Here is a 60,948-nt window from a genome sequence, read left to right on the forward strand (position 1 = left end):
GCGAAAGCTTGAGAAGAAAAGCTTAGTACCGTGTGAGCTCTGCAGCAACGATGGCTACGAGATGGCGCCAGACTAGCACGCATCATCCCCCCCGGCGATGCCGAAGCCGCCCCCCCCCCTGCTTCTAAAATGTCATTACGAGAGTCCTGTTACCCAAATACTGTATGGTTTCGTTTGAGTTGCCTCCACCTTTTCAATTAGAATGTTATTGCGGCTTAAAGCTAACTGCATCATTGCTGACGTGGACGTGCACAGCTTTTATTCATACTTTCGCTTTGTTTGTGAAAATCCTGACAATAGGAAAACAAGCGCATTAGAAGCACCAATGGCGGCAACCTCATCCGTATTGTTTAACTTCAACATGTTATTTTAATTTCCAGCGGGAACACCATGCACAGACACATTATATTTCAATGTGTACACAGGAAAAGATTTATTGCATTTTTAAAGAGAAAGAGGTAGCCAAATCACAATTATTTCTAATGGTATGATCGCCTATGTACAGCTTCATCTTCCACCTGGGATACCAAGAGGTGAAGAAAGACTTCTTTGCCGCCGATGTCCTGGCATGGCATACACGAGTGCCTATTCATTCCGCATCGGAGCCTAGAGTCCAACACCCAACAGCTGTGGCTGTGCACAAAGGATTAGGCATCTGCTTAGGAGATGCCTCCACCAGAGTGCGCCTAGTAATGAACCCTCTATCATGCTTGATAAAGTGGGCAATCGCCCCTTGCCGGAAGAGAGGTTCCTCTGACATTCATACTCAGCGCAGAAGGAGTTCAACGCATTGCCGCACTCATTTAAGACATGCAGACTGAGTGATTGACCCTAATACTTGTCATGCCGAACAAATCAGTTATGAACAGTTGTGTCTTTTGCTTGATTTCATCTCGGCTCCGATCTTTTCAGTTTAATCACCTTTTAACCGTCACCCGGTCTATGCACTGGCCAACCCTCCTTCTCCTCTTCCTCCCCTCGGATCAATAGTTTGTTAAATGTTGCATAGTTATCTCTTAAACGTACTCAGGTAAGTTAAAGACATCGAAATGTCAAAACTAATATATTTTTTCTGTTAGTTTTGTTATCGCCGTCATTTCTCAGCAAACAAAGGCTTGATTTTGCCTCTGCATGATGCTTCAGATCTCTGCTCTGCGGTCTGTCAGGTGGTCCCTATCAGCGTGCCAAGCAGCCTTTCTTTTACAGCGTAAGCTGTTGTGGGTTCATTTCAATAGCCGTTCCAGTACGCGATGTCGCCGCCGCCGCCGCCGTTGGATGACCCGTCCCTCCACCGGTATGGTGGCGCCATCTAGTTAAGGTGCCTGCGAGCGCAGCGTGCGCAGGCGCAGGCGACGAGATGCGATTCACACTAGGCGAGCAATCACGCGATTACAATGTGAGATGTGCGCCACGTATTCTGGATACCTCTTCCAGCGGCCGTGCCTCCTCGGTACACGTTATGGCGTCTCCTCGCAAGGTACGAATCGCTGCTAAAGAAGCGAATCGTAGAGCTACGTGCGCGGCTACAACCAGGCATCATCGGGCTCAGCAGACTGCTGTGCAGAGAGGATTACAAGCCGCAGCTCGCCGTCAACGCCGGGCGGAATGTTCAGATTGTTCTCGTCAAAACGAGGCGAAGAGCCTTTGTCGCGAAGACCCTGGTGTGCATGGTGCCGAAATTGGAGCTACAATTGAGCCGATCCACCAGCTTACGCTGTGACTGTGCTGTGTGTGCCACGCAGGCCTGCGAATTTTTCTCACAAGAGGCACAGTTCTTTGTTCTATCACTCTATCAATCCACAGAGAGCGCAGTGGCAGGTGACATTTCCTTTGATATTGGAAATTACTACCGCCACCGAGTCAATGATCTTAATATTGTTTTATATCCACACACAAAAAAGTTGCTGCCACACTGGCGTCTGTCTCAGTGAGCAAGAGGATCGATGTGTTTATTGTACAGGAGCTTTCTCCTCGAGAGCGTTGGTATTCTTATTTGCCAGGTTGGTTACCAATCAAACTGCCGCTGCTGCTGCTGCTGTTGCTGGCCAAACCAAGAACCAGTGAAGTCGCTGCCTAGAACACCTGTGCCTCCCTGTGCATGGCGGTAACGGCGGTGAGAGTTCGAAGAATAAGGACCACCGAATCCGAAGCTGTCGCCGTTGCCTCCCTCTCCATTTCCATATACGCTCAATCCTCCCAGGCCACCGCCGAAGGCATGACTGCTTCCGTAATCGAGACTTCCTTGGTTTCCGTATGCACCACCGCCTGTAAACGCAAAAGTGACGATGATATTTACCGTCCTAAAGGGTCTTGTGTTAACGAGGTCGCTTGTTGCGATCATAGGATAATTGTTAGCATTGAGTTTCGTATTGCATATTCTACCGTACACGTTATAGAAATAATTCACAAAAGGTTCTCACAGATATTTACAGCCGAAAGCATCAAATAAACTGCAATCTTCTAGATTTACCAGGAGCCATCAGACTTGGTAATCAAGGCGATGTTGCGACCAATATTCACGCCCTGAAGCATGTGCCCTACCAGTACGCCTGGGTCGAGAACATCCAAGAAAATTGTGCATGCTATAAGTAGATGTTCTTCTGGCTACGCTCCAGTAGTCTCGACGGCTTTCCACCAAGACGGATGTGCCGTAAGGCATACACCAGCGTGTTTTACAAGAACAGTAGACTACGCAGGAACTATCATATTATATTCGTCATGCTGTCCTTATCTTTTCGCCTGTCTCCTTCGTTCCACCAAGCCCGTTCACCAGCATGGAGTAACAGTCTAGAGTCACATCACTCAGGTTGACCTTTCCAGCTATATACATATAAAAGTCCTCTCTCTTCTTCTCAATCAATACCCTTGTAAAGCCTGCAGAGCAGACAAAGCACTCACGCAACAGTAATTGCATGTTTTCCATGGAAGCGTCAGAGTCCATAAGTCATCTCCTTAGCGCGGGATGTCGGTGGTTTTAGGGGTACAGGGTCACGCACTTTTGGGGAAAACGCTTCATTAACATTTAGGTGCTCACAGCAGCTTTAATTCGACATGAAATAAAGCAGACCATTCTTTCCTGAGAGTAAATCCGGGTAAGTCATCGTATAAGTGACATTTACCCCATTAAGTACAAGAAACGTTGAAGTTAAGATAACTTGAATAATAGGGAGGTGTTTTCTGTAAACAGTAAATATCCCTTACAAGACATGACGTATCCCATAATAATAATTTTATTTATTTATTATGAGCTGTTATCCTAGTGGTGTGAAACCCTCCTCACTCCCCATCAAACTGCACTGCAAACACCAACACCGATAAAACAACTTTACCCTGCCCATCAGTTAAAGCAGTACCTATAGAGATCACACAGCAAAACATCTCAAATAAATGAATTTCTCAAAATTATTATTTTTACGCAGCTGTCATTACATTCTCTGTGTCATTGAATTATTTAATTTTGATCACGGAATTCGGCTCCAAAGTGGGCAATAATTGCTTGTTGTGCAATTTATTTGACTTTGGTGGAACTTAACTAGGTGTTTGGTACAGGTAGGCATTTGTAAATGTCGGCCGGTAGGATATCGAATATTTCCCGTGTCTCGAACAGCTTAGGTTGTCGGTAGGAATTTTTGGGCTGAATAAATATTGACTTAGGCAGTTATCGTCTGCAAATGCGGTTGGGTTTCTAGTGTTTTGTGTTATTTAGTTACTTCATTTTCTTGGCGTCCATAATTTATTCTTCGTATGATGGTTCATGGTTTATTGAGCTTACGCATGTGGTAGTATTCACGTCTATATAGTAAAACTTCGTTTAACCTAAAATCTTCAATTGCGAGTTCAGCGCTTTCAAGCGTCGTCCTTTCCTGAGCACTTTGTTTGTTTGTGCTTATTTCAAGTATTTATAATTTATTCATTTATGTTTATTTATTTATTTATACATTGTGCAACCTTATGGACTAAATATAATGATTGGTTTATTTATTTCTGTAGACGCATACAGAAAAACGAAGCGAAGCTAAAGGCCATTTGGCCTGACGGGTCTTCGCTACGGGGTAACATAAGTGACGTTAGAACATACAAAAATGAAATTTAAAAATGGATTGAAATGAAAAACATGATTTGAAAATGAAATTTAATTAGAGTTACAGAAGTAGAAAAGATCACTTCGAATTAGGAATTATAGTAAAAGCCACAGAAACACGACAGTGTACAGGCGTACTTAGATTACAAAGTTCGAATGCATGGCAGGGCAACAACTTTCAGTAAGCCAATAATATACATGCCTAGTTATAATTTAGGACTTTCTATACTAGAGCATTTAAGAATTGGGGCACTCGGAAATATAAGAAAATCATGTCCTGAGAGAATGAGTAGAAGCCATATTAACGGTGGTGGTGCATTAGTTTCACTGTTCCAGATAGTTATTTCGTCTCAATAAAAAGATGTACAGCTCGTTTTTTACTAGATCTTTAAAATCACAGGACACATATAGCGGGGCCTTTAAAATGCAGTCTGTCTACTGGTTCATCTTTGTTCCTTTTTGTCATCCACCGTTCAGGACCGGCCGATTCTGATTACCACGCGGACGGAGCGCGGGTCTCACCAGAGACGCGCAAAAAAATAGCATTGGCAAAAAATCGTCACCTATGTTATTTATTTTTTCATTCACAACTCATCGCCACTTCCATGGCGCTCTTTGGTCATATCTGGCCCTTGCGCCAATATATCATCATCATCATCATCATAAGAATTCTTACATCATTCAGATCTATATTTCAAGGAATAGCTTACATAAGGCAAGCATTTAGGAACCTTCTCAGAGGTTCTGGAACTGCAGGTAGAACGCAAATTTCTCCGCCTTAGGAATGTATTTTTTGTTTTGTTTTTGTTACTTCGAAGCCCACAAATTGGCAATTCCGGGGCTGGTAATACGTTTTCATATACATTTGAGGAACAGTCGCTGATAACACTGGCAACAAAGTATGCGGCGTAGATGTATCTAAATCAGAAGAGGCACGTCAAAATGTATAATATTTCGTTTAAACACATTAAAAAAACAGGACCTCATATATATACTCACCAAAACCTAAGGGGCTACCGCTGAGGCCACGACCCCACAATACGTTCTGCTGGTAGGAGGTCACGCAGGCAACTGAAATCGCCAACACAGAGACTAACAGAAGACTGGTCATGGTTCCTACTTCAAGCTGCTCTCCAAATATGCAAGCCTTGGAGATTCCTACGCTCTTTATAGACCAAAGATGTGAGTGCTGGTCGCCTGTCATCGGCGAGGTTGACCCAAATGCTGAAGCTGCCGTGAGAAAATCAGCCCGACCGATTGTTTCGATTGTACGTCACCGAAGTCATTCGGAACATGCTTTGTCGTTTTACAAAAGGAGGCCCCGGACAAAAAAGGAAATATCTTGCAAAGGCTGTATGCATTCTGCAACGACCAGACAGAACACGAATTTGTTTCATTGACAAACGCTGACGTACAAGCTCGCCCTGTGTAATTGATTGATGGGAGGAAATAAGAATGCATCTTCGTCCTTGGCACGCGCAGAACGTTCAGCGCTCGGCGCTCACGGCAACACCGTATTTCTGACGAGAGACGCTTTATATATTTCAGCCTACGGGGTAACAATTCCGACCAATTTATTGCAGCGTGATGTCCTTTGTCCCGCATTAGAGAGGAAATCCCAGAGATACAGGAAACACTCAGATTTAGAGCGACACTAATGAGAAACACTAAAGCATTTGGACAAATGTCTAGAAACTAAGTTTTTGTGAATTTTGCTCCGAGACGTTGATTACTAGAGGAGAAAAAAAATGTCACAGTTTCGCCCTAAGGGCGAAGCAATGAATGCGATAGCAACACAGCAATGTCATACGAAGTAAGGTGAGCGGCTTTGGTAGCAACAACACGCAGAACTGTTGTCGACGCCATCGGCGTTTTGCCCGCGTTAGCTCAAAATGCGTGCGGCGTTGGTGACTGTTGCTGGAGCCTCTGATATAAATAGGCACTTGGTGCCGCAGCTAAACGTCGCCTCCCTTCCCTCCCCCTCCCCCACGGCCTCTCGCGCGTCCGAAGAAGGCGCGTTTGCTCTACATATATGGTGATTGTAAAGGAGAAAAGAGACGCCTACTTCTGCAGCCCTTAAGCGAGCACGGCGCAGAACGCGCGTTTGTTCTCCGCCGTGCGTTCACTCCCCGTGAAAGACGCGCCCCTCGCGCCCTTTCACTCGCACATACAGCGTTCGGCGCGCGGCGACGATTTCATCTCCAAATGACGTCATACGGAACCTCACGGCGACGGCGACGGCGACGGCGACGGCGACGCCGACGGCGACGGCGACGCCGACGGCGACGGCGACGCCGACGGCAGAAATCTGCTTTTGAGTGTCCATATAATTGCTATCGCAATAAAATAAGCGCACTTCGACGAGCTCGGACTGGATCACAAGAGCCGTCGGCCGTGGCGTCCGCCGAGCTAGGCCTACCGGCCCTATCGCTGGCTGTCGGCGGAGCCGTCAGTGGAGAACACACCGCTGCGAAGTGTTTTGTCGTTCGCAAAGACGTAATTTGAGTGACAGTGTTCGCGTAAAGCGAAGCCGCATTGCGCAAAGTTGTTTATTTTGTATTTCTCGACGACGATACGAAGTCTTCCGAGCGTACAAGCTGGGGCGCAAGATCTGGGCGGAGCTTAGGCGCCGCTTGCTCGTTCGGATGCCCGTCCCGTGTGCCCCAAATCGTCGTATGCCGCATGCCGGAGCATGCGGCGTCGCACATCGGATCGGACGCCGAATCGTACCGTGTGTCTCCTGCTTTAAGCGAGCACGGCGCAGAACGCGCGTTTGTTCTCCGCCGTGCGTTCACTCCCCGTGAAAGACGCGCCCCTCGCGCCCTTTCACTCGCACATACAGCGTTCGGCGCGCGGCGACGATTTCATCTCCAAATGACGTCATACGGAACCTCACGGCGACGGCGACGGCGACGGCGACGCCGACGGCAGAAATCTGCTTTTGAGTGTCCATATAATTGCTATCGCAATAAAAAGACTAAAGTTCAATCGTTCTGTTTAAACTTGGCGCCGGAACCGCAGCAATGGCACAATAGTGGAACGTCATCAATTTCAAAGTATATTCTCGTACTTGAGACGTATGTTGTAGGGAATGTTCCTGAAACTCTCCAAGTCCAGTTTTTATTTTTTGCAGCAGCCATACAAACGGCACTGCCCTCAAGAGACATGCTGGAGGCCTTCTAATGCTCCACGCTTGGACCGCGCATGCGCCGTGGATACCTTGTGGTCATCATGGGCAGGACGACTCGGAAGGCTATTGTTATCTTAATGAAAGTTAGCGAGACCCAGAGCAGATGCGGCCAGAATACCTGACGTCATGACCATCTGGTGCAGAAACTTCAAGGCAGCATAACCGCCTAGCTTTTTTGGGCGGCAACGGTTGTTTATTCGTGATTTAATAATGCAGTTAAATATACTTTGCTGTTTAGTGTCCATTTAAAAGCTAGTCGTGTGGGGTTCATACGGTAATTGTAGAGATATGCAAACGCAATCTGGATGATTGTTAGCGAAAGGCCAGGGAATGGGATAATTGCAAAGATGGCGCCTCATATATTCCCGTTTCTTTCTTTTCTTTTTTTCTTCGCCGGCGAAGTCTCAAGGGCCAAAACACGTAAAAGATGGGAAACAGCGCGAAAAGTTACAAATACTGCCTTATTTTTGTGCAAATGCACGTTATTCGAGAAAAGGATTTAAAACAAAATCCGAACATGCCGTCACATGTGTTGCGCAGGCGGAATCCACGAATAACTGACACTAAACATGTGAAAGCATTTTCGAACTCGATCAGTGGCCGCAGCTTTCGGCTGTTGAGAACGAGGTTATGGGTTAGCCCCCCGCAACGGCGGCCGCGTTCCAATGGAACCGGAATGCAACAATGCTAGAGTACAGTGCATTGGATGCAGATAAAAAAGTAATAATAAACAAAATTCTGGTGCTCAAACTTAATCCGGAGTCCCGCGCTACGGCACGCCTCATAACCAGATCGTAGTCCTGGTGCGTAAAAGCCCAACATTTACTTTGCTTTGTTCTCGAGAGGCTCTATTCTCGTTTCTAAACAAAAAAAAAACCTTTGCTTCATCACAAATTGGGAGCTTTCACACCACCTTACAAAATTGAAATTGAATTATGCAGTTTTACGCGCCAAAACCGTGATCTGATTATGAGGCACGCCATAGTGGGATACTCCGGAATAATTTCGACCACCTGGGGTACTTTAACGTGCACCTAAATAAAAGTGCAGGGGTGTTTGCGGATTTCGCCCCCATCGATATGCGGCCGCCGTGGCCGGGATTCGATCCGGCAACCTCGCGCTTAGCTGCCCAACACCACAGCAACTAAGCAACCACGGCGGGTGCTTCACACCAACTGCAATGCCTCGCCATTCATGTAAACGAATTGCTGTCACCGCTTTGATGCAACCTAATGATGCTCGTCTGTTTGTGCGTCTTTACTCCCAACCAGTATCGTCGACATTCCTTAATTTCATGGCAAATTGCCACATATAGGAAAGGGGGGGGAGCACGCCGGGTAAGAATGACTTCTGCCGCTTTCGCCGATGCTTCTTTCCTCTCTTTTTTTTTTTTTTTGCAACAATTCGAATTGGCGAAAAGGGTCATTAGTGCTAAGGTATTCCTAACGCTTTACATTAGTAACGTTTCACATTGGTCAATAGACCAGGGAAAAAAACCAGGAGCACTATTATTTCGCAGACTACTAAGCGATTTCGCTCCTGGCTAATTCAAATTAGGGAAAAGTTGCAGGTGCTCCCGTCATCTCAAAGGAAGTGTAATGATACCAGACACATATTGTCGTAGTGGTGGTTTCCAATGTCTGATTTACTTGCGGCGAATTTTAGAAATGGTTATCACTGAGCAACAAGCACTAAATTAACGTCACGGCAAACTAAGATGAAAGAAATAACATACAAACACTTATTACAAAATGAAAGCAAACAAACTTTGTATTTCCAAATGCATTGCAACAGGCGAGAAATATCTCTATCATCATCACCGTCTCCAAAACACAACTAACAACATTATGTGATTTTTTGATGTACTACCCTATTGAGGTAAATAATTGAGCTATTTTGTGCATAGTTTTTTAGGGAATTCGTCAATGACACTTTGTGTTTACTCTCTGATTTGTATTTGTCACATTACGACAATACATGGCTCATGCGGATACACGTTCAAGTACAAGGCTTATGTAAATTCACATACAAAAGTAAAAAAAAAAAGGCGCACTTTTCCCGCAAAGGCGAAGCATCACTTCAAATTATTAGACCGCTATACAAGGTTAGGATAGTACTTTTGTTGGCTGTATAAACTTGTAAACATTCGCTGACTAAACTGCGAATCATAGCGTCACGTGCGCACAGGCAAACATAAGCGCATCTCACTTGACGACCGTGGACACGAGCTGTCGTTTTGACAGCGAGTGTCAAAGCTCGTTTGACAATGTAAACTATTTCACAGCTTAGCGGAAACTTGTTAACGACCTTGTGGCGCAAGTCACAAAGGGTTTTACACGTATCTTCCCACAGACGTGTTTCCCCGTCTTTTTTTTCTTTTTTTTTCTTTTTTTGGTGTGATCACGTATTATGGAGCAAAGCCTAGAGAGTCTACAAGGGGCTGTGAAAACAACGTTCGTGTATGCATGGCATCACCACAACCCTTTTTTTTTCTATGCCGCTTTTCCTGAATGGTTGCGGCGTGTGCCATTTTGTTCTTTAAAAACGAACCTCGCTCGGCTACTGACAGACTGGAAGGGAAACCCGAGTTCTCCGTACGTGATGCCTGCATTCTAAAGCTGTGATCGACCTAGTGCAAACAAGACTTTCTTAATGCCGAATTCAGGCACGACAAAACTATCTCTGTGTGACGCAATACACACACGCATATATATATATATATAAATATATATATATATATATATATATATATATATAATACAGATCGTAAATCCTATATGCTTTTTCTTCTCGCTGTTGTGTGTTTTGTACAGATATATTCCTGTCCTTCTATGACGGACATTACATTCCACCGCAGAGCCTTTCTGTGTACGGCAGCAAGGCGGACATAAGTCGTTGTTTAAATTTTGCATTTAACTCTATGCACAAGTAAAATAAGGCAGGTGTGTTGTGTAAATAAGGTTCGTAGGAAGCACTACAATGAAAAACGCCGCCATTGCACTTCTCTCGGCCTGAGGCCAAAGTTGCTTTATTATGCCGCAGTAGGCGTCTCGGCCGTGTTTCTCTTCTTCTTTTTCTTCACGGTGTTCACCAGACAGATCGCTGTTGCTGGTTCTGGCCGCCCAAACCTCCATAGCCGCCACCCATACCGCCTCCCATACCGCCACCCATACCGCCACCCATGCCGCCACCCATGCCGCCGGAACCCCCTCCAAGTCCACTGAAAGAGGGTCCTGATGATGATCCGTATAATCCACTGCTTCCGTAGCCCTGTGAGCCGAGGCCGCCGCCGACACTGCCGAAGCCGCTACTGCCAGAGCCGCCACTGCCAAAGCCGGAACCGTAGCCGCCACTGCCGAAGCTGCCACTGCCAGAGCCGGAACCGTAGCCACCACTGCCGGAGCCGGAACCGTAGCCACCACTGCCGAGGCCGCCACTGCCAAAGCCGCCACTGCCAAAGCCGCCACTGCCGAAGCCACCACCACTGCCGAAGCCACCACTGCCTGTATGTGCATAGGAAGCTCGTCAAGCCTTTTAAACCAGCATGTATACTTGCGTTTGCATGCGATATTAGCTCCCACGTCGCTATGAGCAGTGTCTCTTGAGAAACGTGACCTCCAAGTGAGTGTTCTTATGCACTTGTAGTATAATAAACGGTTACATCTTTGCTGTATAAGACGACGGTAAGGTAACGTCTGCAGTAATAAACAAACGTACCAAGTTTTCCTAACCTCTACTAATGCTCAGACAAAACACGATTTGCGGATACTAAGACAAATCAAGGCTTTGGAATCTATTAACTGCCTTTGCCAGCGTGTGCAGCTACATCTATTTCACAATCCCGCATTTAGCTCATAGGAAGACCTCATTTACTAAGTGCACTCCTGCGCGTTCCTATTTAATCTGCATGCAACTGTAGTGGGGGGTATAGCTGAGTTAGTTCGTATTTATTTATTGGGAAGCTAGAGCATAGAAAGACCTCACGCTAAAAAGACATAAACAAGCGCCCACTCGCGACTGAGTTGTGTGTGAGCGCTTGTTCTAGTTATCTTCTTTGTGTCTCGGCATTCCTGCGCTCTAGGGTGCGATCTTGTACGCGTTCCAAAATGGAACGGAGGCGGTCCGTTCCATCGAGCCGCACACCATTGGTCAATTTGATCGTCACGGTTCAAATTGACCAATCGTGTGCCGCTCGATGGAACGGACCACCTCCGTTCCATTTTGGAACGCGTACAAGATCGCGCCCCTAGTTTCTGAGCATATAGCTGTTTCTTCAAAGTAATACGAAGGACACGAAAAGAAATAAGCAGTCATAAAATTTGAAAAGTATGGAATGTTTAACCATGTGAAATTTAAGACTTTCTGACTTTCCCTCCTATCTCTTTACTCAAACTTCCGCTGATAGCTTCCATACTGCAACTACGGAACATTCCGGTGAACTCCCCATCTGTTTGTGTCGTTTAGCTAGGCGCGTTGCAGGCTAAATAAAAAAGAAGAAACCGCAACATCCACCTATACATAATGCATAACACTTTGTTACCCCATAAAGCAGTTAAAGGTAAGGATATTTTTTTTTTTTGTAAGGCGGGGAGCCGGTTACACGCACAGGTGTTCTAAAACGATTGTGCTTAAGGTCAGCTCTCACGCTGACCTGCCATTCGCTACCGTCTTGGCTGACTAGAGCTAACGCTGCTCAGGGTAAAGAAGCAGAAAACGCAGAGATGTTCATGCGTGGCGGTGCATATGCGGCACACAAGGGTACCAGCAATCAAGTCAGGCTGCTGTGGAAAATAGGTACTATGCGTATAGGTTGAACTGGAGCATGTCGGTTTAGGAAAGCAGTATTCTCAGCTATACAGTAAGTTATGGTTATGTGGAAAATGAGAAGAACTCTACCAGCAATGTTTTTACATATTGTCCTTTCTGAGTCCACCGATATGTATAACTTGTTCGAAGGAGAACGTGCACTGCTTAGACTAAGGTATTTTAGAAGGAACGTACAATTCACAGCGAAAGCTTTGCATGCGAAATCGAGCAACTTAAAGGCGTGTTGCAGAAGCCGAGTTCATACACTTCGTTATATTTTCGGTACAGTAAGAACGGATAGCAGTAGAGCTCTATGAGAGCTCTTGTTAATGAGTAGCGGTAATTAGGATTCGAACTGTTGAGGGTTCTCTTCCTGATGTGTAACTAATTTTTCTCCGGGGCTACGAGTTCATCATAAAATCTGGGAACTTTTTTTTTCTTCTTGCAGGTGGAGGTGGGGGGGGGGGGGGGGGGGGGAGATATTGTTATAAGACCTTGCTGGGCAGAAATATGTCCCCATATGCCTGCTGCGGTGGCTTAGCGGCTCTAGTGTTGCGCAGCTAAGCACGATGTCAGGGGATCAAATACCGGCTGTGGCTGCCGCATTTCGATTGGGGAGAAATGCAAAAACGCGAGTGTTCCGTGCACTGGGGGCATGCTAAACATCCCCTGGTGATCCAAATTAACCCGGAGTCCCGCACTACGGCGTTCCTCGTAATTAAAATGTGGTTTGAGCGCGCAAAAATTCAGGATTGATTCATGTTCTCTGATATTTTTACTCGGAACTGCCGAACAATTTTCTGTGATACGGAGGTCTTAGGAAGAAAATCTAAAATGTAAGAACCGTAAAGTTGGACATGGCAAAAAGTGCTGAAAAATATAACGAAAAGGTGGGCTCCCTACAGATATTGTTCTTCGATATGAAGTTTAATACAGGTATTCAAATACACCAAAAAAACACAGGTAACACAGGTAACACAGGAATAGAAGAATCACTGCCTACCTGTAAACATTTAAATAAATTTATAACACACTTCATATTTTGGTGAGAATGGTAATTCAGCCTGACAGCTGGAAGCGGAATATTGATTAAGTGCAAATGCGTAAGCCGCTAAAAAATAGTTACGCGATAAACGAGAAATTTAAATGCCAAGTTTGAAACTCGGTTATTTGCCAGGTTCAGCAGCGATTGCTTTTTTCTGAACTGCATGTACTGTATGTGCGTCAAAAGCAAACTATTCTGACGTGTCATTTTACAATATAGACGTGTCCGTATGTAAAATGCTTTTTTCAATGAGTACGCTATAGCAAGGTGCCATGCAAACAATACTGGTATATTTCAGGGCATTATTTATTATTTTCTCAGTACTGACGACAAAGGCATTCACAACTTTCCAGATAACTACCATGCTGATCAATTTTGCAGTCAACCAGCTATTTCAACTGTAAAGAAGGTCATATTAAGAAGTGGGCAAATATATTTAGCACTTATCATCTCGTATAACTATTTTGACAGAGTTGCTGGCAAAGTACATAAATTTCTTTCACTTTTTAAATCCCATTACCTTGAATTAAGAATATTTTGCAAACTGCTTTAATTTCCAAATAACAAAACCTGTGTATCACTCTCCATTTTTCGGGAATTTCTGATTTTCGCAAATATTTTGTCAATAAATGTCCGGCGCTACACAGAGACTTACGCCCTCTCAATTGCCAAGCCTCAACAAATTTAATTGTGCGATGGTATCTTTGGTTTAAAAACCTCCGAAGTAAAACTTGCTGTTAAGGAACAGTAGGTACAGAATCAGACGCATCAAATGCTTCAAGTCCCAGATAACGTATTTTGGCTAAATATGACTTGCACATTAAACTTACTTGGGCCAAAGCCTCCTCCCATTCCTCCCCACTGCACACTCTGCTGGAAGGAGGCCACGGAGGCCACGGACACGGCGAGTACGCAGGCAACAAAGAGGCGGGCCATGGTCACGGTCTTGGACTGTAGAAGTCTTGTGAAGATGCAGAAGACATATGTGCTTCTTATATACAAAATTCGCATTGCTGACCGCCTGCCTTCGGGAAGGTTAGGCTAGGCCACATGCTTGAAAAAAATAGCTCTTATGCAAGTTCTATGAAATCATGCCACAAACTTCTATTGTTTTGCGTAGTAAAAGCTTTTTCTTTTCTTTATTTATAGACACTGCCCCCCAGGCAAGACGGAACGTTGTCTTAAAGCCTGTTCATATTGTGTGGGTAGGCGAGCGACATTGCTTGCTTGCCACTGACAGCCGTGACAGGGCTCGTCGAACAGGCTTTTCCATAGGGAGTGATTGATGTAGAAAGATAAGATTGTCGCACAAGCTTCCTTTCTTTACTTGCACTTGTCTCACGTCAATCTAAAGCAGCCACGTCAGCAGTCTAGCTTCAATGAAACTGTGTCAACGCATTTGCTCTTCTTACTTAAATTTCAGCATTAAGTTTAATCCCAGTATTAATGGACATAATTTCGGCTTTATTGGTCAAGTACCATCAATATTATTAATAAATAAATATATCTTATTTTCACCTCCACACGGCTGCTTTGAGGACCCATATCGAGAAACCGAGAGATAGCGATCAGATGGAATTCGCTGAACAATCAAAGCTGATAAACGAGATAAAGCAAGCGCTATTGGAAATTATGACTTCGAAAAGATTTAGAGGCAGAAAAGAAAATGACTGCAGCATCAAATCAGTTACATGAAAACTTGGAATGGCACAGGGCAAGATGTATGCACTGAAAGATAAGCGCATAATGTTTTTCATAGTAAAAGCTTTTTTTTTCTTTATTTATAGACACTGCCCCCCGGACAATACGGAACGTTGTCTTAAACCAGAATAATTCTAGGCTCACCTATAAAGTATACGGAACAGCCATGCTACCTTCATTCGAAATAGTGGTCAAAAGGATACAGAGATTCATTATGTAAATAGCAATGAAGTTAGAAGGGCCTTGTAAGGCATGTCCCGGGCAAAAGCGGCTGGCGAAGATGTATTAACAGTCGATTCAATCAAAGATGGAGGATAGATCATGTTTGAAAAGCTTGCGGCCCTTTATTGACCGTTTTCGCGGAGCCGTTTATGCTAAAGAAATGAGATGGCGCTTGCGGCGGCGCGCCGCACGTGGTCTCAGCGACAGCGCACGCCTACGAAATCATTATCTCTTCTACCCTGCTTCTGTGCGATCAGCTGTCGTGAATGCAACTGAGTTTTCGCTTACACACTGTGCTTCAATCATACTGGATTGTATCATGTGTATTGAAGACGTGTGCAGTAATTGGCAATTGGCTGCAAAATTAATGACTGGAATATTAAGGAATGGAATCAATCTGTGTGGCCAAGTTCGCGGACCACTGCTGAAATTGTCCGTACGTGTTACTGGCATGGCTTTCCTAGAGGATACCGACATTTGCTCATCCGTCAGCGTTGTATCACTAACTATGCAGAAGGGGCTTCAGCCCCGGATCGTCGGCAAGAGTGAGTAACGCTCGTTAAGCAATGACAAAGGGAGTAGCGCCGCTTCCTGTCATAGTACGTTTCGCGCACAGTATCTACAGACATCTACCCCGACTGCCACGGAAACTTGCACCAATTTATCGGCAACGTGTCAAGGATAAGTGAATGGGCGCACAGCTTGAATATATGTGCACTATAGACTAAGCCGATGGGGCTCAAATGGTCGAAAGCTGAATGTTACGTGACGTTCACAAGAGCAGCGAGTTACTAGCGATAATACAGCTACTAGGTGTTACAATGTACAGAACAGCTAAGTTCCAAGCCTTGTGCACAGCAAGAACAAATGTATCGGAACTCAGCATACCTGTGAGCGACTGTGAGCGATTAGGCAGAAACTAATCACATATAGTGACCACACAGAGGAACTTTACTGAGTCAGTAACGTGACAAGCAGCTGCTTCACAGTAATCGCCAAATAAAGAACGAAGAGCAACACACACTATTCCTGATTCATTACATGAGCGGAAAGTTTGGATAAATTGGAATACATATATTTAGCCACGCTTTTAGAACAAGCCCCATATACACTGCTAGCGCCGTTTGTACATAGCTTAATCAGCCCGGAAAGCACTTTTGCATGTTCTCTTAAGCAGTGGCCAAAGCTTCGCGTCCTCCACCCAGTCACCTTCCACGATATCTCCCGAAGCAGAGGCTTGCTAAGCTGCACAGGCGTCATACACATCCATTGTAAACACGGAGGCAACGGAAGCAGTTCAGGCAAGCAATGGGCGCGCCAACTCGTGATCAAACATGGCAGCGCCCACGGAATCGCCGCGAAAAGGGTTAATACGCAATGCCTCACGGCTTCAGGTGTACCATAGATCCGAAAGAAGGCTAACATTATACGAATTCATAAGAAGGAAGATGTTAAATAATTGAAGGATTATGGTTTCATTAGCTAGCTTTCAGTATTGTATAAAATATTCACCAAGAAAATTTCCTATAGAATCAGAGCAACAATTGACTTCAATCAACCAAGAGAACAGCTAGGGTGGCTTCAGGACGGGATGTTCTACAACGGATCACGTTCATGTCATCATTCAGGTAATCGAGAAATCTTCGGAGTATAATCAACCTCTCTATATGGCTTTATAGATTATCAAAAGGCATTTCATTCAGTAGAGATACCAGTAGTTATGAATGCATAGCTTAATGGAGGAGTATTGAAGGAATACGCGAATATCTTGTGAAATATCTACAAAGACTCCACAGCTACCTTGTTTCTCCGCTAGAAATTTGTAAGAATACTAATCAAGAAAGCGCACAGGCTAGCAGACGCAAGCTCTACAGTGCTATTCAGTGCATGCTTAGAAGTATTCAAGCTATTTTGGCATGGAAGGCTTAGGACTGAGGATCGACGGTGAATATTTCAACAACCTTCAGTTTGCAAATGGCACTGTCCTGTTCAGCAACACTGGGTATTAATTGAATCATATGATGTTGGTCCTTAACCGGGAAAGTGTAAGAGTGGAATAGAGTTTAATGTACAGAAGATCAATGTAATATACAATAGCCTAGCAAGGTAACAAGAATTCATAATCGACAGTCAGTCTCTAGAAACTGTGCAATAGTTTGTTTATTAAGTCAGTTACTCACAGGAGGCCCTGATCATGAGAAATAAATTTGCAGAACAAAAATGCGTTAGAGTGCATACGGCAGGCATTGCCAAATCCTGACTGGCAGCTCACCCCGGTCGTGCAAAACCATTGCATCCTACCGGTGGAAAAATATGAGGCAGAAAGTTGGAGGTTAGCAAACAAGTTAATGAACAAGTTAAGGACCATGCAAACAGGAACAGAGCCAGAAACGTTAGGCATAACGTTAGATGGCAGCAAGGGTGGTCTGTAGATCAGAGAGCGAATGGGGATAGCCGATAATTTAGTTAAGATTACGAGAAAAAGAAATGGAGCTAGGAAGGTCAAGTAATGTGAATACCGCTGGACCTTGAGATTACAGAATGGATGCCATGGGAAGAGTAGCGCTGTCGAGGACGGCAGAGAATTTGGTAGGGTGATGAAAATAGAAAATTTACAGGTGGAAGTTGCAATCAGGTAGCGCAAGACAGGAGTAATTGGACATTGCTGGGGAGCGGCCTTTGTCCTCCTGCAGCGTGCCTTGTTAAAACCAAGCAGCACTACTTGGATAGGGCACCCGGAAGCAGATAGTTGCTTCCAGAAAATACTATGGGTTACAACCGCGTATGAGCGAAACGCAAACTACAACTTACGTTCTCCTTTTTAGTGACATTGCAGTGTTCGCACTGCGGCGGTGGTGAATTTAGATGACAGGCCTAAAAAAAGATAGGGCGCGTGTAGCCTACGTTACTTAGTAAGATGTTGGCAAGGTATTGGCCTCAGAGATCAAGCGGAGTCGCCGCCTGGCAGACACTGGCTGAGCCGTGTTATGGCTGGCGGTCCTTCGGGACAAAGGATGCCTCACCGACAGGCGTGCCGCTGTGGAGGGCTGTACGCGCTTCATCGTTTCTCTAGGCCAGGGAGTGTCACCGTCCCCTGTATCTAATGGACGAGCAATTAGACCCCAGGCTGCAATTATAAATCGGCCTCGTGCGTCGCTAAAACGGCAACGTCGCTCTTGGTGTGTTTCTGTGAAGCACCGGCACCCACCCGGACTACGACCGTGCTCGGCGGTAGCTTCCGCGAAATCCAGTCTCCTGATTGACAAGCTGACCGTCACTGAGAGGGCACTCATTCTTCCAAGGTGCCAACATCAGGCATTTCCGTGGGAACAGCTTCGACTTTTGGCTCCCAAGGTGCCACCCGTTGCCTGGTATGCGGGGGCGATCGAGCAACATTGGAGGAGGAGCACGGCAGAGCGGCGCCATACTATGGGCGGGATTTTGCGAACGGTCGACGACTGTGAATGGCCGAGAATAACCACAGTGAAATCCCTCGACGAGTGAAAAGGGGGAAATGAACTGATAAAAAGCGGGGCTTGAGTGTTGTGTAGAGGCTTGGAGCTGTAAACGCTAGGACATGCAAAGACGTGAGCATGTAGACCGCTCAAAGAATCATGGAGCCCTTCGTGTAAAATATGTACATTTGTATATAAACCCCCTTTCAGATCTCTCTGGACTTCTCCTTCTCCCAGCACCTGGCACGTCACCAGACATGGAACCTTCGTAGCCGCTCGGAGCCCCCCCCCCCCCCCCCCCCCGCCCTCCTACTTCGCAACAGCTGCAATAGTGTGGACAGCGCGTCGCACCGGATGTTAGCCGCTCCTTCTTTACATGTTCGCGTATGATGGCTATCACACCCTTTGTGTGATAGCCGTGCTTGTGTGTGATTGTGTCCCAGTCGCATAGCGTGCTAAGCATTTTTTTCACGGTGTAGAGACTCAAATGGTTTTGTCCTGTAGCCTTTGCGCTGCAATAAATGTAGTGGTGACTGCACGCGATGTGCGATCATCACGCCCTCTGTTGGTCACAATCATTTACATTTTGTTGCCGCATTGGTATTTAAGCACTTGAAAGAAAACACATTTGTCGGTGTCTTAAATGAATAAAGTGGTCGCTGCGATACCTGAGCGCTGCGCTTTAGCGATTCCTTGAAGTGACGTGTTGATCTTTTTGATACCACGGAACATGAACGAGGTGGCGTGAGATCCCTCAGCAGTAGGAAATAAGATCTTAAGCGCTTATATGATGTCGATGGACGCAATTGATCTTCGGAGTATGATTGTATCACTGTCGATTAGTGATTACGGCGTACTTTGCGCACAGCTCCTTTAAATACTAAAGTAGTCGCTTACAAATCAGTTATCCGGCCACTTATGGAGTATGCTTGTGTGGTATGGAATCCGCATAAGAAATCAGACACCATGAAATTGGAAAGGGTCCAGAAAAAAGCTATCCGGTTTATCTACCGTCGTTATGACAGCAACTTTTCTCCGTCTTCTAAACTTTCAGAGTTAAATCTAACAACTCTCAGCACCCGTCGCAACATGGAATCCCTAAAGCTATTGCATTCACTAATTAACTCATCGAACAATTCTTGCCTTAGCAAATACATAACATTTGTGGAACCTTCCTCATCTAGGAGATATCACCATCTTAATATTGTACCTTATCGGTCACGAACCGATGCGTTTAAATATAGCTTTTTTCCTTTAACCATTGATTGTTGGAACTCTCTGCCTGGTGCCATTCGCTCCCTTCCTCTGGACGATTTCTTGCTCAAGCTTGACTTTTATTGATTTATCTTTTGTGTTGTTTGTTCTTGCTTCGTGCTGCTTATATTTGCATCTTGTGTACGCTCTACAACTGTATAATTCCCCACTCCTGCCATAGCCCTAACAGGGCTGCAGTATGTAAAAATAAATAAAAAAATAAAAAAAAAATAAATTACACGGCCATCCTTGGCTGTTCCTGAGTTGAAACAACATGCGCGGATGTCGGAGTTACACAAGGTATGTTTTCTGCAAACGCAAAAAATGATTCACGCGCCTATACCTACGGTGCTTCTTAGTCAATATTCATTATATGCGCAAGCATTGAAGTGCTCTCACTGTTCGGTCAGGCATGGCTCTAGATGACCGCGGGTCTGAGACCTTGGTAAGTGACTTAGGCCAATTTCAGTCAAAGAAACAAATCTTTATTTTGTCTGTATTTGGGAACCCAAGCCACCGTTTCAGTTCATTCAGCTTAGTCAGTGGTGTACATTGATAATGGAATATGCACGAGAACATCCCAGAGAGTAAAGGTGTATGGGGACTTCTTGACCATAAAAAAATCTGTAGTGCATATAAAAAGCAGGGAAGAAATAAATACAATCTCACAGCATACACTACAATTAGAAGTGCGTGTAGAGACAATAAAAATAGTAACAAAGAGCTGCGAAATATTAGGAAATATGACAGTTATTTGGCAACTCACAAAAATACATAAAATAATAGCTACTCTCATAACAATGAATAGGGCCAAGAAATATTTTACACCATTTATATGCCAAGTTAGCTTTGTAAAAGAAAAGAAAATAAGACTAATTTAAACCAAGCAGCGATGGAGCCAACCTAATATCTAACTGGCGGTTATTCCAAAATATCAATGATGAAAAGTATTCAATGTGTTTTCCGCAATTATTTCGTATCACTGGTAAAATTGAATTCTTATGAGCAGCCAATGTAGTATGATTTGTGTTAATGAGAGATGATTGCAAAAATGTTTACCGAAAGTGTTCGTTAGGTGCCTTGAACATAGTGATCACAAGGCTATATTTTACGATGTTCATAATTGACAGTTGTGGGTGTTCATGAAGCAACACAGAAGCATTGCTATTAAGGGGAAGAAATATAAGGATTCTGATAGCTTGATTTTGTGAATGTTGTAGTGGTGTTAAATGCGTCTAATAATAATTCAGCGCGTTGTTATATAGTAATTATTGTGGCTTCGAATAAATGCGTAGTAGAGTGCAAGCAAAAGTGGTGTATTAAAATACGATCGGGCCTTCAGTAACAATCTGATGCAGGAACTAACTCACTGTTTTAAATGAATAATATGACTGGCGTACTTTAAGTTCGACTCCGATGTTACTCCAACAAATGAAAACTCAGAAACAGCATGAACGATAGGGTGGTTGAAATTAAATGGTGCAATGGTTGATGAAGACCTTTGACTGGAATGAAACAACATGAATGGCTAATATCAAGGCTATAGGCTGATATCAAGAGGGTTACGTCGGAATCTGTTTAAAATATTCTGTAAGTCTGTGCTTATTTTGCAGTCAGTCGAGCGATTATTCTAGGGGCTGTCCGTATGTGAAGGCCCACAGGAGAGTCAAGGTGCTGGCAGCATTGGTACCCATCCTGCTGTAGTGTTGCGTATAGAAAGGGTATCCCTGGACTAATATGACTGGAGAAAGTTGTCACTGAGCATATTTTAATTGAAGGTGCAGACAGTTTGGGCAGCTGAGTTCAAGCCGCAGCCATCCGTCCACATTGACATCAACATGACTAAATCTGTGGCTCCTTGACCTTCTGCGACGTTCCACAAGGGCGAGTGAGATCACGGATTGGTATGCTCGGGTGCGTGCAGAGCACGAAGTGGAAAATACGCTGCTTTTTGGCCGGGCTGCTTAACTACCTGATTGCTGCTCCCTGTTCTCCAGTGTGAGAACGTGTTTGGTTCTGGAAAACAGACCTTCATGACCGAGGATTGGACTGCAGTATAAAAATTTTGTTTCGAACGAAAGGGACAGCCCCATAGCACATATAGCAGATATGGCTCTTCATTTCTTGCTTCGCCAGTAGACCAAACGGCGACTGTGCCTCGAGTTGCATGTAGAACGCCCCCCCCCCCCCCCTTTACACACACACACCACCCTGGTGCAGCCTGATTTGTACACTGTAATTTGAGATGGCATGTTACAAGACAGGGACAGCGGCTGATTTTTGTTTTTTTCATCAGCATATGCGAGGAGGTACTGCGGATCCACTCGGTAAAGGACTAACCGCTTTTCATAATGACGTTTTTCATGGCTAATTTTGCCGCTGTAATGTGGCACTAGGTGCTCTACAAATCATTGGCATCGACCATTTGAAACAGAGGCAACAAACTAATCACCTTTGGTAGCTTGATGATATGAATTGCCATGCCAGCATCCTTCGGGTACGCTCCGAGCACTTCACACCTTGTTTAGAGGCACGCGGCCCGGTGCCGAGCACCCTATAATACTAATCAAGATAACACGGACGGACCGATCAGCGAGGTAGAAGGCGCCCGCGCTGCGACATTGTTGATCCATTCCCTTGCGGTAACGTGGTCGGACTTGTTAAACCACCTTGTCCCATTAGACAGTTCCGGAAAGTGCTGTTGCTGCTACTATGCTACACATGCTCAAACGGAGGCCTGCAAAGACGCGGTCGTGTTATCAAACTCGAAAATTACACTTCAACAACTCCTTCGTGGCAATTTTGAAGAATACGTTTGTCGGAAAGTCCTGGCTTTACTCACATATTTGACACGCAAAGTACGCAAAGGATATGTCATTCTCTTTAAGCAGATACCCTGCCATCTTGGTGTCCCTGGGAAAGAAATAGCAGACGCTCTCACAAAAAAAGCGTTGTCAAGGCCAGCAACAGTTTGAGTCCCATCATCATTTCCCAAATAATGCAGTTCGCTTCCACTTTTCGTCGCTTTCATCCCCGTCATACGAACCCTGCGTAGTTAGATGGCTTAATCGAATTTAAGCCAGTCTAATTTTCGCAGTACAAAGAGGATCCGCCTGTTTCAAACAGGGCGAATTTCCTTTTCGTTATGTACAGAATGTAAAGAAATGGGTGACTCGGCACTGCCGGTGCTTCGAAGTCAAAAGTAACACTCTTCGGGAAACCAGAAAACGAAACGCATTCAATAGGCGCATGTGAAACAGAAAATGTTTTTCGAAGGAGCAAGCATAGCACGTAAGCGGCCCAGCGCCTCGTAGTGACTTAGCTGCGCAACACTGGGCTCGTGGTAACGTGGTAACACGTTTTAGAGCAGCAAAGGAGGCCCACTGAAGACGCATTGCCGGCCTTTACTGACAGGCTAACTCCGCCATGCAGAGAAAACCCTAGTCAAACAAACAAACTACCACTGTAAGCTCTAAAGTCCGTGCCTGTTCCACGGGCCACGTGATTCTGAAATGTTCAGCGGGCGGCTGGCTGGTCGCACAGCGGACTTTCAGCGTTAAGCTCCTCCTCGATGCAGAGAAGCTCCTGCTGACTGATTTCCATGCAAAATGACTTTATAATTTCGATGTTTCCGGTTTCAGACATAAGGTGACCTCTCTGGCTACAGCCACAAGGGAGAGTACTCTATACGTGTCCGCATAGTGGGCATGTCCATTTGGTCTGCCGCTGAAGCTCTAATTGGCTGGACTGGGATACGCGTGAGAAGGAGACAGGTGCCCCACCCAGTCAGCACTTCAGCACCTGACGAAATAGACGCGTCCACTAGGTAACAACTTACGGAATACCCCCTCCCCTAAGGAGAAAAAGTGTATGTGGAGAAATTTTGGTGAGTGCTGAAAAACAGGGAGAATAAAAAGGGCGGATATAAAACAACCTGCGCACACTCGAGAACAATACAAGAACAAGAAGCACACCTGGAGACAAAGGACCACGAATAATAAATTTCACAAGCCTGGGGTGCATGCAGAAATGTACTATTGCGTCAACAATGCAAACTGAAGTGCATGTCATAACAGGCTCGCTGTAGCCGATGCAGCTGAAGCATCATCGCTTATTCTACGTATTTCTGAGCAGTATATATTTCATGATCCGTCAGCGCAGCAACTAGACACGGGCGAAAAAGGAGACACGATCACTGGCGTTGGGATCGCGTCTTCTTTTTCGTCCGTATCGAGTTGTTTCGCTGACAGATCGTGAACACATTCTAACTCTCCCAGTTCTCGCTACTTGGCGAGCATATATTTCGAATGGATTCTGAGCACGTATACCGTATGTGGCAAATGTTCCAGACCATTTGGGAACCAGACTATGCGACGTGTACCTATTCACCTCATGTGGTGTCCCAACTGCTCGCCCTAGAACTTCTCGGAATGTTCCGAAGACATCGAGCACTGCAGCCGCGTCATGCGATACGCTTGCAGCAAGTTGAAGGTTGGGCATGGTAATTCTGGCGCGCTTTCACACCCAAAGCTGTTACAAGGTCTTCTCCACCGCGTTCTCAGCATTGCCGTGTGCAATGAGTGACATAACATAATGAGTGAAATCTCTCTCGCAGAGAAGAGCAATTTCACGACTAAAATTCACATATGAATTATACCATGGTCATTTCCAGATAACGCGTTCTCATTACCTGCAAGATCCTCCAAAACGCTCAACCAGACTAAATCATTCCAAAACAATCTATTCTCCCCCAAGTCGCGTTAATGTTCACAAGCACTCCCTTTTTCCGTCCACCATTTCCCAGTGGAACAAGTTAACTAACGATATTGTGTGTTGCAATAACATCGACTCTTTTATTAACCGCATTCAGTGTATTGACTTTTCACCATGATTTTTTTTTCATTACATTTCTGTATGACATTCTCTGTATCGACTTTTCTCCATGATTTTTTAATCATTACATTTCTGTACCAGTCCTGCACGGGCCGTGAAGGGCCTGCAGTATATTCAAATAAAAAAAAAACTTTATTTGAAATCCGGCGATTGGGAGGCCCGGCCGGGCCTGGGGCCACCTAGATGACCACCGGGAGCTGTTGCTCCCGCAAAGCATCCATGGCTCGCTGGACGGCCCAGAGTTGGTCTTGGAAAACGCAACGCACAGCGCCAAAGACAAGGACTGACAGAGACGACAAACACACTCTTGGAGTTCTGAGCTGAGCAGCGCGGCCGACCACCACGCCCGCAGATCTCCCGGGGAGACTGCCATTCTCAATCGCCATAAGACATTACTAATGGAGCTCCCCTACATCAATTGCCCTATCCCCAAGTAAAGGAAGCGTTTACCAAACATTCAAAAAATTTTGCTACACCTGAAGTGGTCCTGAACCTGACAAATTCATTGGTCAATATTTATGCACTGACTGCTCTACCGGTACTCATTTAAAAAGTTAAGCTTCATTGCCTACTATATACCATGGGGCTTGTGCCGGGTATAATTGTCGTCGAGTAGACAGACGGAGGTTCGCGAGGCTGATGAAATAGCTTAAAAATCTGTCTGTGCAGATGTTACAGATGTTCACATAATTGGCTCTGGTAGCTACTGGGTGATACGACACGACCACAAACGGTACCTATATATTAGCCGTGCAACCAACATACACTTTCAACGGCGTATTTTATTTAGAGAAGAAAAGCTTTCCTTACCTCCCCGGGCGCTGGCGTGTAGACTACGCCGGTTTGTAACCCAGAAAGGCAGGCCAATTGCGGAGACAGTGTAATGTATGTTTGGTCATTCCTAGAACCGCTGCCCAGAGAAATCTCTAAAGTACAATCAACCTCGCATAGATTATGAAAATGCATTTGATTAAGAAGAGGTACCAACAGTCATAGAGGCATTCCGTAATGAACGAATACAGGAGGCATACGTGAATATCTCGACAAATACCTACAATGATTCCACAGCTACCTTGGTTCTTTAGAAGAAAAGTAACAAGTTACCTATCAAGAAAGGGGTCAGGCAAGGAGACGCAATACCTCCAATGCTATTCACTGCATGCTTAGAAGAAGTATTCAAGCTCTTAGACTGGGAAGGCTTAGGAGTGAGGATCACTGGTGAATATATCAGCAACCTTCGGTTTGCAGATGACATTGTCCTATTCAGCAACAATGGGGACGAATTACAGCAAATGATTGAGGACCTTAACCGAATAAAAAATAAAAAAAGGACCTTAACCGAGAAAGTGTAAGAGTGGAGTTGAATATTAATATGCAGAAGACAAACATAATGTTCAATATCATGGCAAGGGAACAAGAATTCAGATTCGCCAGTCAGCCTCTAGAGTCTGTAAAGGAGTACGTTCATTTAGGTCAATTACTCACAGGGGACCCTGATTATGAGAAGGAAATTTACACAATAATAAAATTGGGTTGGAGTGCGTACGGCAGACATTACCAAATCCAAACTGGGAGCTTACCGCTGTCATTGAAAAGAAAAGTACCCACCGCGCTGGCTCAGTCAGCTATAGCGTTGCGCTGCTCAGCATGAGGTCGCGGGATCGGATCCCGGCCCCGGCGGCCGCATTTCGATGGAGGCGAAATGCAAAAACGCCCGTGTGCTTGCGGCGTAGTGCACGTTAAAGAACCCCAGGTGGTCATTATTAATCCCGAGCGCTCCACTATGGCGTGCCTCATAATCAGAACTGATTTTGGCACGTAAATCCCCAGAAACAAGAAGAAAATAAAAGTGCACAATCATTGCACACTACCGGTACAAACATATGGGGCAGAATCTTGGAGGTCAATAAAGAAGCTGGAGAACAAGTTAAGAATTCCACAAAGAGCGATGGAACAAAAAATGTTAGGCTTAACGTGAGGAGACAGGAAGAGAGCAATGGGGATCCGAGAGCCAACCCGGATATCCGATATTTCAATTGACATTAAAGGTATACGGACACGCAATCTGAAAATTTTACGAAAATGCTGAAAATGAATCCTCAGTGTGTGATTACACCGAAAAGAAGTAGTCAATTAGCTCATTTTTGAGCGGATGACTTTCTTTCTGGCGTTTTTGTGAGCGCGCGCCTCGCCGCCCGGCCCGCGGGAGTTGGAATGCGTGACTTCACGACACCCTCGTCTTATAGCCAGCCGGCCGGCCGGCCGCGGTCATTCGAAGCGCGCCGACGCCTCCATCGCGAGCATGGATTCGAGTTCTGGTGCCTTTACCAGCGATGAGTACACGTCTGAAGACGAGGGCCATTCTAACTTGGCAAGAAATATTGCCGCTTACGGTTACGAGCCTTCCGCGTCAAGCGACGACGTATGGCAGGCGACCGTGGAAATGCCAGTCAGGTTTTCGCGAACCATAGCGCGAAGATTTCGCTCTGCAGCAGACACTTGTGCAAGAATTATTTGTCATTTCCTCTGTAAACTTGCTTTTTCAAGAGCGCACGCAGGTGAGGCACCTGCGGGGTACTTCAACAGTGCGTGGATGACAGAATAGTAGTTTATGCCGTCGGCCTGAGCAACTGCTCTGAAGTATCAGTACCTCAGAGAGTCTCACGTCCACTTCGCCAGCTGCCCGACAGATGGCAGCACCTGTCTGGCGTTCTCCCCAGTCTTTCCCGCTTTTAGCCTGTGGAGACGCAGAGCTGTGTGTGTGTTTGCACCGCTGCCATGTAGGACTGATCTCTTGAGTCGCGCTCGCTCGCGCTAGCCTTGTATAGTTTTACTAACTTTTGCCAACATTTTAAAGACATTACTGCCTTCGTTCCCAGCCTCGGGCATCCCGCCCCAGCCTCGCCCTCACACTGCTGAAGAAGGCTGCAAATGAACGTAAACAGTACCGACATCTTTTGCGCCTCCTCTTTTCAAACGCGCCGCTGATCATTTGTGCCTTGCGTTTTCGTGAGAAGACCGATGGCAGAGCGTCAGGCTTTAGGCGTTGACTTTTGAGCGACATGCCGAGGTTTTTCAGCACAGTCGGGCTGGTCACATAATCATCGCCGACGAAGTGGTCCGCGCAAATGGAAGTAATTTTTTAGAGGTCTTCAGGCTGGGCGTGATGGCTGACAGGCAGGTATCCAAAGTTTACGCACCTTCTCGTCTCTGGGAAACTTGTGCGACGGCATGTCAACACCGACGATGCTATTACAACAGCAATGTCTGGGCATTTCCTTCCGCCGCGATGAACGCGTCAATACCGAGCGACAACCGCGGGAAGGGGCATGTAAGATGCACCACTTGCGTGTAGCGCCGACGAGGATAATGTTTCAGACGGACCAAATGCGAAGATCGCCGAAAGGGGTTAAACAAACGCTGCCAGTGACCGACACCCCCGGAAACGCTGCGACGGCTGTGGCCGACCTTGGCCGCGCGCGCGCGGGTGGGTGTTATGACGTCAAATTTCAGCTTCAGCCGGCGACCACTTGGAGGGAAGGTCCAACAGAAAATCGAAAGAAAAAAAGATGTTTTTCGTTCTTTTTTTTTCAACACAGCTTGTTGTATTCGTCAATTTCAACAGTTCAACTTTTGTGTCCGCCGCTTTTGTGTCCCTATCCCTTTAAGAGAAAAAAATGGAGCTGGGCAGGCCATGTAATGCGTAGGATGGATAACCGGTGGACCATTATAGTTACAGAATGGGTACCAAGAGAAGGGAGAGAGAGATAAAACTTTATTGTGTCCATGATGGGGTCTGGGGGCGGCGGGGGTTGGGAGACTAACCCCCAGTCCACCCCTTCCTCAGACGGCGGCCAGTCCTTGCTTTCTGGCGACGTCTTCGGCCATACGGACGGCCCAGAGCTGCTCTTCTGGGTCGAAGCTCAGCAGCAAAGTCTCCCACTGCTCAGCCGTAGTTATGATGCGTGTAGTGTTAGTGCGGTGGGTGTTGGTGGGTGAAGCTTTCGGACATGCCCTGATTATGCGATCGAGGTCAGCGCGGTCCTCGCAGGCTTTGCAGAGTGGGGAGTATGCATAAGGGTAAATGCGGTGGTATAGCACGGGGTTTGGGAAAGTTCGTCTGAAGTAGTCGCCAAGTGGTGGATTGAGATTTATTCAGAGTTTACTGTGCTGTGGGTAACGTAACCACTCTCTGGGGTAGTGGAGGAGGATTTCTCTCACTATGACCATTCGGTCGCGATGATCCGGTCCATGATGGGGTCTGGTGGGTGGTGGTGAAAACATTTATTAGGCTATAGATCGATGGACATGGGGTATGCTTGGACCAGCTCGTAAGTCGTGGCAGCCGAGCGGGGTCGCCTCCCAGCCCTCCCGGGTGGTTGGGGATGGGGGAAATGGCCGGGTGGGAGAAGGCCCACACCATGTGATCGGTGTCTGAAGACACCACACCACCGTGTGGACAGTTGCCACTAAAGGCAGGGTCAAAATGCTTTAGAACTGCCGGGCACAGCAAAGTATTGGTTATAGAAGGCGGAGAAAGAGCCGCTCCTTATCCTTCCTAAGGTCTTTACATGGGCGGGGGTAAAGGCGATGACTGTCTTGATAGTAAATTGTAATATCTCTAAAGGTATACGCCAGATGAAAATCGGGTTCCTGATCGCGTGGGGAGGAGAAAACAGCCCGGTGAGAGAGCGTGCGGGCAACTGCGTCTGCTGCGTCGTTTCCTGCTAACCCCTGATGAGCAGGGCACCATATAAGGTAACGGTTTGCCGGGTCCGTATCCCGTAATCACTTTCGGTAGATATGATAGGCTAGAAAGGGGGTCCAGCCTTGTTCGACGTTCCGACAGGCCCCTCGCGAGTCGGTGATTATGTATTTCGAATCGGAATGTGAGGCCGCGAGAGCGATGGCGACTTCTTTCGCGTGTGTTGCATTGCGGGCTCTAAAGGTGAGGCCGTTAACTGTGCTGCTGTTCTGAACTACCACCGCCGTGAACCATCCCCTGTGGTGAGGACCGGAGGTGTCCCCGTAGTATACACCTATTTTGCTGCGGTGGCGGGGGTTGGGAGACTAAGCCCCAACTTGGGAAGCGCAGTCGAGGATGGCAGAAAAGTTAGGAGATTTACGGGCGCAAGTTGGAATCAGCTAGAGCAAGACAGGGGTAATTGAAGCTCGCAGGGAGAGGCCTTCGTCCTGCAGTGGACATAAATATAGGCTGATGATGATAGAGGAAGGTATGGAAAGGCAATATCCTGTAACATGACTACCGGGTGGATCTACCGTTACACTAGCCCATAGAGTTTCATATTACTATAACTAGAGGGCAATGTGGCGCTGCGATCGTTCAACTATCATGGGAATGATGGGAAGTACAGGCTACGGATTGGTATTCTGTTGACTGGCGAACTAGTCTACAGGTATTTTTTTGTCAGTTTTGGTTTCGCTAGTTTTGCTCCAAGCGCAGTTGCTACAATCCGTAGAACACAAACTTACTTGTGGTAGGAAAGGTTGCTGCTTCCTGGCTGTAGTCTGCTGTCGCAAAACGGGTAAGCGCAAAGCCACGACATAACAGTTGCTGGCGCGCACTTCAGAAGAAGCGGTACGTCAACATAAAATATAGTGAAGCATGCTCGTAAGAGGCCACAAGCGTCCAAGATAGCACTGCAGCAGATGTGTTTAAAAGTACTCGAAGACGTTCATCAATCGTGACAGCCGATGCAGCCTTTCGAAAGAGCGAGAGAGTTCGCAAGTGCGTCTGCGCAGACGCAAGTGCGTCTGCGAGAAAAGTTCACTTTCCCCGCGTTCGCAGCGAGCAGGCGTCGTAGCCTGCTCGCTGCGACGCCTGCTCGCAGCGTCGCAGCGAGCAGGCGTCTCTCAAAGGCGCAACACTTTTCTCATAATACAAAATTTTTATTCCCACAAATATTTGATGAGTATTTTTTATATAAGCACATGCATGGTTGTTATTGCTGTTGTGAAAGTAAATAAATAGTTATTCAATGGCGCTAAATCAGGCAGAACGATGCATACCCTGGTGGTAAACCATGCTTCAATCTCAAAGTCATACAAACTTTATTCAATGTATTATGCATTATATAAAATACAACATAAATAAAATTAATTTTTGCACGAAAATGTTTTAATACAGCTTCGTTTACTGCGCCGCATGCAAACGCCACCAGTTTCAAGACAGAAGTCAATCCGAAGCCTGTACTTCCCATCATTCCCATGTAGGTTGAGGCGACGTTCAGGAGAACCCCCGTAGACACTAGCGCCACTTTTCCCTCTAGGTTTTTTATTTAGAAACTCTATGCACTAGCCGTTCAACACATGTACCCATCAGAATCAAACATTCTGTGAACTCTGCACGTGGGGCTGTTTGTTGGACCAAGAGCGACGAAGATGGTGATGAAGCTTTCTCGCGCTTCGGACCACGCGCCACAGCAGCTACCCGCGGAGTCGTTTCACGGCTTATTCTTAATAAACCCCTTTTTTTTAAGCACCGGGAGGCTTGATTTCCTACCCGCGGAGTCGTTTCACGGCTTATTCTTAATAAACACCTTTTTTCTAAGCACCGGGAGGCTTGATTTCCTACATACTCGTATGTATCTTATTTTGGCTAGTAAAATATAGGGGCAAGGACTTTCCGATTCGCCCTCGTACTATAATGCAAGCGAATAGTCAAAATCTTCTTGGTAGCTATTCGCTTTATTTAAGGAATGATGCACTTAAAGGTGTACATTTGTAGCATTGAAATAATTTATTTATTTTATTTATTTATTCAATACTGCCAGCTGCCGTTTGGCAGCCAAGGCAGGAGTGGTACAGGAAGAAATACGATAGCAAATATAAGTGTAACAAAAAATTGTCGGGACATAAAAGCAACACAGGCGCCGATAGTATTAGCAAAACAAAAGCAAACAAGAAATAACTCAATAATTTCATTGCAACAAATGCAATGCTACAAGGCTTGTTTTTGCATTGTGTAATTCTGTACAAAACAGAACCCTTAATCAGCACGTCTGCAGCGATAGCATAGGAAGCTATAACCTATAAGCTGATTCGTCATCTGGGGGTTGCACTGCACAAGCCTAGGTGTACAGGGCAACTGCCATCCTCATTCGTGTAGCCTTCTGTAGACAACAGAGACCACAGGGGAGAGGGTGGAAGGAGTATACAGGCAATGCCTCCTAGATAGCAGGCCTCTGCACGGTGCTTTATGACGTCATACTACTTGGGCCGAAATTTCCATTACCAAGCCCAGCGTGACGAGTGCAGTGACGTCAAAATCACAGACCGAAGTGCACCGGCCTTGTGCTATCTAGGAGGTGTTGGTACAAGAGGGCTGTACCACAGCGTCTTAACGACGCTGTGGTACAGTGCAAAGAACACTATTGCGTCTCTTATTTCTTTGCATGCGTGCATGCATGCCAGTTCCCTATAGGTGGGCTACACAGATTCTCCCACATGCCGGCTTATTTACTGCCATCCTGTGACCACAGTCTCGAGAGACTTTCTGCATACATGCTGCATCCTTCGGCTACACAGACTGAGCAGACTTTCTGCAGAGAGGGTGTACCAATTGCCCGCTGGGAGGTGACACGGAGTGACAGAAAGTCTGTCACCTGTCTACTCATATTCTGCATCCCGTGTGAGTCAGGGCCTGCAAGATTTCTGCAGCAAGTCTGCAATTTTTTGTGCGTTTTTGTAAGGGGCTATACAGCAATATTTAGTGTCAAGCATTACTTGCGTCATTGCAGGCACTTTCCGATAGGTAGATTGCTATTTCGCTTCGTTTCGTGTCTCTTCAGTGGGAATGAAGTATGCTTTACCGACGGTGGGATCGAACTTCTGTCTCCGAGCACAGCAGTCTGGTGCTAGCATACTTCACTCGTGCGAAAGCGTTTCGTGTGTGTGCCATGCGCCAGTTCCTCGCATTCTTCTCTCGTGGCAGCTGAACCACAGCTCAACTGAGTAGCGTACAAGATCGACCCTTCCCAGTCCTTTACTCGCAGTAGCTGCGAGGTCCCAGCTAACGCTACGCAGAAGCTGTGCGATATGATCGGCCTTTTGGATCGTTTGAACAAGTTTTACGATTCTTCACCGGAGTATAAATGTCATCGTTATTTTAGTTTTGCATCGACAAAATGACAAAGACAATGACAATATATATGTAGGACTGTACAACATTTAGTCACTGATGGCGTGACACTCCATGATGCTCTCGCTTACGCTCGTCGAATACTTGTGTGGAATCGAACAATCGGCATGTTATGGACTCGCGTCACTCGCTAGTAAACTCGCGCAAACGTTGTAGTGTCCCAGACGAGGCTGATAGCTTGCTACCATGCCAAACAATTCGCATAACTTCAACTCCCCACATTGCGTGCGATTTCCAAAACTTTATTGCATTGTTCCTTTCGTCTTCTGTTCAGACTCTCTATGGTGGAGCAATCTTGTTGAAGTATAACAGCAAATTGCGCGTCCTTGCACGTGGCATCCGCAGGCATCAACTATACTTTTCTGTAGGGGCAACGATGCGCATGAGTGTTTTCAGATCTGCGTTGTGTTTTTAGGCACTTACAAGCTGGCCAAAAAGAAAACCAAACGCCTTCACACAAAATAATAATCACTATTGAAATGAAACAATCAAATTCGATCTCTTAGGGTAGAAAAGCGAGCTTTTTATTGAACAGCTAAAGTCTTCATTCCGGCGAATCTCATCTTACTCTGGGTGTTGTTTACCACACCGACTGCTGCATTGATCCACTGCCATAGCCGCCGGAGCCAAAACCTCCGAAGCCACTGCTGCCATAGCCGCCACTGCCGAATCCGAGACCGCCAAGGCCACTTCCGTAGCCGCCGTAGCTGCCACTGCCGTATCCGCTGCTGCCGAAGCCAAGACCGCCGAGGCCACTGCTGCCATAGCCGCCGTAGCTACCACTGCCGTAGCCACTGCTGCCATAGCCAAGACCACCTAGACCACTGCTGCCGTAGCCGCCGTAGCTGCCACTGCCGTAGCCACTGCTGCCATAGCCAAGACCACCTAGACCACTGCTGCCGTAGCCGCCGTAGCTGCCACTGCCGTAGCCACTGCTGCCATAGCCAAGACCACCTAGACCACTGCTGCCGTAGCCGCCGTAGCTGCCACTGCCGTAGCCACTGCTGCCATAGCCAAGACCACCTAGACCACTGCTGCCGTAGCCGCCGTAGCTGCCACTGCCGTAGCCACTGCTGCCATAGCCAAGACCACCTAGACCACTGCTGCCGTAGCCGCCGTAGCTGCCACTGCCGTATCCGCTGCTTCCGAAGCCAAGACCACCTAGGCCACTGCTGCCGTAGCTGCCGCTGCCGTATCCGCTGCTGCCGAAGCCAAGACCGCCGAGGCCACTGCTGCCATAGCCGCCGTAGCTGCCACTGCCGTATCCGCTGCTTCCGAAGCCAAGACCACCTAGGCCACTGCTGCCGTAGCTGCCGCTGCCGTATCCACTGCTGCCGAAGCCGAGGCCACCGAGGCCACTGCTGCCGTAGCCGCCGTAGCTACCACTGCCATAGCCGCTGCTGCCGAAGCCGAGACCACCGAGGCCACTGCTGCCGTAGCTTCCGTAGCCTCCGTAGCTGCCGCTTCCGAGCCCGCTGCTGCCAAAGCCAAGACTGCCCAAACCGCTACCGTAGCTGCCGCTTCCGTAACTGCCGAGGCCGCCACCGTAGCTGCCACTACCATAGCGCCTGCTGCCGGAGCTACTACCACCTGTGAATAAATAGGCGAACAGTTTTGGCTTTACTGCTGTGGCACGATGTGGCGGTCACCTCAGTATATGGAACCAGCATGCATATATTCCTCTCTGCATCCGCGTCGTTACGCATAAGTTCTGCCGCATAAGGCATCTTCCGCATACATTTTACGCTAAGTTTCCTTTTCCTGTAGTAGCCTTTCATTACATTAGGCCCGTTCTGTAGGCGAACCTACTCCAGAATCCTTGTCTTTATTCGTGTCATCACGCGAGACTCCGTGTCTTTAATTTTTAATTCCAGAGAGCAAGGAGCAAACGTAGTACTCCGTGCTCGTGTAATGCACAAAGCAGAGCGTTTTACAACACTGTTGCAAAATGGAATAACTTTTTTTTAGCAAGAGGAGCTAGAGAATCCTGTCCTCACGCTACTGGCGGCTAGCCTCCTGGTTACCGTCTATGCAAATGGGACTGCCCTTTCAAGGTAGCATTTCCGGGTTGAATCCTTTGACTAGGATAAAATTTTCGTCATCTCCACTTTGCTTACTGAGGATTCGCGAAGTGGTTCCTCTCTGACGTTCTGCTTTATTTACGTCTTCCTATCTGTCACCACCTTGCACGTTTCTACAGAACTTGAGTGTAAGACTGCTTTAAGTATGCAAAAATGAGCTCTAATATGTAGGACTCCGGAAGCAAACTCACCAAAACTCAAGCTGTCGTCATCGTACAGGCTACTGCTCCCGATCTTTTGCTGGAACGAGGCGGCGTACGCCACAGACACGGCGAGCACGCAGACTACGAAGAGGCGGGCCATGGTTCTGGAGTTGTTGAGAGATGCTCGTGATCTCACCGAAGGCGCATTCGCCCTTTTATACACGAAAATTCCGCTACCCCTCACCTGTTATCGGTAAAAGGGTCAACCTACACATGTATTCAGGACAGAAAATAGCTCCAGCACAGGCTTGTTCAAGGCGTGTCGCCACATCTATTGTTTCTTTATGCGAACTTAATTTTTTTTTTCATTTTATTTGTTCAGTGTGCCACTGCACAAGGCCGGAAGAGCTTAGAGAGCTCCGGTACGCTGCAACGGTGAGTGACCTCGCTTTCTTCTTATTGACAGGACGGGGAAAAAAAGATTCACGGACGTGCCTGTCTTTCCGGAGTGATTGATCTGCGAGTGTAAATACATCGTCAAGGCTTCGTTTTCTTCCTGCCTCGAGTCCGGCTTAATCAAAATCTTCCCTGTGTGCGGTTTTTCACTGCACTGCGAATTTAATATGCATAACGGTGAGGGCGGAGCTCTGCATCATATCAAATATGCAAATAAATGCCACATAACCATTTCCTCTTTCTCGCCTATTTGTCACGGCTCTGCGATGGCTGAGAATACCACCACTTGTACATATCACCTCGTTGGCGATATTGAAGTTAGAGACCCTTTTTTATTGAAGGCGGCTTCCTTTAATCGCACAAGTTCCAGCTCAGACCTGTTTCTATAAAAAGCGGTCTAATCGGACAACTCTTCATTCGAACCTGAAATTCCCCGCAAAACAACAATGTTTGTACCGCAGATAATCTTCTCCCGTAAGAAACAGTACTCCGGAAACATTACGATCTCAGCAATGCTTTACCATAAAGTAATGAAACAAAGAATGGTATTGCGAATGCCGTCAACCTTTTATTTTACGACGGCAGCAGTTAAGTGCTCAAAATTGCGCTCGTTCTGTCCGTTCATTCACTCGGTTACGCTGACGACGACCGTCATCGTCATCGAGGACACACCACTACAATGTTTTTTCTTCGTCAGGCCCAATCGTCAATCGCATCGCACCTTCGCCATTGTGAACAAAAGACTTCTCCACAAGCACCTCTACTGAGATTTAAACGCATTGGAGTAACGCTATATGCATTTGCAAGTCGAGCTTGCTAGCCACTGGACAACTACGCAACAGCCCTGGTGAATTAGTGGAAATATTTGCGCTGCGCGCAGAGTCTTAGAGCAGTGGCGTCTTCGCATGTATTTTGGAGGCCAGAACGAGTAATACTGTCGTGGACGAGGATTACATTAAGTGTATATCAGTAATGTTTCCTCGCAAGATGGTGGTGCGCTTCCGTAAATTTCTTTGTTGCCATGCTCGTGAGAACAGCACCCGCGGCACACAGGAGGCGTACATGACAACGATGGTGATAAGTGTCAAGCATAACACATACCCGCCATAGATGATGCGCCTAGAATAAGGTTGTCGGCGGAAAATAATGCGGAACGCACTGAGAGCGTCAGTGCCAATAGCGACATTGCGGCGATAGTGCCACGTGGTCTGCACTGTAGCTCGCAGTATTTACAGGCACCTAGTGTCCTATGTAGTAGTAATGCGATTGTACAAAGAAAATGAATTCTTTCAAATCTCGTAGGTGCCACTGCGTCATTGTGCTTGGGACCTCAGTTGTAGGGGAAGTTCTGGCATTAGAGATTTTTTTTTTTTTGCAGGTGTCAGTGTGGGACCTTCAAAACAAGTCGTCGAGCTTTAAGATCAAGAAGCCAGAAACACACCAACTTTCTCCTTACCTGCTGCCTAAGTATTGAATTAGACGAAAACTTAACATTCAAAAATGGGTAAAGGAGAATGCCAAGTGGAAGTTGATCTCAAATACAACCCTGGAGTCGTGTCCGGCAGAAAGGTGCTTGAATGTTGTCCTACAGAACGATGGAAGCAAATGAATGTGACTGTTTTCCATAAAAGAAGCAAGCAATAAACATCATGAACCAAGATTATCGGAGCCATATACATTTCACCAGTCACGTCATCGCACGCCCAACCAAAGCAACTCCCGCTATTCCACCATGCCGTTATCAGTGACTGGCCAGACCGTTTCCCGAAAAGTTACACGGTGGACGGCACTGACGTGCACGAGTGCCGTATCGAGCGTGGTACCAACAAATAGCGGCAGACAGTGTTCTTCGGCGGACGCGAAGCACACTGTCCACTGCACACCCTTTATTGACGAGTGTTGCCAGCCGGCAACATACTGGAAAAAAGTTTTTTTCTGAGTCCTGACAGTAGCTCCTCAGGATCAAATAAAGTTCGTTGTATGTATGTCTGTTGCCGAGTTTCAGTATTGAGTACGAAGTTTCCAGGTAAATGTCTTCGGCCAATGCTGAACCACAGGCAACAAGCGTCATTTATTTATTTATTTTATTTATTTATTTAAGTACTGCCGGCCTGTAGTTAAGGCATTAGGCAGGAGTGGGTATCAAATACATTTCAGAGTAGTGTAACAAAAGAAAGAAAAAGATTGCGTGACAGAACATACGTGAAAATCCAATACAAGCATAAGAACACAAGAATTTGCTGTCACGTATACACTTTGAGGAATATACACGTTAAATACAAGAAAGAAAAAGCAGCGCAAGTTTTGAAACACAATCTTTGAAAAATACTAATGACACATTTGAGTATATGAGTTCTACAACACAAACACTCACAAAAAAAAGAAAGGAAAGAACACGCTAATTGCGGTTTAAGATTGAATAAACCATGTAGGTAAAATAAAAATGCAGGTATGAACAACACGAGGATTACATATAGGAATGATCAAATGGAGTGACGCAAGAACATGTGCAAGAACATGAGGCTATGCAGTAATAGATTTACTGAATACCCTGTGAAGCAGTATTAATAGAAAGTTTACATTTCAAAACCTCTAAGTGCACTAAAAAATACATCAATTGTTGGACTCGTGACCACATCTGCAGGCAATGCATTCCAGTCGGAGATAGTGCGAGGAAAGAATGAGTTTTTAAAGGTTTTTGTTTTGCATGAGTATTCAGCGATTTTTCTGGGGTGGTAAGAACGTGTAGTGCGAAAGGTTAGACGTTCGATGAGCGTGTTTTGGTCAATTTGTAAAATGTCATTGTATAATAGGTAGAGAAGTTTGAGCCTCTCGTGATACCGCCGCGTTTTGAGTTGCTCTAGCTGGGCATCTTGCAGAAGCGCGGATGGTGATATTTGCCAACTGTAGCGATTGAAAATAAACCTGGCTGATTTGTTGGTTTAGAGCAGGAACACGGACGAGGAACAAGTTTGGCACGTGATTCACAGTCTTTCATTTTTATTCATTTATGCCTCACAATAACAAATGTCTTTAGAAAGCAAGGTCAGAAGGGACCGGCCGATGCGAGATAGCCAACTGCGGTGTTGTCACACATATGACGTAAAGCAAATTAAATGTACACCTATTGTTCACATATGGTGAGAGCTGTCTATACAAATTAAAAACGAAGCCCTAAGTGGCTTGGGGTGAAGCCCACCTATAGTTTCCTGCATGGGGTTTTCCGCCTATTGCTGAAAACATTTCCACAAAATATTTTTTTCTTTTTGGTGATTATGCTTATTCCTGATCTGTTTTGCGCATTTAGGTAGAAAATAAACATTTTTTCTGGGTTTTCATATGTTTCGTCATTAAAGGGTTAATAGTAAAATCCTATACCGCCATGAACAAAAACGAAAGATTAGCATTAACCTTTGGCCAAAGAACTGTGAATAAAATGTTCCATAAATGTACGCATTTCAGCGAAATCCCTGTAGCCTACGACGGCCAAAATGGGAGAGTCCTAAAGCCTGTCCATGTACTTATTTCGAATTCTGCAGCATGTAATACTATTTCATACAGAAAAGAAGTTGCGTGCATTTAAAGAAGAAAAGTCAGAACTTACCTAATCCACACTATTACTTCCGTACCATTATATAAATCTATATCTTTCAAAAATTGTATTAAATGTATACAGATGTATATTATTTCTTACTTAAGATTACAGGTTTTTATGCGATGGCACGCTTCCACCCTAACAGACCGCTCTATAACCACTTGGGTTTACTTCAGTTTCCCATAGTGGGTGAGCGATATTATTTCGGCGAGAAACGGGCAAGCAAGAGAACCAAACAAATGAGAAGCATGATCTTCATTGTGGCCGAGTGCAGCTGCCGCAGAAAATGAGTGCAGAGCAGAAGGAATCGCCGAAGAATCCGGTCATTTCATTTCCCGACTGCATGGGCAATGAAATGCAGACCAGGGCACTCCACCCCACACCGCACGGAACCTTTGCACAACGTACTAAAGAAACAAGCTGACGGCCCTTATGGTCCTCAAAGCCTGAAACGAAGACAAGCTAGCAACAAGGACGTCAATTTCTACATGCGGAAACGTCTACTGAACTCTATGCGCGTCGTTTTTTAATCTGAGTTTCAAACAAAGGCTGCTAAGTCCGCTCTACAGTTGCTTTCCCTACTGCAACGACTTATTTCAGCTCTTCAGTAACACCTTACGAAGCTCGGACGTTATGTGCCTTCGTACGCCGGCGTCACCACTTAATTCTTTTGATTGGTATTGGTGTCCCGGCAAGTCTTGCACGATCTTCTCTTGCGTAAGTGGTCGCTTGAGAAGATATGCAGCAATCTTCACTGACGGTCGTCGTAGAATATTTCTGCAACATTGATGTGGAACCGGGCCATAAGCAGGGCTGCAAGATCGTGCATCTAGCATCCTTCTTACCTGTCGTCATCATCTTTGATCGCGTCCTTTTTTTACCTTTTAGTCTTACTCCTGTGCAGAGTATCAGGCTAGATAAATCTAGCTCAGGCCAACCTCTCCTGCCTTTCCTTGAATAAATCTCTAAATATCTCTCTGATTGTGGGATTCAAGCATGAGGAAAGCAAGGAAAAACTTCCGGCAGCATCCATCTTAGGATATTGGTCGACGGTCATGCGATTAGTATCAAAGCAATGTAGCGACACGCATTATTGTCACCATCGAAACACCTCATGTATGAATCATGTACTGAAGCCGTGTAATCGTCTCTTACTTCCCGCTAGAAACGCAGCGTCATCTACCCGCGCCGCCACGGAGTCCGCGCGTGGCGCGTGCTTCAATATTATTCAGGCAAGATTTTGGTAACATATATGACACCAGAAATGTTTTAAAGTTTCTTTATTGCGTTAGCAGTGTTTGGGTACAACACGCACTTTCCAGGGGTTATGTTTGTGTCTATGTTTCTATCTAACCGTTTTCTCGCCTACTGGAGAAACTTGGTAGTCCGTGGCCGAATGGTTAATAGATCGGGCTGCTGTGGTGAGGGAACAGGGTTCAAAACCAACCGTTAGGCCAACCTGAGTCCCTGAGTATGTGGAATTGTGTACATATTCAGCAATTTATTTATGATTGCCTCAGGGTCAACAGACATTACTGAGGGGGAGAGTAAAATACAAAAAACAAGAAAGTTTTAAATGCAAAAAAGCTGTAAAATGTCTTTAATTATCGAATACTACTAATGAATTGGCAGAATAGAATATGATGTTACAAAACAAACTATAACAAAATTCGCGCGGGAACTCTACTGGAGTTGTCTATGTATGAGTAAGCATTGTGCCTCTTGCTGAACTCCACGCAGCGCGGGGTCATTATCAACCTTATCGGGCCACATCTCACCCTTATCATCCCCTATCGAACTCGATCCGGCCCTTATCAGCCCTTATCGAACTCGATCCGACCCTTATCAACCCTTATCGAACTCGATCCGACCCTCATCAACCCTTATCGGTCGTTATCAACCTGCGAAAGTGGATGTCCAGCGAAGCTCTCACAAACCCACCACCACAACTGTTGAGGGGGTATGCAATGGTGTAATGATGGTTCGGATGCTTGTTTTGAGCTGGTTCTTTATTATTGCGATAGCAATTATATGGACACTCTAAAGCAGATTTCTGCCGTCGGCGTCGCCGTCGTCGTCGCCGTCGCCGTGAGGTTCCGTATGACGTCAATGGAGATGAAATCGTCGCCGCGCGCCGCCGAACGCTGTATGTGCGAGTGAAAGGGCGCGAGGGACGCGCGCTTTCACGGGGAGTGAACCCACGGCGGAGAACCAACGCGCGTTCTGCGCCGTGCTCCCTTAAGGGCTGCAGAAGTAGGCGTCTTTTTCCTCCTTTACAATCACCATATATGTAGAGCAAACGCGCCTTCTTCCGACGCGCGAAAGGCCGTGGGGGGAGGGGGAGGGAAGAGAGGCGACGTTTAGCTGCGGCACCAAGTGCCTATTTATATCAGAGGCTCCGGCAACAGTCACCAACGCCGCACGCATTTTGTGCGAACGCGGGCAAAACGCCGACGGCGTCGACAACAGTTCTGCGTGTTGCCGGTGCTGCTGCATGTGCAAGTTTATACAGCTGATAAAGCTACTATCATTACTCCGTATAGCTCTCTACAAATTTGCTATCGCAATTGATGCTTCGCCTTTCAGGTGAAACTGCGACAACTTTTGAAACGTATGCTGTTCTGTGTGTTGTATGGGTGATTTTAATGAATGTATGCACTGTTCGCTTCACTTCGCTGAGCGCTTGTAGCCTCAGTCTTACAGGGATATGAGCTATTGCATTCGTCTTACGTGACGGACGGACAGGTTTATGGTTGCGTAGGCATAGAAATGCTTACGCATTTATAACAAAGAAGCAGTGCAATGTTTACTAATTACACAATAAAAGCTGTGAAGAGTCAGAATACAATAAGGCGTTACAAAGCATTGGCTAATAAAGTGACAAATATTTCGTCACCTGAAATTGTTCCTAACGATTTGGGCAGACCGTTCTAATCATTTGATGTGCGTGGTATGTAGTACTGTAGGAATGATCCGGTGTTCTGCAACGGAATTCCAACCTTATGAGCTCGGTCCAGACGGCACGGAACGTAATGGGGAGGAAGTCTTGGTAAATCACACAAGATGGGATGATGATGCAATTTGTGAAAAAGGCTGAAGCGCAGCATCGCACGTCGAGAAGCAAGCGCAGGTACTTTAAGGTTGTCTTTCCTTAACGTGGTGCTCGCGATTCGATTTAATTAGAGAGTCTAGAACGGACTGAATTATTTTGCGCTATTTCGAGCGAATGTATCAAATTATTATGATGTATATTTCAAACCGAAGCGGCATATTCTATCTTAGGCGAATGAGTGTTTTATGTGGCATTAGTTTGAGAGACGAAGACCATTTTGCAAAGTTACGACGAAGGTATCCTTGCACGCTATAAGCGTTACAGGTAGCATGAGACATATGAGTATCCCATGTTAGATTGCTGCTAATGTGAACTTCATTGTACTTGTATGGAGATACGCTGCCGAATTTTGCGCTATTTAAGTGATAAATGGGAAAACTAGTAATCTTTCTAGACACAAGCATGAATTTGCATTTTTTTATGTTTTGGTTAGTAAGCCATGCATAATACCCGTCAAGGACGGCCTTATTGTCAGATTGAAGAAGAGCGGCGTCGTTTGGTCCAGTTCTCGTCCTATTCTTTCTCGGAAAGTCATGCAAGCATCAGGAAACAAATGAACGACTGGGGAAACACAAGATGGTAAATTGTTAATACAAATGGTGAAAAGAACGGGATCGAGGACTGAGCCCTGCGATACGCCAGAATGGACTGCGCATTCTTCGGAATTATTGGCGTTAGCTGAAACAAACAGAGCGTTTAGCAAGAAACTTTCAATGAAAGTTCAAATGCAGGGATCAAGCCTAAGTACTTCTCATGTATAAATAAGCAGTTTATGACACACTTTGTTGAAGGCTTTAGAAAAGTAAAAAAAGCAGGCAGTCAAGAACCTATTGTCAAGAACGGTGTTTAGTTTGGTTTGCGTGCAAATAGTGTGAACTGATTTTCATAAAAGTATGATTTGCGAAATGCATGCTGCAATGGGGGAGAAAAATTAATTTGGCTCCAAAAAGTTATAGGTGAGCAGCCAAGAAATGTTCTAGTATCTCACAAGGTACACTAGTGAGCGAAATTGGTCTGTAATTTGCCTCTTGCCTGATTTATTGATTGGAATTACCTTCCCGACTTTCCACTCGCATGGAAGAACACCATCGTTCAGTGACTGCTTGAAGAGTTTTGGTAAGATGATTGACATGCAGCAAACGGTGCTTTGAAGGAATGTCCCATAATGTGACCACTAGCCGGTGCAGAGGGTGTTTTAGCGACCTAATGATGCTTGCACCACCGTCATAACTGACATTTCATCATAGTCATATGGTCATATGTGCCGAGTGGCACGGCTGAGTAAGGAAAAATGTTTTGTGAAAGCTTCATTTAGTATACTGGCTGTCCGGTCTAGCATCAACACCGAGGTCATTGAGCGTTATTATATTATTGTCTTGAAAATTAACCATGCGCCAAAAAACTATAGGGCTAGTTTTAGGCATGGAAGGTAATGTGCTGCTTAGGAAGCTATCTATATGGCGCCTTTTATGGCCTGCACGTATTCAAGGGCGCTCTTTGTGTAGGCAGACCAACGAGCATTGCGATGCGTTAGAAAGCTGATTTAAACAGGCGCTTTTTTTATTAGACAAGCATTTTAGATGACGATTATACCATGTTTTCTTTTTGTTTTTTGTTTTTAGGTGAGAGGTGATCGTGTAAGCAGGGATGTGGTTATCTGTTAATTCAACAAAGATACTCCAGTGTGATTGAACATTGCGAAATTCAAATTCACGTAAATATTCGTCTAGGAATACTGCGAGTTCATTCCTAATTGAAAAGAAGCCAGCCTAGTTATAATTTCTTAATGTCTTCATCTTACTAATCGGCTTAGGTCACTCGAGGCAAGCTTTAAATGAAAGCAGACAGTGATAACTAATGCCTGGCAGGCATGTTAATTCGGGAATAAGGTCAAGTCGGGCACTAAAGACAAGGTCAACTGTATTAGAAACAGACGGAGTTTTTCTTGCTGGTCCCTAACGATTTGGGCGAGCGAATAGGTGCTGCAGATACAGCGCTCTTCAAGAACCTCTTTTACGCCGACATGGGGCACTGTAACTGCGGCACTGGCTAGGTACTGCTGTTCAACTAAATGCGTTGACAGTGACTTGGAACACTAGGTATGCGCCAGCAGGTGTGTGCCTCTCTTCAATGAACCTCTTTGATGCCAGCTTAGGTAATTATGTATGTGACACGCTCAATGTCCCGCTCTACAATGAGAAAAACGTTGCCTTGTATTTTCCAATAATGAGCGGCATCGAATTCATGTTACAAGCGTTCCTCGATGACCGCTACCTGATGCATTAGCAGGCTGCGCCGCAAGTGCACCGGGTATGGACCGCTTACAACGAACGCCTTTTACGCCAACGCATTAGCGAATGGCGCCATGAATGCATTGCGCATGCGCCGCTCTTCAATAAACCCCTAGCTAACTTGGATCACTGAGTACATGCCACTGAGTGCGCGGCAATCGAGGAAACAATTCTCAGCGTTCCAAGGCACCGGTGCACCACGCTTCTCGGCTCAATTGCCCTGTGCTGACTTCTCAACAGTGCCTCTACATCGCGAAAAGTATTCGAAAAGAAGTGCGAAAGGGGAGCCCGGTTATAGCATGACGCGTTTCGAAGCGTTCGCGCCCACCGCGGCGCGCGATGCATTTCGGACGCCATGCGCCGGCTTCGCGGTGGCACCACTAGATGTCGTCGAGTGTTCTTATGTAAACGGGGAAAGACGAGTACAGCTGCAGTGCACGCCTCATACGTAGCTCGTTTCGACGGTGGCAGTAAATGGTAGTATAAACGGCAGTGTCCGCGCAAAGGCCCAAGTGGCATTTACGCCCAAGTGGCAATGGCCAGAGTATGTGTCAACTGGAGTCATAAGCGTTCTGTCACCGTGGTCGTGTTCGGCCGGTAGCATGTCACCGGCGCTCCTGTGAGGGAAGCGTATAATAATTGACTATAATGGAAGATATTGCCGAGCTAACACGTTAATATTCGCCAGCGAAGTGCTTGCGTTTCACGCCAGCAGAACAGCCAGTGGTGGCCCCTTAAACGCCGCTGTAGCCTCATAAATTTCAGCAGAGAGCACACGACGAGAAGAGACTATGACGTAATGAGTTCCGTTTGTGTGAATTCCGAGACAGCCAAATAAATAACCAGCTAATGATTAATTTGCCTTTTTTAAATGTCCATACCAAACATTCTACTCATATTGCACACTATGATCGTTGATGCATTGTGTCGGTGCCACTTTAAAGCAGGCTGTCTTTCTGTGTCAGTTCCGACTGCGCAGGTTTGCTTTCGTAAATATTTCTGCGCTTCCACCCTAGGTACTGCCCAGTTTCTCGACACCTCTCGTTTGCGCATCAAACTTTCGCTGTATGGCGCTCGAGTGCGATTGAGGTTGTAATATAAGTCTGTATTCTCGTAGCGAGGTAATCTCATCACACGCTTTGACAGCTGACCCTTAGCAGTACACGAAGGGGGTGCAACCGGAAAATTGCTCCTACTTGTAAATACTACAATATTCGTGTGTTTCTAATATATGGCACACAAAGACTACGGAAGCATGACCACGCAGATGTTCTCTTCAGATTTTTGCCATCAATTGCAGTGGTATACCGCAACGATGGATGAGTAGTCGAAATCGTACACTCTACATACGTCATACATAGACAATCGTATCCTATTGCTTTGTTTTCTCTGTGATAGTACATGGTTTTACATAACGAAACGCCGTGTATGTAAAATAGAAGTCGCTTCGTATGCTTGTTTAAGTAAAATTTAGTGCGGTATGCGCCATTTATTTCCTGACACAGAAGTAGCCATTTCCGAGAAGGTTGTTTTGCTGCTTCACTGACCAAAAGAAACGACAAATGTTTTTAGTGTACCTGAACGACATTTCTTACACAACGAATGCAACAATGTACCTTTGAAACAGGGACCTGTCCGTCAAGCACTTCTAAAGTTGGTCAAATGAAAATAGACAAGGGCCATTCTCCTGTTGTTTTCGTGGCCAGCGCAACCTTCAATAGCCCAGACTTCAAATAAAGGTTCTATATTCATCCTCTTCTTGCATCGCCAAACACTTACTGCATTTGTGTGGTGTATTTCGTGCGACGCGGCATTCTTTGCTTTATTCGACCTAAGGGAACGAATCTGTACGTTAAAAATCAACACGTGGAAACGATGATTAACAACACTCTTTGTGGATCCGCGTATTTCTGGTAAACTGTAGGTGGTTCCTTTGAGTTTTGTCTGCCGTCCTTTCTGCGTTTCTGCGTACTAATCGAAGAACGTTCACCTGTGCATTTGTGTATCTCTTTTGTGCCTTCGCCTCAAAATGCTCTATCAAGCTTAACAAGCGGAAATCTAACACTCGACAAAGCTATATGTAAATTAACTACTTGCATCACTTGCAGTCATTGCTGCCTGAGACAGTCACGAGGTAGAGAAGTGCTGAGGAAGAGAAAAAATAATTAGGGAGATGTATAGGAAAATTCTAGAATGACAAGCATGCATAGCATACCTGTGTAAATCAAGCAGGACCGGTGAGTATTTGTCAGCGCCCCGTTTCAAAGTGGATGCCAATAAATCGCCATCTTCATCACATGCCATTTATTGCTTTCAGGGGTGTTACACACATTTTATATAGTTGCTTGCTCTGATAGGATGTGATACACTACCCGCTAATAAAAAATTCTCAGGCTGTTACATATGCTTGTGACAGATTCTACGTTATTTGTACAATTCGAGTTGTTACAGAGTACATTGACAGCAAGCGTTATCGCGTGCCGAACATATTGCAGCCTTTGAAAGAGGGAGGCACAAGTGTATTAGGTATTTTTCTATTCCTACATTCTATTAGATTGTCCACTGCCGCACGGAAAACGATAAAATACAGAGTTGGAAAAACAAAAAGGGACGAGATATGAAACACTTAATGGACAGTTAGAAATTAGGCAAAGCTTTACATTTGTTATCAGTTTCAGACACTAAATCTACATAGCTATATAATAATAGCAAAATAATACTTAAAACATTACGCTTGCCATGGAATTGCAAGAAATATTGCACCTCACCAAAGCCAGGCCGTGTTGTGTAATTTAATCTACAGAAAAATGCTGACATTATTTAGAAGCTGTAGATATTAGCCTGACTGATCGCATGACCGACTATTCCACTGGTAGCGTGGTAGTAACGGTACACGCAGTGGTCACATAAACAGACAAACAGCCAATGCACTCGCAGACATACACATACACTATAACGATAGTCACGACACTTATTTGCCTGCATACTGTAAAAGTCAAGAACCAATTTTGTCGGTATCACCGCGCAGATGGTTCTTTGTTAGGATCCGAGAATATCCCCCTAGATCTAAGCTCAAGTAGCGTTTGTTGTATCAGTAATGATGAAAGGAACCCAAGCGTTTGTGCTGCTGTTTGGCCCCTAAAATGAAGAAGACTATAACCCAAGCCTTGTTGTGACTTCCTTAATAGAGCTTCTGCTTTGTAAGGACTGCTCATTGCTGGTTCTGGCGCTTTAAGGTATTATTAACGTCGTTGGACTTCAGGCTTGTCAGTTACAGATCCCCAGGCCCAGGTAAAATGTGGTGAAGCAATGCTGCCCTAAACGCATTCGACTGGGCTGCAGAAGTATTTTCGGGAACGCCCTGTTGTCTCTTTTTCACAACATCAAATCTCCCGAATAAAACAAAGCTCAGATTGCGCAGCTAGTGCACTACGGCCTTCAGATAATCCCCGACAAGTAACGACCTTGTTGGACAAGATATATTGAACTACTCGTTGTTACATTATACAGACAGCACGAGACCTAACTCGAGGATTAAACTGCAGTGAACACGCATTTTAACAGCGAAGCTGCTTAAGCCAGCCGTAATTTGTGGTTCGTATCAAGAAACTGCGGTGCCGTAGCCATGGCAACCGGAAGGAGTAGGAGGAGACCGCATGCATGGGCACGCAATCTCCTCCTTGCCAGCTCCCTCCCTCCCCGACCGCCACCTCTCTTCTCTCTGCGGCGCGCTGAGCCAGGAGAAAAAAAAGCTGGCCGATTGATATCGAGGGACTAGCCTCCAACGCGTTCGGCGTTGGCAAGCAACAGCGTTCTTGGCACTGTGCCAACCTTGGTTAGCCTGCCTGCATTAGAGGCATGCCAGGAACGCTGTCGCTTGTAGGCGCCGACGCGTCCAGCGCTAGTCGCGCGAAATGTCGCGAAAGGGAAGGTAACTCCGAATATGATCGCTCGAGAATACCTTCCTACATCTGTAGTTAAGTTAAACCAAGTTAAGACCTAGCAACAACCAAGTTAATACCTAGCAGTAGCAGCCAGTAAGACTTGGGGAGCGACAGTTTCGCTGTGCCTAAGCTTTGCACGACCGAGCGCAAACTTGCACATTTTGTTTAAATATAAATCTGTTCGAAGAAAACTTAGCATCATAGATGACGCCGGCCCCATCGTTCCCGTAGCCGCAAAGCATATATGAAATATGGTTCAACTCAGAAAATACAAAAATAGTAATAAAACATTTAAGCCAGTTCCGCGCCTGTGAAATCTGATGAAACAGCGGAGCTCTGCAAGCGTGGGTGTCTGTAGCGTAGTGGGTATTACGCTCTTCTTCTGGCAGTGAGTACCTGGGTACAAATCCCGTCTCTCTCTGTCTATGCCCCATCTGTCTATCTCCCTTTCTGTCTATCTGTATTTCCCTTTCTATCTCTTTCTTTTTCTCTCCCTGTGGCTCACTCTCTCTCTCTAACTCTCATTTTCTCTTTTTCTCGCCCATAGCAAGCTGTGTTACAATCGTCTATACAACGCCATCAAATGCTTCCCATAAATGCATCTTCTGCAAGCGTGGGTGTGTGGCCTAGTGGTTATGACGCTCGCCTTCGGACCGTTCGTACTCGCGCTCAAATCCTGCCTCGCCAAGAAAGTTTATTTTGTTTCCTTTATTTCTCTCGCTCTCTGTCTGTCACTGCTTCTTTATCTACACCTCTTCTCCTCATAACACGCTCTCTCCACTTCTCTCGAAACTGTGAACACCATAGCTCCGCAGGGATTGACCTCGGCCTTAAACAGCCCCGCTATTAAAAAATGTTCATCGAAGTCCAGTCGATATGCACTGACGCTTAAATAGCAGAAATTTCGAATTGGCAATTTTTATAATGCACTACTTTTTCTAACGACACCTCGGTTCTCTTCTGCTTTTGGTTAACAGTGTTTCTAAAATATTTGCTGCTGCTCAAACGAATATAGTGCCTCATGAAACATCCATTTATCGTTCCCGCGCAGCGCTCTTTCGGCCTTTGCCCTCTTTTGTCTGCGGTGAGCGTCGGGAGTCTTCTTTTCCTGCGGAAGCGGTGCTGGCTTGTGTTCAGCGTGATTGCCGACTGACGTCGTGGCTGTTGGAAGCATTCTTAGTGTTTTTTGGGCAGTTCATGCCGCGCCTTAATATTAAAGAAAACGAAGCCATTGATTGAACCAAACATGTTATATTCGACAAGCGAACGTAAACTATCTAAAGAATTACAGATACACACTATCATTCACAAAAGTTAGAACTGTGCGCAGAATCAGAACGAGATTCTTAACTGAATCGTTCACGGGTAGTACAAGTGGCGGTCGGCGGAAGCAGTATTATGGCTGGGGCGACGAACGCAAGAATGAGAGGTCGTTGATGAGTGGGACGTTCTATGTTCTCCGATGCCTCCGAAAAGGTCGAGTCTTCTAATGAGGCATTCGATTTTGGCATCCCGGAAGGTCCGCTAGCTATGCCTATTCAGACCTCGTTTACGCCCCCGTGCAAGGCCCCTGGTAAGACCGCGCCACAGGCCTGTGGGAGAGCATCAGGCAAACGCCAGGATCAAAAAACCGGAAATGAAACGCCGTGAACAGCTACTGCAGTGATCGAGGGCATGTCCACGTTATTCCGGCCTGTGTCCTTGAGCTCAGACCCGAAGTCTGACAGCGTCAGCCTCGCTACTGGAACTCTGCAAAGAGCCACAGTGGCGAGGGCAGGCCCACGTCGGTCTGGTCGAAGTCCAAGAGCTCGGGCCCGCAGCCCGACAGCATCAAACTTTGGCACCTGCCACCTCGTCCTTTGCCATTCGTGCTCTGCATCTACTCATACAGCGATTTTCATAGGTGGCACTCCTGTCTTCTGCGGAGTGGATGTGTGTACGTGTGTGCCGCGGGGGTGTTTGTTTGTGTGTTCTACAGCACCGAAATGCCGTCAGGATGATTCATTGGATGCCGGGCACCTCACACTTCCCTGCCACCCTAGCCGAGGATAAGACTTCGCCCCTGTCCCTGCGGCTGCTACAGTGTGGCCTTCATCACGTCGACAGGCTACATTGCGCCCCTGGTTGTACGACTCTGCCCTCAAGGCTGAGAAGCTGACCTCACCTGCCCATGGATGACCTGTGTCGCTTGTACGAAGTTGTCGGCCATTCGCCCACGCCAGCCATCCCACCACTTTCCCGTACCATGAGTGATTGGAGGTGTATGCTATGCTGGAGGGCCTCACGAACCGTAAGTCCCTATCCTGCATCTGTATCGGCATCTGCACATCTACGCACACGTCACCTTCCATCCGCACTTCGAATCTCATCAAAGTCATTTTCTGTACGGGTGCACACTTCCTTCGGCGCGGTCCATCGGCTCTCTTGTGGGTGAAACGATGCAAGGCAGGGAGTTGAAAACGGTGCAAGACGGGCAGACCTGACGAGGACAGGCGCCGTTTGCGTGGGCTATCTCTCCCCTGCTGTCCCCCAAAACCAGCTGGTGTACATCGACGCCACCGCGTCGGCGCTGCCCGCCTTCGCAACAAGCTCCACCGCTGTTGAGCTGGCTGGCCTGCATCTGGTTGCGTACCTGCGGGCGCAGGACCCCCCAGATTCTACGGTTATGATCCTCTGCGAATTACTACGGGCACTCCTGTCTCTCCAACAACCAGAGATCGCCGGTCTTGTCGTCAACCTGCTGGCGGAAAAGATTTGCGCCCTCATTTCGAGTGGCTTAACGCATTCGCTGCAGTTGCTCCCCTCTTGCCGTTGGCGTCTAGGGCAACGAGGGGGGCGAGGAGGCCACTGTAACTATCAAAAAAGCTGTAACAGCCTCGAATAGGCCACTCACACGTTGCAGCGGCCCCTAACCGCGCCCCACCCGGATCTGAGCGTCGCCAGCGGTTGACCCCCGTCCCCTTCCTGATCTCTCCTGCAGGTCTCTCCTGCTGCACCTTCGGATCCGCTGCTCCTCGAGGGCATGCCGGGGTACAGCATAGGCCTGGCTTCATCCCCTTCCTCCGCTCTTGGGCCAAGGCTGTTATTACGTAGCCCCTGCTTGTAAATGTACCACCTTACAGTTTGGTGGAGGTTCTGGGTAGTCTCCTAGTCTCCCAACTGGCAACTACGAAGCCGTACACAGCCTCCAGCGCCAGCGATGGCGGCAGAAACCACCACCCAAGGCCCCTCTCAGACTCAACCCACTGTCTGTCCCGGCGGGCTGCCTCAGCGTCACCCCCCGATATTCAGCGGGACTGACGACCAAGACGTCGAGGACTGGTTGCCAACTTACTAGAGGGTGAGCGCAGTCAACAAATGGGACTATCGGACTTGGCTGACCAATGTCATATTTTACTTGACCGGCGTCGCCAGTCTCTGGTTCCGCAATCACGAAGCGGAGATTCATAGCTGGGCCTCGTTCAAGACCACTTTTTCGGAAATCTTCGGCCGCCCCGCGGTACGCAAGCTCTGCGCAGAACAGCGACTACGTGAACGCGCTAAACAAACCGGTGAAAACGTCACCAGTTATATTGAAGACGTTGTCGACTTGTGAAAGTGTATCAACCCGCCGATGCACGAGTCGAATAAGATCAAGCAAGTCCTGAAAGGAATAGCCGATGACGCATTTCAATGTTATTGGCCAAAGACCCACAAAGCGTCGCAGATGTTGTCAGCTTGTGCCAGAGTCTTGACGAATTGCGCAAGCAATGCGCCCAAACTCGACACCCCCTGGAACAGAACGACTTGATCGCGGCCTTGACTATGGGTGACCAGAATGCACTGTTGATTGAGATCAAGCAGTTCGTGCGTGAGGAGGTCGCCAGACAACTCTCTATTTTATCGAGCACGCCCGAGCCAGCACAGGCACATCTGGCCCCAGTCATACGACAAGTTATCCAGGAAGAGGGCACTGACACTTTGCGTCAGTGACCTCTGGGGTGCCCGGTGCCGCCATGAGATACTGCAGCCAGTCCAGGAGCCTCACTCGAACTTCGCCGGAGCCTCACTCGAACTTCCTTTTCGCGCCGCAGGCGGCCTCTTACATATGATAATGAGGCGGTGCATGATCTGGTTATCTCGAAACAGTTTCTAGAAAGTTGCCATCTCAAACTAACTTTACTTCTCAAGCAGAAAATCTGATCGCGATTTAATGACATTGTAAATGCTACTGCCAAATAACTTGATGGCAAAAGGTTATTAGCCTGGTGCATTAACTGACTTTTTCGACCTTTTTGGGGACACTACATTTATGTCCACGCAGTTCTGTAGACTAGCGCTACTGCAAGTACATTTGCATGCTATCGTCTCATTGGTTAGCATGGCTCAAAAGGAAATAACTTTTTCTTGTGAAACGAAGGAGACTGTCTGGCGTCCGCGTTCTTTGTGGAAATACAGTTAGATGCTGCAAAGGCAAGTGAATGAAGTTTTTTGCTAGGTACGCAAAAGTGAAAAAGTAAAAGTAGAAAAAGCAGGCACGTTGCGAGACCGGAAAAAGAAGAAGAAAGAAAAAGAAAGAATGTGACGTCGTAGCAAGGGAATGCTTTATCCAGCTTTCGCCGAGAACTGGCGCGTCTACAGCTGGGGCTCTGGAGACCGCCACGACCTGCCATCGCTACTGCGAAAGTGGCTCGTAGCACCTAGGCCAGTTTCTCACTGGCAGTTCCAGCTCTGTCTTGTGCCACGGATCCGAGCGCAAGCTTCGACCCGTCGCCACTCATCAAACCCCAACCATAGGCCCAGCCACGAAGCTGACACTGCCCTGTTCGACGGCGCCACCATTTGTAAGGCACTGGCACGTGTTACAGGATCCATCTGATGACCAGAGCCATCCTGTGCCACGGCCGTCTGTATTAGCTTACTACAGCTAACGCCTGGGCAGTATTGTTCGTTTTATGTTATTTTGTATTGTGTTTTACTTGTGGCGTTCTTCATTGTATTGTGCGTACAACACATCCTTGTCTGTCTCCCACTGGCCGGAATGAATGACAGGTACCAAGAACGGAAAACAATGTTTTTGATTTTCTGAGTACATTGTTGCTGCTTCTTTATTATAAAACAGTCAGTTTCATGCCAACGTGTGTCTTCTTTTTCGGCATGTTATTTACAACCAAACCTGCTGCTGCTGTTGCTGATTTCCCCAGCCGCCATAGCCCACTCCAGGGTAGCCATAACCGCCATAGGAGCCGGAACCAGGGTAGCCGTAACCACCATAGGAGCCGTAACCACCGTAGCTGGGACTTCCCCAACCCAGGCCATATCCAGAGCTGCCAGCACCGCCTGTAAATAGTCGCATAAAAAGTTTCTTCTAGTTGTTTAAAGCCCAAATAAAATGCGGCAATTACACTCGTACTGCTGAATACGATAATTGCCATTATATGTTTCGCCTGACGCCGAACGACACAGAATAAAAGGGAATAGTGGTGACCACCATCTGTTTCCTGGAAATGGGCATAGCCGAGAAGATTAAGGAACTTCAAGTATTGTCATGTATCAGCACCGAAAGCTGCGCAAGTTGGTACGTAATATACTTCTGATTTGTGCCGCGGTCATTATCCGTTCCACCAAGTGCCCAATCGCAAGTATAGCGGGAGAGCCTCTTAATTCGAGCTACTGTCGAACACTGTAATAAGTCGAAAAAGAAAAAGAACTGTTACATAAAGACCACCCGAGGTTTAGGTGATAGCAATTCTCTAAATTCTGCAATTTCTCATGGAAACATTTACTTCTACTAAATATTGATTTTAAGAAAGACAATTCCGCTATAGGCTCACGATGCTGGCACACATGTAAATAAATAAACAAACGCGGGGAAACGCCTTTTATATGTCCACATACCGTTCAATACACCTTCGTTGTTCAATAGGTGCCTTCAGCATAAATTGAGATGCGAACAGAAACAGAACTGACTACAAAACCTGCCATGCACAATTAGATAGATGTTCGACGTGCAAGTACTCAGTCGCTGGTATATCAGCGTGCTGCATTTCCCCCTATACTACAAATGCAAGTGAAATGGCGTAGGCAATTGACGCATTTAAGTCACATTCGAGTTCATGTTTGAATTTATGCTGACAGCCTGCCTTTCGGGCGCCTAAACTTAGCATGCCTTCAAATAAGTGTATGTAACATGATCCTCGTACCATCAAGCAAAAAAAAAAAAAAACCTACCATATCTATTTTGGCACTGTTAACGTACTGTGCATGTTCTTGCATTTTGCTTTTTTTTCTTAATTTAATTCTTTTGCAACTTCATGGAGCAAATGCTGCAATTCGGGCCATTCAGATGGTTTACCGGAACATCTTCAGAGTAGCGTTACAATGTGGGACAAATCGCAATGTCCATGCGGTTGAATAAAAAACATTCACTAACTTTTTAATTATGCACTGCAAAGATTTTTTTGCAAAGCAGATTTGAAACCGGACAGCCGTAAAGGCCACGAATGCCTACAAGAAATCTTATCACTAGCACCACTTTCAGAATATCCGTCCTCAAAATCTGCTAAAAATACATTGTTCTTCCACCTACGATCATTCTGAACCACTGAGTCCAAGTTCCGGGGAAACTATGTCAGCGAGAATGCCAGTGAATTTTGTTGCCCGATTTTACGCTGAGTTTCTCGAAATTGCATTGGGCTCCGTTACTATTTCTGCTAAGCTACGTAACTCTACTACTGTGTGATTGAATTTCGCAATTTTATTTACATGCCTTTTCCGTAAATGTACCTGGAAAGGCAGAACAACGGTATGTGTCACTGTTTTTTAAATCTGTTCGACCTTATAAAAACCGGCGTTATAGTCACATTCGTGAAAAATGCTATTAAAACATCTGAGGACATCTAAAAACTTGTTATGAGTTGTGAATGCGAAAGCGTTAATGTCGAACTGAACGCCGCAAATCTTTCAATGCGCCGTTTGATTTTAGCGCCAGGAAACGGTCTAAGATCAATTTTTTCGCTAATGTAGTATTCTTTCGCCGGTGAGTCGAATTACCAAACTAGACATCATATAACGATAGATAGAACTCGCATTGCTGGAGATCATAATTCCTACTAAAAGGAGTGCTTTACCTCAGCAACTAAAGTCCCACCCACCGTCAAAATAATATAAACGTTTCGCAACTAGGCGCATAAAAAAATACGCTATAATTTTCTCTTACAATGCACTAACCAAGCATAGAAAAAGGCTAAAATTAAATGCCTTACAAAACATTTAAGAAGTGCAAGCGCAATCAAGGACAGTACCTTTCATAAATACTTTGCTGTGCGCATGTTTAAGCGCAGGGCGGATAAAGTTTAACGAAAAATAAATATTTTCTCACTGGTTTATTTAAAAATTGTATAACTAGTGGGTGACAATCTGGATGCACTTTTCGATCCAATAATTTGAAGGACTACCAAAATATACAGTTAGAAAGTATGCAGAAGACCTCATATGCATGCCAACATTTCTCTTTCTTTATATATCTAGATCGTTTGTGGAACACCAGCGGCCTCAGAATACCGAGCATATTCGCATGGAACATGATTATAAATTCCCGCTATAATCAGTGCTCATTCAATCAAAATGTATGTAACACGAGGCGGCTATATATCGAGCGATGAGAAATCTCATTTAGGCGCTTAAGCAAACAAAAAAAATTCCTTACAATATTTGTTGCAACAGGGGGGCTCATAAACAAGAAAAACTGGCTGCGAAAGGCCAATATGATCAAAACTACCAAGCACGAAGGTCTAGAAGAGTGTACATTGCAAGAAGCAGGAAATAACATGCTAAGCATGTGCAGCCGTTTACACAATCTTTAAGCTGAAGGAGTTTTCAAATTCTTCGCCGAAATCGACTTGTATGTCTTACCATAGCCATAACTTCCTCCTAATCCCCCGTTGAAGGCATCACTCGTTACGCTCTGCTGGAATGAGGCCACGCAGCAGGCTAACGCGGCGAGCACACAGACTACAAGGAGGCGGGCCATGGTTCCTGATTCCGGCTAGGGGTAGGTGGTGGAAAACTCGGAGACACCGCCGCCTTTTATACACCGAAATTTTATCACCGTCCATCTATCATTTGAAAGCTTAAAGCTACGTAATATTTCCCAACAGAAAACAGCTCATATACACATTGTTCGATTGCTTGTCGCCAGAAGCTATTGTGTGAACGGATGAACTTTTCACTTGTTTTTTAAGGGCTTGCGCATACGCAAGACAGCGCGTAATTGAAAGCCTGTTTACGTTCCGCGATAGAAAATGCCTCGCTTTTGAATCATGAATATGAGAAAACGTCTGTGTGAAGGGATTATCAAAAAAAGTCAGAGGCCTGCGCGGCACTCGCAGAACAGTCACAGCGTAAGCTGGTGGAGCGTCTGAAGATTAGCTCCAATTTCGGCACCGCGCACAACAGGGTCTTCGCAGCAAAGTCTCTTCGCCTCGTTTTGATGAGAACGATCTGAACTGTCCGCCCGGCGTCGACGGCGATCTGCGACTTGTAATGCTCTCTGCGCAGCAGTCTGCTGAGCCCGATGATGCCCGGTTGTAGCCGCGCACATAGCTATGCGATTTGCTTATTCAGCAGCGGTTCGTACCTTGTGAGGCGACGCCATAACGTGTACCGAAGAGGTATCCACAACACATGGCGCATCATCTCACGTCGGGATTGCGTTGATGGCGCGCCTCATCTGAATCGCATCTCTTCGTCTGCGCCTGCACACGCGGCGTTTGCAGGCGCCTTAACTAGATGGCGCCACCATACTGGCAGAGGCTCGGGTCGTCTGCGCGTGCGCGCCTGTCTAGGGCGCGTTTATACGGCATTTTTCCGCTGCCTGGTAGCAAGCGTTTGCGTAGCTCAGTGGTAAAGTATCCGACTCCCACGCAGCGGACCTGGGTTCAGTCCCGGCAGAGACCGGGTACTTTCTTTCGCATTTCAGGCGATAGCGGTCACGGTCACCAGCGGCGGCGATGGAAGCGGCGGCGGCGGACACCATCGCGAACCGAAACGGCTATTGGAATGAGCCCATAACAGCTTACGCGGTAAAATGGTTTATTTATGATAAATGTAGTGTACCCGCTGACTGAAGGGGACTGTATGCGGCAACAAAAGGAAGACAAAAGCGTCCACAAAAATTCACCACTGCACTAGAATCATTGAATGTTGGTGAAAGCCTTCCCGTTTCGGCGTAGCTGTGTCGAAGGACTGCTTTTAAACTAATAAAGCGCACCCGTGAACATTTTTTATAAATGTTCCGGGTATTAAATAACTGGATGCTGAAGCGCGACGTATTACCATCTGCGTCCTACTGTTTTTCAGCATCTGTGATTGGGACCTGTATTGTGTGCGTTATTGAAAAAAAAAGACTACTTTTCTTCGCGTGTAATTGTTTCCATATAGGTCTAGACAACTCGAAAGTTAGATCAGCTTCTCCTCGACATAAGACGCTCACTTTCTTCAAATATAGAAATTAATGTTACTTGCAGTTAAGTCAAAGATTTGTGAAGAAATGTTTTAATACAAATCGAAAATTAATGAAGGAATCTAGCAGCTATGAGTATACGTAGCAGTTCTGTTTCTTTTTTTTTTGTTCACACTTCGTCCAACAAAATCTAAAGTTCAGATATCGCCTGACCACATCACAAGGAAAGCCATAAGGAGAAGATTTACATTGCTGTGAGAACTCTGAATTTTTTTTTCTCGTACCATGTAGTTTAATACCATTGAACTGCCCCTAGTGGGGCAGGGCTTTGTCAAGTTGTTTCCAAGTAACTTCTAGCGCACTCCCCCATTTTCTCTTAGGAAACAAAGATTTGTTTGAATTGAAACAAGCCATTGGGCATTAAATAATTGCGAAGTACGCATTTTCTAACCATGAAATTTTACGTAAACCACAGAGTGACAATACGGACTGAGTTCGCCGAAATGCAAAATGTAGGCAACCGTGGGGATCTCCTTGAAACATTACCGAATACATTCCACAATAAAGAAGTTTTCATACGTCATTCAATGGGCCAGAGTAGGTCATTGTACGAGACATTTCCAGATATTTTTGACGCATTCAGCTTAAGCGCATTATCAACGTTGTGTATTTTGCCAGCAAAGCAGGTTTTCAAACTAATCTTTCAGCCTACTGCTTTGATTAGCGGCTCAAGGTTTCTGATGTTTTAAACAAAATAAAATGACAGCATCGCTCTCTTGTTTGGGTGGGTAAATTGCATGAGCCTTAAGCTTTTATGACACAGGGGTAATATTTTTAACGTGCCCTGCGGTAGGACCACAACACCTCTTGCTTTATCCGGCTGCTGAATGCAGGACCCTTTAGAAATGTTCGCGTGGTTCACAACTTCATTCACCAAAGGTTTAGCAGCCAGCCAAAAATTTATTGGGCAGTAGAAGGCATTCAACGCCTCCTTTATTGGATGTCACCAGATTTACTTGTTTATTTATTGAAAAAATGCCTTACAGGCCACATGAGGCACTGCGTAAGAGATGTGCATGAAATGTCGACGCACAATTGTACAAAAACAAGTAATAATAATAATAATAATAATAATAATAATAATAATAATAATAATAATAATAATAATAATAATAATAAATAGAAATACAAGTAGGAGCAACTTGATACACAAGAAGGCAAGTGACGCAAAATATACATCAGCGGTGAGCGTAAAACTATGCTACACTGCACACGAGGAACAACAGTTTAAATAAAGAATACGCATGCGTCGCCCACATGTGTATCAAACAATAAAACTTAATAGGACAGTGAAGACAGCGCCAGAAAATTTGGTATACGAGAAATTTATATACACAAAATAAATGTTGAAAAAGATACACAATAAGGTAACATTTTCCTATTAAATATCAGTTAACTAACATATAATTAAACTGCAATAGGCGCACAAATAAGCGATCCAAAAAGCCACACTAAAAGAAGACCTTGAAAAATAAAGGAACTGAAAATACACGTAATAACGCCGAGTCATTGTAAAAGAGCATGAATTCTAAACAGATCAATCTACGTCTACATTACGTGTCACCATTTCAGCAAACTGGGACGGACCAATAATTGCCGCCGAGCTGTACCTCATCTCGGCGTCCCTTTTGTGCTAATGTTGGCCTTTCTCTCCCTTCCATATAACATCTGAGCACGAGGATGCTATTCTGTTTTACTGTCGAATTAAACGAAAAACATTCTGCAGTTTCTGTCCCAAAACGACAATGTGATATGAGGTAAGCTGTAGTGGAGGGACTCCGGATAATTTTTGGCCACCTGACCTTCTTTACCCTGCACCTAAATCCAGATATGGCAGCTTTTTTTGGATATCGCCTCCCGTGAGAAGAGGCAAGCCTAGCCGGGATCCAACTTTGTACCTTTTCTTTTACATTCTTTTACACTTCAAACTGCCTAGCAGCGACGTAGGACTCGAGGCCCTAAAAAATCAAGTGGAAGAATCAAGTTTAAATGAACGCGCAATCATCATATAGGCGTTTTAACACTTCTAAAAAATGGTACTGGTTACTCTCGAGACGTAAAAGTTAAACTGACGATTTTGGTACAACTCAGTAGCCACTTCAACAATTTTGGCTAATATATACATCTTTACAGCACTTAAGTGTACTGCGAGAGTTAACACTTCTGCAATTCGTCTTTTCTTGAAAGTTTTCATTTCTGCAGAATCGCCGTTTCCTTTCTTGCTCTGCAGTGAGGCATTTTTGTCAATTCTTTTTCTTGTAAGAATCGCAAGTACAGTTATTTTTGTCATGTTATCAGTATTATCATCCTTGGATCTCACGAAATGCACGTAGGCACATTTCTTGCGGCGCGTTCTTGCAGGACAAGCCCTGTCATGCGAAACTTGACGTAGCCAACCAACGATCATTGTAACAGGAAACGCCAGTATTTCAAATCCTGCCGATCCACCTTGAAATAGCGCAGATACATACTTGTAGAGACAAGGCGCATGACAACAAGCCGCAGTACTTAACCTAAACATGACTAGTCTTGAAAAAGATTATGAACAAAAAAGGTGTTCTGTGGAAACAATGGCAATAAAACAGACGAGCATATAAGAACAGGTGGTAAGAATAGAATAGTATAAGGTAGAAAAGTCTGCAAGAAACGACCTGGTATAGCAGCACACTAGCGAATGGCTTACGCAAAGAACAAACGCGCTTCCTTGCTTTTCTTTATCTCAATTTCTTGTGGTTGCTTCTTTTGTTTGTTTTATATTGACTATTAAACGACCATAGCAGCCCGTGGTCAGCGAGTTGGTTTTGCCAGCTGAGCTGCCAGAGGAGTACACTCGAACGAAGTTATTCGCTTGACAAGCAAGCATATTTTCTAGTTTCAATGTGAGGGCTTCGGCGGCTTGTGTGGTAAGAGTGTCCCAGCAAGGCGATTGACGACCTATCATATCCTTGGCATTGGCGTAAGCGACCAACAAGCTAGAGCAAAAGCGGCTGATTGGTCTTTTCAAAACTTCCTTGCC

At 45.8% G+C, this 60,948-nt stretch overlaps 4 protein-coding genes across 9 annotated transcripts; all 4 read right to left on the reverse strand.

Moving 5' to 3' along the window:
- Nucleotides 1-1,917: 1,917 nt before the first annotated feature.
- On the reverse strand, nucleotides 1,918-5,307 carry LOC125945500 (uncharacterized). Its single transcript, XM_049667288.1, has 2 exons — nucleotides 5,081-5,307; nucleotides 1,918-2,265 (listed from the first exon to the last, which is right to left on the reverse strand). Exons 1-2 carry the CDS (start codon nucleotides 5,283-5,285, stop codon nucleotides 2,006-2,008), a joined length of 465 nt encoding a protein of 154 aa, XP_049523245.1. The 5' UTR covers nucleotides 5,286-5,307; the 3' UTR covers nucleotides 1,918-2,005.
- A 4,959-nt stretch (nucleotides 5,308-10,266) lies between these two features.
- On the reverse strand, nucleotides 10,267-14,105 carry LOC119452805 (ctenidin-3-like). The gene is made up of 2 exons (XM_037714741.2): nucleotides 13,953-14,105; nucleotides 10,267-10,774 (listed from the first exon to the last, which is right to left on the reverse strand). The coding sequence occupies exons 1-2, from the start codon at nucleotides 14,056-14,058 to the stop codon at nucleotides 10,359-10,361; spliced, it is 522 nt and encodes a 173-aa protein (XP_037570669.2). The 5' UTR covers nucleotides 14,059-14,105; the 3' UTR covers nucleotides 10,267-10,358.
- Nucleotides 14,106-33,308: 19,203 nt separating this feature from the next.
- Nucleotides 33,309-35,239, reverse strand: LOC119452806 (keratin-associated protein 19-2-like). 6 transcript variants are annotated; one of them, XM_049667286.1, is made up of 4 exons: nucleotides 35,081-35,239; nucleotides 34,228-34,398; nucleotides 33,970-34,098; nucleotides 33,309-33,762 (listed from the first exon to the last, which is right to left on the reverse strand). In XM_049667286.1, the coding sequence occupies exons 1-4, from the start codon at nucleotides 35,190-35,192 to the stop codon at nucleotides 33,389-33,391; spliced, it is 786 nt and encodes a 261-aa protein (XP_049523243.1). In that variant the 5' UTR covers nucleotides 35,193-35,239; the 3' UTR covers nucleotides 33,309-33,388. The 6 variants fall into 6 exon arrangements, with proteins under 6 accessions (XP_049523243.1, XP_049523240.1, XP_049523242.1 ...); XM_049667283.1 differs by having other exon boundaries at nucleotides 34,159-34,398; nucleotides 35,081-35,238; XM_049667285.1 differs by having other exon boundaries at nucleotides 33,309-33,624; nucleotides 33,901-34,098; nucleotides 34,159-34,398; nucleotides 35,081-35,238.
- An 18,244-nt stretch (nucleotides 35,240-53,483) lies between these two features.
- LOC119452807 (keratin-associated protein 19-2-like) lies at nucleotides 53,484-56,480 on the reverse strand. The gene is made up of 2 exons (XM_037714745.2): nucleotides 56,324-56,480; nucleotides 53,484-53,749 (listed from the first exon to the last, which is right to left on the reverse strand). The coding sequence occupies exons 1-2, from the start codon at nucleotides 56,439-56,441 to the stop codon at nucleotides 53,574-53,576; spliced, it is 294 nt and encodes a 97-aa protein (XP_037570673.1). The 5' UTR covers nucleotides 56,442-56,480; the 3' UTR covers nucleotides 53,484-53,573.
- Between the last annotated feature and the right edge of the window lie 4,468 nt (nucleotides 56,481-60,948).

Source organism: Dermacentor silvarum, chromosome 5 (assembly GCF_013339745.2).
Source record: "Dermacentor silvarum isolate Dsil-2018 chromosome 5, BIME_Dsil_1.4, whole genome shotgun sequence".
NCBI lineage: Eukaryota > Metazoa > Arthropoda > Arachnida > Ixodida > Ixodidae > Dermacentor > Dermacentor silvarum.

Bases quoted from the DNA above. Each gene is read 5' to 3' on its own strand.
- LOC125945500 (XM_049667288.1), bottom strand. From the start codon at position 5,285: ATGACAGGCGACCAGCACTCACATCTTTGGTCTATAAAGAGCGTAGGA. The intron at 2,266-5,080 runs GTGAGTATATAT...TTGCGTTTACAG, and splicing joins CGGTAGCCCCTTAGGTTTTG to GCGGTGGTGCATACGGAAAC.
- LOC119452805 (XM_037714741.2), bottom strand. From the start codon at position 14,058: ATGGCCCGCCTCTTTGTTGCCTGCGTACTCGCCGTGTCCGTGGCCTCC. The intron at 10,775-13,952 runs GTAAGTTTAATG...ATGCACATACAG, and splicing joins GGGAGGAGGCTTTGGCCCAA to GCAGTGGTGGCTTCGGCAGT.
- LOC119452806 (XM_049667282.1), bottom strand. From the start codon at position 35,192: ATGGCCCGCCTCTTCGTAGTCTGCGTGCTCGCCGTGTCTGTGGCGTAC. The intron at 34,399-35,080 runs GTGAGTTTGCTT...ATTTATTCACAG, and splicing joins TGACGACAGCTTGAGTTTTG to GTGGTAGTAGCTCCGGCAGC. The intron at 33,763-33,969 runs GTGGTCTTGGCT...GCAGTGGTCTAG, and splicing joins CTACGGCAGCAGTGGCCTAG to GTGGTCTTGGCTATGGCAGC.
- LOC119452807 (XM_037714745.2), bottom strand. From the start codon at position 56,441: ATGGCCCGCCTCCTTGTAGTCTGTGTGCTCGCCGCGTTAGCCTGCTGC. The intron at 53,750-56,323 runs GTAAGACATACA...GACTATTTACAG, and splicing joins AGGAGGAAGTTATGGCTATG to GCGGTGCTGGCAGCTCTGGA.